At 39.6% G+C, this 71,393-nt stretch overlaps 6 protein-coding genes across 8 annotated transcripts in view; 4 read left to right on the forward strand and 2 right to left on the reverse strand.

Moving 5' to 3' along the window:
* Window positions 1-19,237: 19,237 nt before the first annotated feature.
* On the forward strand, window positions 19,238-21,412 carry LOC131023292 (uncharacterized). The gene has a single exon (XM_057952838.1). The coding sequence runs from the start codon at window positions 19,238-19,240 to the stop codon at window positions 21,410-21,412; it is 2,175 nt and encodes a 724-aa protein (XP_057808821.1).
* A 1,855-nt stretch (window positions 21,413-23,267) lies between these two features.
* On the forward strand, window positions 23,268-27,225 carry LOC131019901 (uncharacterized). Its single transcript, XM_057948521.1, has 2 exons — window positions 23,268-26,271; window positions 26,863-27,225. Exon 1 carries the CDS (start codon window positions 23,788-23,790, stop codon window positions 26,017-26,019), a length of 2,232 nt encoding a protein of 743 aa, XP_057804504.1. The 5' UTR covers window positions 23,268-23,787; the 3' UTR covers window positions 26,020-26,271; window positions 26,863-27,225.
* On the reverse strand, window positions 26,822-30,181 carry LOC131019902 (uncharacterized). Of its 3 annotated transcripts, none has more exons than XM_057948524.1 (2): window positions 27,884-30,181; window positions 26,822-27,281 (listed from the first exon to the last, which is right to left on the reverse strand). In XM_057948524.1, exon 1 carries the CDS (start codon window positions 30,074-30,076, stop codon window positions 27,887-27,889), a length of 2,190 nt encoding a protein of 729 aa, XP_057804507.1. In that variant the 5' UTR covers window positions 30,077-30,181; the 3' UTR covers window positions 26,822-27,281; window positions 27,884-27,886. The 3 variants fall into 3 exon arrangements, with proteins under 3 accessions (XP_057804507.1, XP_057804505.1, XP_057804506.1); XM_057948522.1 differs by having other exon boundaries at window positions 26,822-27,293; XM_057948523.1 differs by having other exon boundaries at window positions 27,229-27,386.
* Window positions 30,182-33,652: 3,471 nt separating this feature from the next.
* LOC131019917 (uncharacterized) lies at window positions 33,653-35,534 on the reverse strand. The gene is made up of 6 exons (XM_057948543.1): window positions 35,153-35,534; window positions 34,525-34,597; window positions 34,359-34,433; window positions 34,194-34,274; window positions 34,025-34,110; window positions 33,653-33,926 (listed from the first exon to the last, which is right to left on the reverse strand). Exons 1-5 carry the CDS (start codon window positions 35,407-35,409, stop codon window positions 34,030-34,032), a joined length of 567 nt encoding a protein of 188 aa, XP_057804526.1. The 5' UTR covers window positions 35,410-35,534; the 3' UTR covers window positions 33,653-33,926; window positions 34,025-34,029.
* A 3,269-nt stretch (window positions 35,535-38,803) lies between these two features.
* LOC131023293 (cyclin-J18-like) lies at window positions 38,804-39,938 on the forward strand. The gene is made up of 5 exons (XM_057952839.1): window positions 38,804-39,177; window positions 39,246-39,344; window positions 39,540-39,610; window positions 39,720-39,805; window positions 39,910-39,938. Exons 1-5 carry the CDS (start codon window positions 39,097-39,099, stop codon window positions 39,936-39,938), a joined length of 366 nt encoding a protein of 121 aa, XP_057808822.1. The 5' UTR covers window positions 38,804-39,096.
* Window positions 39,939-69,972: 30,034 nt separating this feature from the next.
* LOC131023294 (uncharacterized) overlaps window positions 69,973-71,393 on the forward strand; it is a 1,844-nt gene continuing 423 nt past the window's right edge. The window contains exons 1-2 of the mRNA XM_057952840.1: window positions 69,973-70,751; window positions 70,798-71,393. The exon at window positions 70,798-71,393 is cut by the window's right edge and continues 45 nt beyond it. Coding sequence (XP_057808823.1) covers window positions 69,973-70,751; window positions 70,798-71,393 — 1,375 coding nt within the window. The remainder of the gene's footprint in view (window positions 70,752-70,797) is intronic.

The following is a 71,393-nucleotide window of genomic DNA, read 5'->3' on the forward strand; positions in this document are numbered from 1 at the left end:
GTGTTAGCAACTGGGACCCAGGAGGACGGACTCCGTTGTTGGTTGGTGTGGAGCCTTCACGTTGGTTATAACACCTGCTCACACACTGGAATGCTTGTGTGGGTTCGGGTTTGCTCGTTGCCTCTCGTTTCTGGCTGGCGTCAGAGGTGCTTTTTGTTGAGGTCATTCTTGTCTTTTCTTTCTTTTTGGCTTTGTGTTGTTTGTTGTTGGCTTCTTCCCATGAGAACAATTGGGGCTGCTCTAGGGCGATGGTCAGGCCGGAGTTCTAGTTGCAGTTCTACTTGTCTCATGGTGGTCTGGTTTTGTTGTGAAGGCATGACCTGGGCAATGGTTAGTCCGAAGTTCATTGTCATGTTTTCTCTTTCTGGGTTGCGTTTTCTAGACGAGCACTTTTTTTCCTCCTTAAGCATTTTCCCACAGAATTTTCCTTGAAGAGGTTTTAATGAGGCTTGGCCCTTAGTCTGCTTCTCTGTGCTTTCAAGGGTTTTTCTTTAGGTTCTCTATTTTCTTTTTAATAAAACCGTAATTTAATTAATATAAACGACGGGGTTTCAAACATTGTATATATTAGAGAATAGACGACGATCAAGAAGTTGTCGTCTATCAGAGAATAGACGACGGTCGAGCGATCGTCGTCTATCACGGAATATATGACCGTTTGTCTATCAGCGCCCATACATAGACGACGGTTTTGGCCCGTCGTCTATTAGCAAAATTCTTGTAGTGTATGAGAGTAGTTTGAGCTTAGAATTAGTTAAATTTTTGGATGATATTTATTGGAAAATTTGAAGAATTCGATAAACTACGAGAGTTTGTGGGCACAAACGAATTAAAAATAGAACACCGGACGACGATGAATGGAAGAAAGGAAGAATGTGTGTCGAACGACATGCGACCGCGCATTGGACACGCGAGGAGGCAACACCTAGCCACGACATGTGCCCATGCATCAAGGCAGAGATTTCAGGCAACCACGCGCAGGGCTGCACGTGGCTCCGCTCGTCGAGCGCTTGGGATGTGCGGCCGCATGTGACCCACCTCGGGCCACATGTTCACTTGGTTTGACTTTTTGAAATGTGATTTTTGGCTAAAAAAAATGCAATTTTTATTGCAAAGCTCCAGTGTTTTACACCTATTGACATATAAATACCCTTCAAAAAGCTTGAAGGAAGGGTGTACGTTTACATACTTTACACTTGAGAGTTTGAGAGAGGAGACGAGAAGAGAAGATCTATGGAGTTGAAGCAATCACTAGTATATGTCTATGTGTAGCTAGTAACTTTTGTCCTAAGGTTAATTAGGAACTAAACAAATAATGGATTTTTGAACTATTTCTGATTTGATTAATCTAGACTTATTTTTTCTTTTCATGTTCTTGGATTTATTGTTTATTTAATTGATTAATCACCAATTTTGCATGATTAATTACATTAATTTGATATCTAAAAATAATTATTGATGATTGAATAAGAACATGAAATATGCTCTTCAATATTAGACGTGAGTACTTGAAATTAGTTTAAAGACTAATAATCTTATTAATTTGTTGAGAGTTGCATGCTTAAGTGCGATCTTATGACAATAGTCTTCAATGTATTTATGGTTTATTTGCTACGAGAGTAAATTTAGACTTCAACTATGATTGTCCTAGGAAGAACTGAGTCCGAGAATGATTCATCTATCTGAATTTATTTGATTTTCTAAATTATATACACACATATATATATATATATATATATATATATATATATATGCATTCCCTACACATCCAGATCTATCGTCCATCTTGATATACATGAGACTAGCTCATACATTTTCAATGCTAAAATCTATCTTGTTTATAAAAGCCTAATAAGTAAAAAATGTATTTTGTATTTTGTTTTTTCATCCAAATATTATTTTTCGCTCATTTTCTCTTTCCTTTTATCATGTGTAGAGATGTAATCGAATCGAATAATGGTGTACACAAGTTTGATTTGTTTAGTATCGAGTCGAATCTCGAATTTTGTTTACTGAATACTTTAAGGTTCACGAACTTAATCGAGCCCATACAAATTTTCTAATTTCATATTTATATTCAAAATATTGATTATTTTCTTTTGAAAATAAATTATTTCATTCAAAATAATAAATATATTAATTAATTATTTTCTTATATCAAACTAAGTTAATTAGAGATCTAATACAATTATTATTAATTTCAGTAGATAAATATAAATTGTACCTACTAATAATTTATATTTTTTCAAGTTGAATCACTTAACGAACTTATTCACGAGTTAACGAGTCGAATACTAGCAAGCTCAAGTTTAATTTGTTTATCTATCGAATTTCTCTAAATGAATTTGAACAAACTTTTTTTAAGACGAGCTCTGAATAATTTGCGAGCGACTTTGTTATTTACAACCCTACGTGCAGGGACCAATCTACGAAGCTTTGGGAGAGCAACCAATTTTTATTTAATTGTTTAAATCTTATGTTTATTGTTTTATCGTTTTTTTTTTAAAAAATTTTAGTACGTTAACATTATTTTTTAATTTCACCCCTAGATTATGTGTTGCTACAACATACAGAAATACATAATCATCAACCATATGATTTTTTTCTTGGTTACCCAAACACATGTGTTTGTAATAATTCTTCGAATAACTTATCCAATAAAAATGTGAAGACTTTCGTTTGCAATAATAAGATACTCCCTCCGTCCCACCGAAAGTGATGCTTATTTTTTTTTGGGTTGCCCCATTGAAAGTGGTGCATTTTCTTTTTTGGTAATAATTTTACACTACAAATAATGTGGCCCCACATACATTTACACTTCAATCTTATTTTCCTTAAATCCCGTGCACAAAAGAAGTGCATCACTTTCGGTGGGACGGAAGGAGTATTTTTTTTTAAAATGACCAAAATTGTATTTTATTGCCCACGTTAATCACTGCCTTGTCCTATTTGATGAAAAATGAGGACGTGCGCTACAGTTATAGTATATAGTTAATACTCGTATACACACTCACACGTTGACATTAACAACCTAACGACTCTCAGCCTATTGCTGTAGTTTTGTTGATCAGTATAAATACGGCCACAATTAATTAGAGTTTTATTTAATTTTCTTCATGGAGATTTGTGTTTTGGTCTTTCGAGTTCGTCTCTCTCTCTCCCACAACGAAGGTGGCTTTCTTTCTTCTTCATCTTCTTATAACTGATTATTTTAAATTTTTATCTTGCTATGATACATTATTACACCATCTTTTGTATCTCATGTTTATCTAAAAAGAAAATACAAAAAAATATTATTACACCTTTATAACATGATAATATTATAAACTGAAGTAATTAAACAAAAGGGAAACAAATTAAAGTTCTCTAAATTATTTTCTATGTTGTCCGAAGAAAATTAAACCCTCTTCGTCCTAACGAAGTTGAAGTGTTTCTTTTGGACACGAGATTTAAGAAATTTTTCTTTAGAATCAAAAGAGGTATTTATAATAAACTCCCCCCGTCCCAATAATGAAGACACACTTTTTTTATTGGGTTGTCCCAATAATAAAGACACACTTCTAAATAAGGAAATAATTAGGGCTTAACAATTTATAATTAGTTCACACCTTAATTATGGTATAAATACCTATTTCCTTTCTTTCTTCTTTATTACTCCCTCCGTCCCAATAATGAAGACATACTTCATTTGGGCACGGAGATTAAGGTTAGTTAGATTAGGGAGTTTAGTGTAGATTTTAAATATATTTAAATCCCATTGACTGTATTTTAAAGGGTATTAATTTTCTCTCTCCTCTGTAATCATACGCAACCGCAGCACCGCTTCACTTCTTCGACGGAATCACCGCCGGCCACCAACACTGATAAACATGCATTTTTACCTCTTGGTGTGTCATATTTGATGTTTAGTTATGAGGATTTTGTGTGTTTGATGGTTTATTTGAGCTTATATTGGTTTTTGGTCAAGAACTTGTCACTTGCTTGTGTTTGAACGTATTTTTCAGAAAGAAAGAAGCAGAATTTGAAAGATTTGGCTGAAATACAAGTTGTAGTTCGTCTCGAGGGGAGTTCGTGAGCGCAAACAGATCGTAAATTGGACTTCGGACGAGGGATAACGAGCGAAAACAAAATTACTGCGCAAAGCTGTCAGAACATCGTGGCACCTCATGCGGGCTGGGCGCGCGGCCGCGCCGCGGGCCGCGTGACAGCACAGTTTTTGCGCGATTTTTCTATTATTTCAGCTATTTTTTGATCCTACACGGTTTTGACCTATATTTTGAGACCTAGGGCATATAAATACTCCCCAGAAACATATTGAAAGTACCTTTTATCATCTTTTATCATATTTTACTTTTCCTGAGAGCTGAGAGAGACGGAGAACGGAGCCAGAGCAAGAACTAAAGATTCTCAATTCTACTACGGTTTTTCTTGTGGATGTTTATTTGTTTTATTGAGAATTGTATTCTAGTTCATATGTCTATGTGTGGCTAGAATCCCTTTTTTTCCCAGGGTTTAGGGAGTAAACATGGTTTGAATTTCTGACTGTTTGATTCAAGTAATTGGATTGTTATTCCTTTCTATGTTCTTGTTTTAATTGTTTTCTTTATTGATTGACCACCAATTTAGCATAATCATAGGTTTTAATTTGAGATCGGGAGATGATAATTATTACCTGAACTAAGAACATAGAACACATTTATTTTAATTCTAAAGGGAATTGATAACTGTGAGGGCGTTAATCCTAGGAACTTTTAGGAGTTACATGTTAGAAGTGCGATCTAGGGATGGTAGCCTTGCATGTAATCAACGGTTTGTATGCCACGGGAGTAGGTATGAACTAGCTTAGAGATTGCCTTAGGAATCATCTTATTAATTGAATTGAACATGTTAGTTAGGAAAATCTGTTGAAACATTTGCCTTGGGAAATCTTCTCTTATCTGTTTCTCTGTTTCGCAGCTTGATTTATTTTGTTTCCAGTATTTATTTATTTTTTTTAGTTTTAAAAATAAAACTCTTAATTTCGTTTGTCCAGATAGAGTAAAATAATCTAGGATAGACATTGATAATAATTAGTCTCTGTGGAATACGACCTTGCTTGCTACTGTACACAATTGCACCCGTACACTTGCGGCGTGTTAAATAAAATAGCGAACAAGTTTTTGGCGTCGTTGCCGGGGACTGATTTTTATCAGTACTATCTGTTGATTGTTTGAGACTAATCTATATTTTTTTTTTTGTTCTCTTTTTTTCCTGCGGTTCTGATTCTTGTGTTTGGAGCTTTCCAGGTAGTGAATGAACACACGATCTCAGAATCTTCCTCTTGAAGATTTTGATCCTGAGATTGAAGCTACGCTCCGCCTTAACAACAACAAGAAATCTCAAGCCACATTCAATACAATGGCCACCGCAGAAGAATTTCGTGCCTTGAAAAAACAGCTGCAGAGTCTGATGGATGCTCAGAAAGCTTTGGAAAATCAGAAGCATCCGCCGATCAATGAGGCGTTTACTCCGCAGTATCAGTTTCATGAGCCTCCAAGAGTCAACGCAAATAATTTTGAGCTCAAGACTGGTCTGATCACGATGGTGCAGTAAAACCAGTATGGAGGTAAAGCCATGGAGGATCCAAACGCGCATCTGGCGCAATTCCTGGAGCTGTGCAGCACTGTTAAGATGAACGGAGTCCCTGTCCCTGATGACATTATACGACTCCGCCTTTTCCCATTCTCACTCCGGGATAAGGCAAAGTCATGGTATCAAACTCTGCAGCTGGGAGCTAATCCAGTATGGGGAGATGTGGCGGATCTTTTCCTGCGGAAGTTCCATCCTCCCGGGCTTACATTGAAGTTAAAGATGGAGATTCTCCAATTCCAACAGTTTGATGGAGAGACACTAGCAGAAACATGGGAGAGATACCAGGAGAAGTTGAGGAAGTGCCCATCCCATGGCTTTAATGAGGGAACTTTGGTGGTCATGTTTTATAACGCTTGCGGGGAGCGCACCAGAATGTTCATGGATACAGCTGCAGGGGGCTCATTGCTCAAGAAGGGGAGTTCTGAAGCTATGGAGATCATTGAGAGCATGGCCACCACGAGCTATCAATGGCCATCCGAGAGAGTTCACTTGAAGAAAGTTGTTGCTACCTCCAGTTCGGACCCCATGGCGTTGATTTTGACTCAGCTGGCGGAGATGAACTCGAAGATCAAGGCTATGACTGTTGGCAATCCTGAGCCGGCTGTGGAGATCCCAACAGGCGTAGAAGACGCCAACTACATCAACGGCAGAAACTATGGGAACTTTCAGCATGAGCAACAAGGTGGATACAATAGTGGACAGCAGTTTCATCATGGAGGGCGTCCACATCCCAATTTGGCTTATGAGAATCTGAATAACGCGCTTCAGGCTCCACCAGGCTTCTCTGTCACCAATAGAGTCATCAATGAGGAGAAGAAGCCTAATTTGGAAGAGCTGCTGATGAAATTTATCTTCAAGTCCGACGAGAGGATGGAAAAGCTAGAGTCCAATGCCGTTGCTGTGGGGACTCAAATGAAGATGTTCGAGACCCAATTGGGTCAAATAGCCACCGCCGTTAACAAACTCCAACAGTCGGGCAATCTCATAACAATGCCAAGGTGAATGCCAAGGAGCAGTGCATGGCCATCAAATTGAAGAATGAAGCCACCTCTGAAGGTAGCCATGGATCTCGTGAGATGGAGAGATGAGAGCTATCGTGGAGAGTCCATGAGGAAGGCCGACGACTTCCACCTCATCTGCGTCCTCCTAGGTGGATGTCGTTTCCCCAGCGTCATTTTAAGATGGTTGATCTGCCGAGCGGGACTACACAGGAAGGGGCCATGACGGCAAAAGATGAGAGTGCACAGCTGATTGAAGCAAGAGCTGAGGAGGTCACTGTTGAGGTTTCTGGCAGAAAGAAGGATGAAAAGCAAAAAGCTACTTCGCCAGCAACTGTGACTACACCTCTCCCTCAGCGCCAGAAGAAAGAGAGGGGGCAAGAGCAGTTCTCCAAATTCTTAGAGATCTTCAGGAAAGTACATATTAATATTCCATTGGTGGAAGCACTGCAGGAGATGCCGCAGTATGCTAGATTCCTGAAGGACATTATCTCGAGGAAGAGGAGGCTGGGAGAGTTTGAGACGGTGAATCTCAATGAAGAATGCAGCGCAATCTTGCAGAGGAAGCTGCCGGCGAAGGTCAAAGATCCGGGCAGCTTCACACTTTCCTGCATTATTGGAGGTCAGCATTTCGGAAGGTCACTCTGCGACCTGGGGGCGAGCATAAATCTTATGCCTCTATCTATTTTTCAGCAGCTGGCGATTGGAGAGTTGAAGCCGACATCTATGAGGCTGCAGATGGCGGACAGGTCGATCACCTATCCTCGTGGAATTGTGGAGAATGTGCTCGTGAAGGTGGGGGATTTTATTTTCCCTGCAGATTTTGTGGTTCTAGACATTGAGGACGAGAACAAAATTCCGCTAATTTTGGGGCGCCCGTTCCTTGCAACGGGAAGAGCTTTGATTGATGTAGAGAAATGAGAGCTCACGTTGAGAGTTCATGAGGAAAGCCAAACGTTCCATGTCTATGAACCATGCCACATCCAAGAAGATGAAGTGCCCAAGAAAGCTAAAGATCCGGGCAAGGTAAGTGTTGATATACTTAATACATTTGATATGAATCTTTTTTCTTGGCAGGACCCAGGTGATCGAAAGTTTAAAGGAAGAGCTCTGGATGAAAAGCATGGAGTAGGAAGCAGCTGGTCGCAGCACTGCTTGTACCAGCCACCTTGAAGAGGTTGCTGTTCTGTCGAGCTAACGACGTTAAAAATAGCGCTTATTGGGAGGCAACCCAATTTTTGATTAGTTCGTTTATTTTCGTTTGTTAGTTTTTTTTGTGCCCGACAAATCCTTTTCAAACTTATTCTCCTTGGCGGTGAATAAGTTTGGGGGGATGTGTCTTTGTGGGTGCATTGTTTCTTTTTAGTTGTTTTTGTTTGTTTTGTTGTTGAGTTCGTTAGTCTTGCTTTGGTGGTTTCTCTGTGATGATACCTTGGTGGAGATATGAGTTGTGTAGGGATTTGGATGGATAACTGACTTATGATGATTTTTGTTTAAAACTTGTGAAAGTGCATGCGTTTGTGTCGATATTGTTGTGATTGAGCATGATTGATGAATGATAAGCATGGTCTCTTGTTGTTGCAATCAATGAAATAAGTTGTGAGGATTTGAGCTTTGACTGTCACCATTTTTACAGTCTTATTTCTTATTCTTGAGTGATTGTTCGAGCATGCATGTGTCTCACTAGAACTTGTCTTGGTTTCTCCCTCGAGGTCACATAGTGTGCTTAATAACTTTGAGATGATAGAAGGCCATCTTTGCTAGCCTGTTTATCCCATATTTGTCCTATATCTTGATATGACCCTAGTTCACCCCTTTTGAGCCTTATTTTTCCATATTCTTTGTCGTAGCCATGGGTGGGAGCTTGGGAATCGTTGATATGAGATAATTGGGTTGTGGAGATGAGTGATCATGAATTGTGAATTTTGTTCTTGATTGAAAAAATCCTAGTACCCTGGCTTGTTTGAGAAAAAAAAAAGAAAAAAAAAAGAGAAAGAAAAGAAAAGAAAAAGGGAAAAGAGTTGAAAAAAAAGAAAAAAAAAGAGGTACATAGGATGCTTTAGAAAGTCATAATGTCATGAGGAATAATTGATGAGTTGTGATGGATTTTGTATTGAAAATTTTGGTTTATGGGAGGTGGAGGATTGTGTTGAGTAAAAATGCTATAAGGTTGGTGATTGTGCTACATTGAGAGTATTTATTAGTCACTTAGCCAAATATATCTTACCCTACCAAAGAGCCTACATTACAACCCTCAATAAAGACCTTTTTGATCTTGGTTATAGGAGCACACATTGAGTGGTGGAGAGGTGAGACGATTGACAAGCTTATGGTTGAGTACTTGTTTTGCTTGAACTGAGCGTATACACGTCCATGTTGATTGACACACTTGAGAGTTGAGAGATCTTAAATACTTTATCTTTTTGGTGAGGATTGCAAGTCATTGAGACCACAATTTGAAGTTTGTCATGAGTGTGATATCTTAATGATAGGAGATACAAATGCATGTTGGTATTTTTGTTGACAAATCTGAAGCCACAATGTTATCCACTTTTCTCTGCGCTCTTGTTGATTCATTCTTGGTTCATATTTGTTTTGTCCGAGGACGGACAATAGTTCAAGTTTGGGGGGTTGATAAACATGCATTTTTACCTCTTGGTGTATCATATTTGATGTTTAGTTATGAGGATTTTGTGTGTTTGATGGTTTATTTGAGCTTATATTGATTTTTGGTCAAGAACTTGTCACTTGCTTGTGTTTGAACGTATTTTTCAGAAATAAAGAAGCAGAATTTGAAAGATTTGGCTGAAATACAAGTTGTAGTTCGTCTCGAGGGGAGTTCGTGAGCGCAAACGGATCGTAAATCGGAGTTCGGACGAGAAAGAACAAGCGAAAACAAAATTACTGCGCAAAGGTGTCAGAACATCGTGGCACCTCATGCGGGCTGGGCGCGCGGCCGCGCCGCGGGCCGCGTGACAGCACAGTTTTTGCGCGATTTTTCTATTATTTCAGCTATTTTTTGATCCTACACGGTTTTGACCTATATTTTGAGACCTAGGGCATATAAATACTCCCCAGAAACATATTGAAAGTACATTTTATCATCTTTTATCATATTTTACTTTTTCTGAGAGCTGAGAGAGACGGAGAACGGAGCCAGAGCAAGAACTAAAGATTCTCGATTCTACTACGGTTTTATTGTTGAATGTTTTACAATTTTATTGAGATATTGATTTTTAGTCATTTGTCTATGTGTGGCTAAAGTCCCTTTTTCCCAGGGTTTAGAGAGTAGACATGATTTGAATTTCTGACTGTTTGATTCAATTAATTAAGATTGTTGTTCCTTTTTATGTTCTTGTTATAATTGTTTGCTTTATTGATTGGCCACCAATTTAGCATAATCATAGGTTTTAATTTGATATCGGGAGATGATAATTATTACCTGAACTAAGAATATAGAACACATTTATTTTAATTCTAAAGGGAATTGATAACTGTGAGGGCGTTAATCCTAGGAACTTTTAGGAGTTACATGTTAGAAGTGCGATCCAGGGATGGTAGCCTTGCATGTAATCAACGGTATGTATGCCACGGGAGTGGGTATGGACTAGCTTAGAGATTGCCTTAGGAATCATCTTATTAATTGAATTGAACATGTTAGTTAGGAGAATCTGTTGAAACCTTTGCCTTGGGAAATCTTCTCTTATCTGTTTCTCTGTTTCACAGCTTGCTTTATTTTCTTTCCTGTTGTTTATTTATTTTGTTCTTTACTACAAAAAAAACTCTCATTTTCGTTTGTCCAGATAGAGTAGAATAATTTAGGATAGGCATTGATAATAATTAGTCTCTGTGGAATACGACCTTGCTTGCTACTATACACAATTGCACCCGTACACTTGCGGCGTGTTAAATAAAATAGCGAACAAACACCAACGTCCTTCTATCTCCCTCATAAACCTATTATTCCTCTCTCACAACTGAATCCAAAAGAAAACTCAAAAATCGATCTCCCATTTATGCTGTCAAATTTTCGGTAACAGAGAAGACCCCATGAAATTATTGGTTTTGATAGAGTAGATTGAAGATGATTGGCTGTCAAATTTCCGGTAACAGAGAAAACCCCATGAAATTATTGGTTTTGATAGAGTAGATTGAAGATGATTGGCAGGGAATGGAGAAATGATAGCCAAATTCTCAAACCCAATTTCATCTAATCCCTAATTCCCCAATTTCAAACAATCATTTACTCATTTCTTCCCCTTCGCTGGAAAATATATTCACCCCTATGAGTGAGTACCGGAGACGCCGCTGTTGGCAAAGGCTTCTCGTTGTTGTCGCACTGTTAATTCGCGTACGAAGGAATGTCGTGTGCTGTTCAATCGAGAAGAGAGATAAACAAAGGAGGTGGTTAGGGAACGATGGTGGTTGTGCAGTCGCCGGAAAAGAAGAGTGGCTACTGCGATTTGGGGCCTAGGGTTTCAAATCGCGGCAGTAGGGGGTGGCGACCTCTGTGTTGAGTCAAGGGGTGAGAAGAGTGAGACGAAGAAGGTGGTTGTGCAGTCGCCGAAAACCTGGGGAAGTGGCGACCGCGATTTGGGACCTAAGGTTGCAGGCGGCGGTAATGGGGGTGGCGACTCCCTGTGAAGTCGAGGGGTGAGAGAAAATGGGAAATGAGAGAAATTTTGGTTTGATTGAGGTCGAGGGGTGAGAGTGAAAGAAAATGAAAAATGAGAGAGATTTTGGTTTGATTAATTAGATTTTAATTTGAAGCTAATTTTTACCCAAAATAGAAATGCGTCTTTATTAATGGGACAACCTAATATGGAAAGTGTGTCTTCAATAATGGGACGGAGGGAGTAGTTCACGCCCATTTCTCTCTCTCTCTCAATCTCACGACTCACACACCAACACAGATCTCTCATTCTTTCGAGTTCTGCCATCGCAGCTCCTCCGACGACGACGAATGCCGCTGGTCATCCCTATCTCATCTCCCTCATCGCACCACACTATTCGGCGCAACAACAACCGTCTTCTCCCTAACAGCCGACTGCCTCCTCCATTCTGCCTTTGCCCTCTTTCACCGGCGATTCAACGCATGTCGCGTCGTCGCCTACTGTACCAGAACGGAAGCCACCCTCCCACGCCCTTCTCTTTGTCCGACCCCTCTCTCTTTCCCTCTCGTTTCTCTCTTATCCTCTGGAATCGCCGCCCTCCTTTCCAACCCTAGATTTCCAGAAATCGTCCCAATCATGAATCTTTAACACTTCTGTTTCGAGGCTCTCCTAAAGTTCAAAACTTGAGCGTTTGGAACATTATAAATTTATGGATTTTCATTAACTCCCTCTCTTAAATTCAGATCGTGTCGGTACACAGAAATTGGGGAATTTCGATTTCATTAAAGTGAAAGTGCAGGGAATTAATGAAATTGCAACCATGGGCGGTGGATATTGGGGGATTTCCATTTTCGATTTTCGGTAAACTTGAAGTGAGCGAACATGGGCGGTGGAGATGAAAGTGTAGGGAATTAATGAAGTTTCGGCATTTTAGTCAATTGAATCTGCCTTTGAATTTCATAATCACTTTAAATTTGGATTGCAATTGTTATGCAATATATATATATATATATATATATATATATATATATATATAGGAGGGCTACGGTAAAAACACTTCTTAAAATATAAATATAAACGTTTTTTAATGTACGAATTTTATCCAACAAGGTTACGAATTCATCAAACATAGTTACGAATTATGAAAAATAATTTTTTGCTACCTTTGGGATTCGAACCCTGGACCACGAATTCATCCAACAGGGTTACGAATCAACCGTAGATCTTGATGATCTAAGGGCTGAAAATCATTTATATTTTATTCACTTAAGAGTGTTTTTATTCTAGCCCTCCCATATATATATATATATATATATATATATATATATATATATATATATATATATATAGGGGGGCCGCTCCAATGAGACCCCCTAATTTTAGTGAGATCTAGGGCACGATCTGGTGCATTTATTTTATCAATCCTATGGCTGATATTGTATCTGGAGGGTGATTTTTTTTCGCAGGGTTCGAATCCTGGAGGGAGCAGAATATTTTAAATTTTGTTATTCATCAGTATATACTGCATTGTTCATCAGTATATACGGCCCTATTCATCAGTATATATATCTTATTCATTACGAATTTTTTTAATTTTATTTTTCATCAGTATATACATCTTATTCATTAGATATACGTTTTGTTCATTAGTATTATATATCTTATTCATTGTACTCATGTTACACGGAAAATAGGGGGTCTCACTGGAGCGCGCCCCTATATATATATATATATATATATATATATATATATATATATATATATATATGGTGCGGTTATAGTGAGAACCACAATTATCGTGAGAACATAAGAACCAATAAAATTACTGCATCTGCTATACAAATTAATGCATCCGCTATTAAATTTAATGCATCCGAAAAAAATAATTTTTTTGCTCCCTTCAGGATTCGAACCCAGCACCTGTATCCATCCACCAAGATGATGCATCCACCGTAGATCTTGATGATCGAATGGCTTAAAATGGTTCTCCGTTCTTATTTTATTAGTGGTTCTTATTTGAACCTCTCCCTATATATATATATATATATATATATATATAAACGAATGGCAATAAATTAAAAGAAATATTTAATTAATTAAATAATTCGAAATTTATTAACTTAAAAAATTTATATTTCCAAAATAAACTTAAAATAAAAGTAAATAAGCCCCTAATCAACTCTTTAAACAAATACACTAATAAAGTGGGGCACACTACTTTATTCTCTAATCTACCTCACCTTAATCTCCGTGTCCAAATGAAATGTGTCTTTATTATTGGGACGGAGAGAGTAATCAAATAAGTAAGTTGCACGCAGGCGGGACCTCTATACCACATAATTGTGGGAAAATGATTGAACTTAAGGCCTCTCATAAAGAAGAGTCTTTTGGGTGCTTCAGCTTTGCCACTTGAGCTAGGCCTCATTAATTGGCTAAGAAGCTAGTGTGTTAGTTGTTTAAGTATGTTTCTAATTTTATGGATGGATAATTATATGTGTAATTAGTGATTTTTAAATAATTTTGAGGTCAAATTTATCGTTTTAACAACCTGAGTTTTTTATATTTTAATTATTTAATAAAATTAATTATATATATATATATATATATATATATATTATTATTATTATTATCAACCCAGTTGAGTTTCTCTAGTTCCTCTCCATAATCAAGAAAAACACAAACCATAAATTCTTCATCTGAAAAAATGGGTAACATAAGTAGCCAGGAATTAAGTTCGGGGGTGGGCATTCTATATATTTAAGGTATTTTTTTATTATTAAAATATGAGCATTCTGTATATAATAACGATCAGAGAAAAAACTTCACCCGCCAGAGCCGTAGGCTCCGCTGTTGGGGTTATTTGTGCAATAAACCAAAAGCTGAAGGACTAGAGTTGGATGGCTGATACTCTGAGGTCTAAAGTGCAAAGACTCTGTTGAGTTAGTTATGGCTTCATAGTCGTAATTTTCAGAGTGATCTTAGCTTAGTTTTTACACAATTTTTTTCTCAGTGTGTAGAGCGAGACTTTTTCAATTTTTAGAGATTGATTGTATCTGTGTGTGAGAGAAAAGATTGAGCGTGCAAAGTGTTGCATAGATAAGAGAGTTCTTTGAGTTGAATTTCTTTGTTCTTTTAATTTCTTGAGTGATACTCGCTGCAAACCTCTGTTCTTGAACAGTAATAAAACTTTTGCTGACCTTCCTGTGGATGTAGGATTAGAAATAATCTGAACCACGTAAACTCGAGTCTTGTAGTTTATATTTTTAGTTGTGTTCTTGATCTACTGTAAGTTAGATTTGTTGTTTTGTTGTAGATTATAGCAGTTTGCATTCACATTTGGTGCCATCTGTGGGAAGAGATATCCACGGTGCAAACTGATTAAATCACGATCAGTGGATCTGCGATCTTGAAGCTTAGCAACAACCATCAATGGCGACTACAAGATATGAAGTTGAAAAGTTCAACGCAGAGAATGATTTTGCCATATGGCAAATCAAGATGAAAGCCTTACTGGTACAACAAGGCTAAGCAAGTTTCATCAAAGAAGATGATTTCAAAGATTTAAAGGCGAATGATGACAAAACTGATGTTCCAGATGCGAAGAAATTGGAGTTGTAGGAGAAGGCTCACAGTGCCATTATTCTTAACCTAAGTGACAAAGTTTTGAGAAAAAGTCTTAAAAGAAAAGAGTGCAACTGCGGTGTGTGGAAAAGGCTGGAAAGCTTATACATGGAAAAGTCTCTAGCCAATAGGTTATACTCTGAACAAAGATTATATTCCTATAAAATTGTTGATGATAAAAATATTCTAGAGCAGCTAGATGAATTCAATGAAGTGATTGATGATCTAGAGAATATTGAAGTAGTTCTTGGTGATGAAGATAAGGCAATTGTTCTGTTAAATGCCTTGCCAAAATCATACGAGCATCTTAAAGATGTAATGCTTTTCGGGCGTGAGAAATCCATTACTCTAGATGAAGTTGAATATGCCATTAAGGTAAAGGAATTGTAAAAGTTTGCTGAAGTGAAGTTTCCCTTCACATTGAATGTGAAGGGAAAATCCAAGAAGGACAAGGAGTCTAAGAAGCCCTATGATCCCATAAAGAAATTTCTTAAGAAGCCTAAGAAGTAAGGTGCAAACAAAGAGCAAAGAAAGTATTTCTATTGCAACAAACATGAGCATATCTTAAAGGACTGTTACTCTTGGAAGAAGAAGCAGGCCAAGCAACCCAAAGAGTCAAATTTTGCTGATGTGGTTGAAGTGATACAACCAGCTGAGATGTTGAACATTATGAATCAGAGTGTTGGTGATGAGTGGATAATGGATAGTGGTTGTACCTAGGGATGGCAACGGGCCGGATCTGGACCGGATCTCATCAATACCAGATCCAGATCCGTTTCATTTTACAAGATCCAAATCCGAATCCAGATCTGCGGATCTGAAAATTTAGGATCCAGATCCAGATCCGTCAGATCCGCAGGTCTAGATCCATGGATCTACTATTTTTAAATTAAATAAAAAAAGTCATAAAATCAAAAACATTTAATTTTCTAAATAAAATATATTGCACAAAACAAAGTATTTTAATTTGTAATTCTAATTTGTGTATTATTTTTAATTTTAATATATTTAATATTATTAATAAAATAAATATAAAAAATAAATAATATATATTAAATAAAATGGATCCACGGGTCGGATCTGGGTCGGATCCGGATCTCAGATTTTAAGATCCAGATCCAGATCTGTTTTAAAAATTGAGATCCAGATCTGGATCCAGATCCGCGGATCCAAAATATTGAGATCCAGACCCTGAAAAACGGATCTGGATCCACGGACCTGGACCGGGTCCAAGATCCATTGTCATCCCTAGTTGTACCTTCCATATGTGCTACATCAAAGAATGGTTTGAAGAAATCCAATTTGGGAATAGAGGGACTATGATGCTGGGAAATGATAATACATGTCAAGTAAAGGGTATTGGAAATATCAGAATCAAAACTCATGATGGAAAGACAAAAGTTCTACAAGGTGTCAGATGTATACCTCATTTCAAGAAGAATCTCATATCATTGGGCATGTTAGAAAAAAAGGGTTTTAATTTCATGTCAAATGAAGGTTTCTTATATGTACTGAAAGATGGTTCAGTAGCATTACCAAAAGCAACTCTGCATGGGCTATCTTTACTTCTTCATAACTTAATATTTAATATGTAATGAATGAGTTGTCTCATCTTTTGAAATGTTTGGTACATGTTAAAGTCAGCTCTGAGTGAGTTATCTCATTTTTCTCTTTTGTAGAGTTGAAAATATTTTATGCTTGCTATCTTGCATAATTGAAAATATCTCACATTGGCTCTCTTGCAGAGCTAAAAAATATCATCTTTGCTCTCTTGTGCAGAGCTAGAACAACTTAACACTGCGCTATTTTTAGTTTGCTAGACATCAGTACCACATCTTCCCCAGATTAGGGGGAGTAGCTAATGATGATAGAATTATGGATCTTTTTTTTTATAAGGAAATCCCAAAATAAGGATATAGGAAATCTATCTAAGGCCCAAGTATACAAGTTTGTACACGGCTCAAAATAATCTGTTATATTAATATCATTTTGATACTATTACATGTTTAAAGTACGCTTATCAAATCTGAAGTAATTCGATTTGTCAGAGCTGTGACGAGAAAGAAGTCAGACTTGAAGGCTAAAGTCAAATTTAACGAAGATACAAAGACACCGAGCAGACTCGAAGAATGATCAGATTTGACCATCTTTGTCCAATCTGAACGATAGAAAATATATGTAATTTTCCATTATTTAGATCAAGTACTCTTCTTCTTCATCTTCTTCTTTTTTTTTTTTTTTTTAACGAGGCTTGGGTTAAGAGAGCTTAGTTAGTGGGCCATTGACATTAGATTTAAGAGGTAGCTTATAAATAAAAATAGATATTCAAACGTAAATGCATTAATTATCCTTCATTCATAAACATATACAAAAGTAGAAATCATTTCTTTCTCTACAAACTTAATTTACAATTTCTTTATGTTTGTAATTCGATTTCATCTAGAACTTATCAAGAAATATAGAACTTATCAGTGTGTTATCAATGGTTTATTAATGTCCTCAAGGGGACACCAAACGGTGCGAACTCCTGTCTACGAACAGTGAGGTCTAGGGTTTAAACCCCACTGTGCTCCCCCTCCCCTGAAATAAAAATAAAATAAAAAAATCAATGGTTTATTACTTCTTCTTTTTTAAAAAAAAATAATCTAAACATATACTAGGTCGGTCAGCAAAATCGTGTTTAAAATAAACTTACAATTACATAAAAAATAAAAAATAAAAAAAATTAAAATTAACCTTTAGAATTTATTACTAAGGAGTATAATTTATAGCCTAGACTTTTAACAAGTTTCTGTTTGTGACCTTAAAATATTTGACTTATTTTTTTTAATGTAAATTTTGAAAACTTATTTAATTACAATCATTTAATTAATTTATTTTTGGCACCAAATCTATTCCTTGTTGTGTGGTTAATGTTTTCCTTCAACTGATCGTCCAAAATGAGGAGTCATTTAGCTTAAAAATCTACTTTGAGCATTGAAATTTCTTGAACATGTTATAGTTAAACAATTTCCCAAGATTCAGTATACACGTCAAAATAAGTCTAAGCTCAAACTACAAATTAAAATTGGTTAAAATTTGATGTTACAAACTATAATTAGCCCTCCCTTTCATCCATCTAGGGGTGGTAAAACGGTTCCGGTTAATCGGTTTTTAACCGTAACCGAACCGAAAAAATCGGTTTTCGGTTAATCGATAACCGGTTTTTACCGGTTTGGTTCGGTTATCGGTTAGTGTGTTCATCACTAATCGGCTAATCGGTTTAACCGATCGGTTAACCGGTTTATTTTATATTAAATTAATTAATTTATATTTTAATATTTTAATTTAAATAATACATTAATATTTCAAGTATCTATAAAAAAAAAATTTGTTCTAAATTATCATAAGTTATGAATTGGTACAGTGGATAAGACCTTATTTTTTCTTTCAAAGGTCAATAGTTCAAATCTTATTGCACATATTTTACAAATTTGAATTTTTTTAAATAAAAACCGGTTAATTCGGTTAATCGGTTCGGACAAATTGAGAAATCGTGGATTAATCGATTTAACCGGTTAACCGGACCGGTTTACCAGCCCTACATCCATCAATCCTTCCCTCGTATTCTTGTCCGTTTATTTAGAGTTTCCGCACCGCACGGTCACCTCCCTTAATAATACCTCCACCCACATCTTCCCAATCGCAAAAATTCCCCTACACAAATGCAGTGTGATTAAACTGGAGATTGATTCTTCTCTCTCACCGGAATCAGCCTGTCTGTAGCTGGAAATTGAGAGAAGAAAACGTACGTGAATGTCAATGCACTACTTCTGCACAAAAATTTACCTTCGAGGTGGCCGTCCCATCCCACATTTTGATCTCGAATATTCAACTACGTGATGAAGATCAGCTTCATCAATAATCTAGCAAATAAAAGTTGATGGATTACAACCTGACCAAAATATAACATAATCATCGAATTCGACTGATCGTCTCAGTCTTGATACATTCTAAATTGGTTGAATATTATCATACCGACGACGTAATGAGTAATACTTATCCTGGAAATATAGTAGTAATTAAAAGAGCAATAAAAATAAAAACTAGCAGGTGAATAGTAAAAAAAAGTTGGTGTTAATTATGGGAAAGAGACAAACTCCAAACATTCTTTCTAGCTCACCAAATATTATCCAAGGATATTAGTTGGATCCTGCTGATTTACTAACCTACTCCTCACAGCAATTTTTTCCAGTCCTCGACTTTATTCTATAGATTCATAATCAATCGTTATCAAGAATTATTTTCTTCAAGTTGTAGACTTTCCTTGCTGCAATGGATCATTTTCTATAACTATAAAATCATTTTCAAATCTTTAGGATTTTATAATCATCAATGGAAGCAACCGCTCCGGCCGCGGACAGGGACGCAGAGATCGAGAGGCTGCTCGAGGCTCCGATGACGTGGATCGGCACGTACATCGCCGCCGCATCTCTAATCTGCGCGGCAGCGATGGCGGCCGACACTCTGAAAGGAATATGGAAGAAGAAGCTCTGGTTTCCGTCGAGATATTTCTCCCTAAACGCAACTTCGCTGGCGCTGCTCGCGGTAGCGATGAAGCTGCCGGTAGATCTCACCACTCGAATGTACACCGTCACCGACCGCCTCGCGAAGATTAGCAGCCTCGCGTTCATGTCCGCCGCCATGGCCAATTTCCTAACATCGATTGGCTCCATGGCTGACAAGGACGTCTTCTCCAACGTCACCGCGTTAGCCATTCTGGTGATCACAGTCGTTGTGAACGTGTTCGTACAGGTAGTCCAGATGCATTCCTATCTGCAGACTAGGCGTGCGTTTCTCGAAGAAGTTGTCGTCATTGCGTTGATGCTGTTCCTCCTTCTCATGTTCATCTCGTCCACCGTGATGATCCTATCCACCAAAAGGTATCTGGAGAGGAAATACCACGAGATGCATAGATCCGCCTTGAATGAAGATGAAGGATTTGATGTGATTACCACTGAGAAACTGAGAGTGTTGATCAAAAAGCATTGGGTGATCGCAGGAACCGGCAATCCTGAGTTTGTGGTAGCTCGATCCGTCACCTGCACCACATCTGGTGTGTTGACGTTGATGATTGCTCTGGTTTTGTTGGAAGCTGAGTGCCGGATGGCGAAGGAGTTCGGCTTCAACATACTAGATGAGGCGAATTCTAGTTACGGATGGTCGACAAAGTTTGTGCTTCTTGTTCAAACTGCTGGAGTGATCGTTGCCACGATTGCTCCGACCGTCAGATGGTTCATTGCTACAAAGTATAGCTTCCTAGATAAAGGAAGAATGAGTATTAATGGTGCAGTGAGTGTTGAGAGCTATTGGACTCAGAAAATGGTGGAGTTGAGGCAGAGCTCTTTATGTCTACAAATTCCAAATCTCAAGAGCAGGAAAGTTGTTCATGTTTTGAGAGGGCAGTTTCTGCAATTCTGCATTTATGCTCAGAATCTGATTGTTCTTGCTAGCAAGCTACTCCTTCTCTCCTCTCTCTGTTTCACTGCCCCAGTTATGCCATGTCTTAACTATGTAAGAGAGTTGAAGAGGCGGAATCGCGTATCTCAAGCTGATTCGGAGCTTGACTTCAGCCAGTATGTGATGCTGCTAGAGGGAGAAGCAGAGCTTCCTGCAGAAACTCTGGAGAATATCTGCGAAGAAGTTGATCAAGTCATTGATAAAGCTAAGATGAGGAAGCCCGAGAATTTGCTCAAACTTCTCTCCAAATCTTGCAGCTTCAAAGGGGTGGCAGAATTTGAGAGCAATCAGATTCCGAGCCTACATTCTCAAGAACTCCCTCATTGCTGGTCTCTACCTCTGGTGACACTCTCCTGCGTCGCGCTAGCATTTCCCAACGTGGAGAAGAGCAAATCCGAACTTCTCCTGAGAGGCGTCACGGAAGGGCTTCGCCTCGTGAAGCTAGTGGATAAGATTCTTGATAAAAAAGGCTGTTTAGCAAATATCAGAGCCGCAGCAGATGTGGTTTGGGTGAGAGTTGAACTTTACCACATGTGGCAAGATGAAGATCTTCATGGATCATGTCTCAAAGGGAAGAATGCAGTAGAAATACTAGGTGAGCTCTCTAGTAAAGCTGAGAAGATTGTCATTGAATTTATGAAGGAAACAAGAAGCTGCCTAATGAGAAATCCTCTAAACTGGCCAGCGGATGTGATTGCTGCTGATTCAATGTATAGAGTGAGTAAAACAATCTTGCTCAACCATGGAGTTGGTGAAGACAACAAAACAGAGGAGGCGTTGTTTGAGGAATTATGCGTCATGATTGCAGATATTCTTGCAGCATGCCTTACAAATCTGGTTCATGTAATAACTTTCAAGTGTCACAGCAAGAGCATTGAGAAAAGAGAGATGAGTGTGCGTAAAGCAGCTCTTCTTCTGGGCGAAACTGAGGAGATATCGGTGCTTCTGCAACACCGTCAACTGCAAACATTGGCTCCTAAGAAGCCAACCAATATTCAAGAATGGAGAGCCTTTATAGCGTGTAGCAATCAAAGTCGAGACCAGAGCTAAATACTATTACTAGTGATGTTCAAGGATTCAGAGCTTTAGCTAAGTATAACCCAATTCTGTTCAACTCATGCATTTTCATTAGAATTTAGTAACCACTTATGCTTAAATGTTGATGATTGCAAGCAAGGGCGGATCCAGGCGGAGTTGGGGTAGGCTCAAGCACAACCAAAACAAAAACGAGTATATAGTGAGAAATTGTGAAATAATAATCTTTGTGACCAACCTACTTTTATATCATGTAATAGTATAAAAATACACTGTTACATACTTCCTCCGTCCCATAAAAAAATTATCACTTTTTCAATTTCCGTCTGTCCCATAAGAAAATATTACTTTTTATTTTGGGACATGACCTCACACATTATCACTTTTTTTTCTAAAAAGTAATGAGTCATTTTCTCAACTCAACATATTATCTAGTGAATATTTTTTTACACACGTGTCATCCCTCAAATGATACTCTCTTACGGGACGGTATGATTTTACAAGATCATGTAATAGTTGCAAAAAATGTTTAACAATGTATTTTATACTATTACACAATATTTTCCATCATTATATACTTTTTCGCTATTATAAACTGTTTATACGGTTGCACTATTTTGCGCAAAAAAAGTGTAATAGTGTAAAATACACTGTTACATGATTTTTGCGATTATTACACGATTTTGCACTATCTATTACACATTTTTTTCGCAAACGTGTAATAGTCACGATTTTGAAGGCTGCGTTTGGTTTTTGGTGACGACACTAGAGAATCGAGAGAGAGGCAATGGAGATCGAGGCAGCGCATATCGACGCAATGTAGAGAGAAAAAAGAAGTGGTGATCGATGCAATTGAGAGAGGAGAAAAGCGAACGGCATAGCGGTGTAGCAACGACGATGGTAGCAGAGGAAGGGAACGACGCAAAATGGAAATGGGGGGAGAGAGAGAGGCAGACAAACGTTGAAGGACGGCGATAACAATAATGGTGACGAGCAGTTGTGGCGGTCGATGGCGACACATACAAAAGAGGCAGGTTCGAGTTTTTTTTTTTAAACATTTACAAAAAAAAAAAAACTAATACTCCCTCCATCTGCGATATCGTTTCTACATTTGTCATTTCGATTCGTTCGCGATATCGTTTCCACTTTCATTTATAGTTGTAGGGTCCACATAACACTTTATTCCCTTACCCTTATATTTTCATCAAAAAGTATTTTTATTATGGGGCCCAAACTCCACTCACTACAATATTCACTACTCCCTCCGTCCCATAAGCTTGTTTTCCTTTTTTGAATGTCCCATTTATATAGGCTTGTTTCCATAAAAAGTAAGATGTTTTTACTCATTTACTATTATATCCCTATTTAATTCTTTAATTTACTCCCACTTTAATACATAATTAAATAATAAATATGAGCATACTAGGAAATTTACTTATATATTTTCATTTCCAATGATTTTTCTTAATCTTTGTGAAAATCTCAATCAGCCTAAGCTTATGGGACGGAGGGAGTATTATCTACTACTATCCGCCATTTTTCTTAAAACCCGCGTCGTCCATAATGTGAAAACGATATCGTAGACGGATTGAGTACTATTTTTAATTTTTTTTATGTTAATGTATACTAGTATTTCTTTTTATTGGGTGAAAATGGATAGATTGACCTATTAACTGGAAAAAAAAAAGAGATAATATCTTGTACTAGCCTTTCTCATATAGCAAAAGAAAATTATAGTCATGTTCATATATACACACTATTACACGAATATTAATTACACATAAAATTTGTGTAAATAGTATAAGTATGTAAAAGAATAATAATACAAAATGATTATTATTTTCATATATTTTTTTTATCTACATAACTATAATTTGATTTTACTTAATGCTTTTGCGGTTCTGCCTAAGAAAAAAAATCCTCAAAATTATTTTTACGATAGAAATCACTGCATGCACGCTTTCTTGTTTCTTCGTTCATCAATCCTTCCTTCAATTTCTTCTCTGTTTATTTAGAGTTTCGTCATCGTCCTCCTCCACTGCCGCATGAGATCTGCGATATGATCCTTTTCTTATACCTCCACCCGCATTCTCCCGATCTTCACATGCTCGCAAAATTCCCCAACGCAATCCATCAGGAGAGAGAAAGAGTGTGTGATTAAACCCCGAGATTGTTTCTTCTCTCTCACCGGAATCGGCCATCGTGTCTGTTGCTGGAAAATGAGAGAAGAAAACCAATACCCTACGCATGACTTCTCCACAAAATTTATCTCCGAAACACATAATTTCTCCGAGAACAGGTGGCCGTTCGATGCCGATCACACTCTTTGATCTCGGAACGATCTCACTTGATTAAAAAAAAAAAAAAAATCACCAAAGTATTAAAGGTTAATGGATTGCAATAGCTGCAATTATTACTGCAACAATGATTACATGGACGAAGTTCAAGACGAGCTGAACAAACCAATGCCGTGGATCGGCATGTACATTGCGGCAGCCTCTGCTGTTTGCTGTTTATCCATGGCGGCAGATCTGTGCAGTGGCTTACAAAGCAAGCGGCTCTGGTTTCCATGTAAGTACTTCTCTCTCAACGCCATCTCCTTAACAATGCTGGCTGTGACGACGAAGCTGCCGGCCGATCTCACTAGCGATATGAGGGGGGTTAACGATAAGCTCGCTTTGATTAGTAGCATAATTTTGATGGCAGTTTGTATGGCTAATTTTATGACTTCGTTAGGATCAGTGGATAACAATGAGATGGTGGTAAATCTAACAGCATTAGCCATTCTAGTGATTACTATAACAGCAAATGTGAGCATTCATATATATCAAATGCGCGGATACTCTGTTGTTGAGACTATAATGGCGGAAGAGATAATTTCAATTTTTCTCATGCTTTTCCTGCTCGTGGCTCTGTTTTCTCTGGCTTTGATGGTTCCAAGCGCGAAGAGGTATTTAGAGGCGGAGTATAATGAGATGCAGAAAATGGTTTCGAGTAAGCCTATTGAGTGGGGAGAGTACACCATTGATGAGCTTAGGATTGCAGTGAAGAGGTATTGGGTGATGTCAGAGACTGGCTCCCTCCAGTTTGTGTTGGCGCGAGCTGCCATCTCCGTCACTGCAAGCTTGATCTGCCCCTTGTTGATCCTGACTCTCATAGAAGCTCATGTTCGTCTCCATCTCACTCATGATGAGCCCAGCTGGACTTACACCAACTACGCGTGGTCCATGAACTGGATCTTGTACAGTCAGTGTGTGGGGGTCGCGTTTGGTGCAGTTGCTCCTGTGTTCAGATGGATGTTTGCTGCGCGTTTCAAGCTCTCCGAGTTGGGGCAGAAGAGAGCCAGAGATGAGCTCTATGTGGAGACCTATTGGACTTCAAAGTTGGTGGAATGGAGAGAGACGTCTCTCCCTTTGCAAATCCACAACTTCAAGTGCAGGAAACTTGTTCATGATGCAAAGGGATTAGTTCTAAATATCTGCATCCGGATTCAGATTCTGTTTGTTCTAGCCAGCAAATTGATCCTGCTAACTTCTTGTAAATTTGGAACTGCAGTGCTGCTGTGTTTCTACCGTTTGAAGAGGCACGATTCTAGGGCAGCAGATGATACGGGAGGATGCGAAACAGAGCTGGATTTCAGCCGTTATGTTCTGCTGCTTGAAGGCGAGGTGGAGCTGCCTAAGAAGGTGTTGAACAACATATTGGGTGAGCTCGATATTCTTATTCAGATAGGTGAACAAAAAAAGCCCAAGAGCCTAATCGAGCTTCTCATGAAATCAAGAAACTTCCAAGGGGTGAGAGAATTCGACAGCAACCAAGTCCCAAGCCTGCATTCACTGGAACCCCCCAACTGCTGGTCTCTACCGGTGGTGACGCTGACAAGCATCGCCATCGCGCTCCCAAACGTGACGCACCACAAGGTGAACAAGCTGCTACGAGGGATCAGGGAAGGGCTGTCCCTGGTGGGGCTCATCGAGAACACACTCAACAGAAACAGAGAGCCCAAGAGCATCAGAAATGCAGCAAACAGGGTGTGGGTGGGGATCGAGCTTTACGGAAAATGGGAGAATAAGCAGCTCAAGACTGCAAATCTGAAGGTGGCAACAGGGAAGGAGATGCTGGAGAAATTATCGGAGACGGCTAAGAAGACGGTTGTAGATTTCATGGCGAGCACTGAGGATTTTCTAATGCAAAACCCAGTGAACTGGCCTGCGAAAGTGACTGCAGCCAACTCAATGTACAGGGTGAGCCAGACGATCCTGCTGGGTCACAAGGAGGGGAGAAACCAGACTAATGAGGCGCTGTTTGAGAGATTGAGCGTCATCATCTCGGAGATACTGGCTGCTTGCCTCACCAATCTGGTGCGCGTCATAACTTTGAAGTGCCACGTAAGCGCCGTCAAGGAGAGGCAGGAGAGCGTCACCCAAGCGGCGCTCCTTCTCGGGGAGACGCGGGAGATTCTCGAGGTTCTGCACCAGCGTCACCTTCCCGGGTTGTGCCCGGAAAAGGCGGCTGATATTGATGAGTGGAGAGCGTTTATGGAGCACAATTCTGTCGCCTCCTCCACTCACACCTCGCCTAACAGACATCACTCGGATGTGTGTATTGAAATGGAGGACTAGTTGTACATGGATCTCATCAATTATGCTGTCTAACTACATTTTTGCTTAACATACAGAAGCCAGGGTGAGTATATGCTGTCTAACAACAGTTTTTGCTTTACATACATAAGCAAAGGGTAAAGGTAAGTATGCTGTCTAGCAACATTTTTGCTTTACATGCAGAAGCAGAGGATAAGGCATTTCACAGATCCAAAGTCAGCTAGGTTTGTTTGGAAACCTAACAGTATAAGCATGGCTTCAATCCAAAGTCAGGTAGGTTTGTTTGGAAATCTAAATGGTATATGCATCACTTTAGTCTAGATATATCTCGACTGGGATGAATTTTTTTCCTCAGGCGTGTCATTTTCCTTCTCACAAATTATAGATAATATTAACATTCTTTTGAGAGGTGTGATAAAGTCAAGACCAAAAATAATGCGCCCGAGTGGATCAAGTTATCATCTTCCAAATAGTTGTGCATTATGCATCACCCAACATCTTAGTAGCATTATCAACAAGATTATTGCATGCACGATGATTTTTTCCAAGAAGATTAACTATTTCATCATGTGCGGTTTAGTACTTCTCATAAGGTGATGTTTACTTTTAAACCTTATGATGACCCATATGTAAATGTCGGAATCAACACAGCTTTTAATTTGGTACAAATTATGTGTGAGATTCTTTCTGAAATGAATAGCATGCAGTACTCCTTTTCCTTATTTCAGTTTTGTTGGAATTAAAATGATCCTCCATTGATCTTGTGAATAAATTCAAACATTTTCCATTTGAAGCATACTTGTTATAGTGAAATGCAAAAGACTATTCTCCAATCTGAAAGCTACTATGTTGCTTGATATAAAGGCTGCTAATCCGCACAAGTAACGGCATCAGCTACCACTGTAAGTGGAAGTGAAAAAGCAGCACCAACTGCTGCAGTCTACATGTTGGAACAAAAAAAAAAAAGAAACTAAGGGACGCCTTGGCGGTTTATGGCATCGGTGGACGAGAGTTGCTTGTTGGGATCGTCGGCGGCGGTGGTGGTGGGGGCGTCGGTGGATGCGGCGGCGCCACGGCCGGGATTGGGTTGGAGATGGCCCTCAGTGCCGTAAGCTTGTTTCTTGTAATCCTCCAAGTCTTTGTACTGTGTATATGGGCTTGTATCCACCGGCAGCCCTTGTAATTTTGTCTTCTTTTCGTCTTCTTGCTTCTTCTCCATCTATGCCTAAGGCTGTTTCTTCTTTGACCACGAATTTAAATAGGCTCATTGTGTCTGTGTAATGCTGCCACGTTTGCTGTGCATGTGTCAGTTTTGGGATTGAGGTGTCCGAGTTTGAGGAAATGAAAGATAGGCCAATATGGTGACGTATTCACCAAGAATTTTATACCTATTGTTAACAATGGTATTTGCATCATGGCCAAAATCAAATGGAAAAATAAAGTGGCACACAGCCCATGATATGCAGTTCAAGCTCATGAGGGTTTTTTTCTTCAAGGATCAATAATAATTTCTTATTTTTCATTTTTGTTTGATGAGTCGAATCGTATTTTAATAATTGAAAGTAAAATGTTTTATTAATTGTACTGTACTTTGTAATGAGCTATTCTCGTAGTCGTTGGTTCATAGTATTTTTTTATTTTTTTTGAATTATTTAAAATGGTAAATATCAATTTAATGTTCAAATTATACGAATTAATTAATAATCACAAACATATTCAGAATTATCAACTAAATAATCACAATTCCATTGTTTAGAATATGGCGAACTCACAATTTTATTTAGAATATGACAAGATACACCTAATACATAAATGCTTGAGGCAAACTATAATAACATACTAAGTAGATGCATAAAACATTATCGTAGGATTGTTGCATTGTTACCTGTTACTGAAAGTGCACCATAGATGCCCTCCACTCCTCAATACTAGCTGCTTTCTCATGATCCAAACTCGGAAGATCATAATGCTGCAGAGCTTGAAGAATCTCTCGACTCTCTCCTAGAAGAACAGCAGCTTGCCTCACACTTTCTTGCCTGTCTTTGGTCGCATAGTTGTGACACTTGAAGATTATGACATGCGCCAAGTTGGTGAGACAAGCTGCCAGTATGTCCGAAATCATGACAGATAATCTCTCGAAGAGCTGTTCATCTGTTTGGTGAATGTTGTCTTTGTTGGCCAACAAGATTGTTTGAGTCACTCTGTACATTGAGTTAGCAGCTATGACTTTGCTAGGCCAATTCAGAGGGTTCTGCATCAGAACATCTTCTATCTTAGTGGTGAAATCCTTAACTGTCTTCTCTCCTAGATTGGAAAGCCTCTGCAGCGTCTCTTTGTGATTTGCATCTCCGAGACTTGCATTCTGGAGATCCTTATCCTGCCATTTTCTGTAGAGTTCGACTCCTACCCACACCGTGTCTGCTGCCTTTTTCACGCCTTCCATTTCCCCGGTTCTGTCCATAGTTTTCTCGACATGTTTCACAAGGGACAAGCCTTCACCAACACCACTCACTAACTGGTTAATCTCACTAGTCGTGATGTTGGGAAGCGCGATGGCAATGCTGGTCAAGGTCACCAATGGCAGAGACCAGCAGTTGGGAGGTTCTTGAGAATACAAGCTTGGGACTTCTTCTCTGTCAAATTCTTTCACCCCATTGAAGCTCACAGATTTGTTGAGAAGCCTCATTAGGTTCTTGAGTTTCTTCATCTCACCTCTCTCTATCAACTTATCTAACTCATTGCAAATGTTTTTTACTATTCTTTGAGGCAGCTGTGCCTCTCCTTCGAGTAACAGAACATATGGGCTCAAATCAAGCTCCATTTCATCCCTTGATTCCAAACCTTTGGGTCCCTTCAAATAGTTGATGCGGTGGAAACACATGAAAATTGATTTTCCAAATATAGCAGAGATGAAGATAACCATTTTGCTAGTTCCAACAAAGAAAATCTGAACTCCAATGCAAATATTCAGAAAAAATCTTTTTGCTTCATGAAGCAGCTTCCTAAACTTATGGTGTGGAATCTGTAAAGGAAGCTGCCTCTCTCTCCACTCCACCAGCCTTGAAGTCCAATACTTTTCAATCTTCAAATCTTGTCTAAAACTCTTTTGGCCTATCTCTGAGACCTTGAACCAAGCAGCAACATACCATCTCATCAAAGGAGCAATAGTTCCCAAAGCCACTCCAACAAATTGACTGTACATTATCCAATTCATCGACCACTTGTAATTGGATCTCGTCTGACCAAAATAACTGTACAACAGCCGCACGCGTACATACGTTTCAATCAACGTAAGACACATCAGAAGACACATAAAACCACAAGTACCAGAAATCACAGAACGAGCCATCACAAACTGAGGGCTACCGGTTTCTGCCATCACCCAGTATCTTCCCAGAGCTACTCTCAGCTCATCAACACTAAATCTAGCCACATCCCTCCTCTCATTTGACACGATTCTGTGCATCTCCCGGTACTTGGATTCTATGTACCTTTTGGTGGTCGGAACCACCATCGAAGAAAAACAAAACAGCACAACCAAACCAAGCATGAAAATAGCAGCTGCTATTTCTTCAGCCAACACAACACTGCCATCAAGAACATCAATCGTTTCCACTTCATGGATGCAGACATTTGCTGCAATTGTCACCACTAAAATGCCCAAAGCGGTGAGGTTCAACAAAATGTCATTACTATCCATGGATGCTACAGATGTCATGAGATTTCCGATAGCAGCTGACATCAGCACTAGACTGCCCACGCTCGCAATCTTATCATTGGTTCCCATCATGCTACTTGTGAGATCCACAGTCAGCTTCATCGCCACAGTTAAAAGTGTCAATGAAGTAGCATTGAGAGAGAAATACTTACACGGTAACCATATTTTCTTGCCTCTGAAGCCTCTGAAACCATCAGCGGCCATAGCAAACGAGCATATTGCAGAAGCGGCTGCAATGTACATACCGATCCACGGCACCGGCGCCTCAAGATTGTGTTCTATCATGGCGTCATAATCGTTGCTACATAAATATAGTTTTTCACGGCACTCTTCGAGTAGCTCGATGGCAGTTGAATCCATGGACTTGCCGAAGCTTTTCTAAGAGAGATCAATTTTACTGAGCTTTATGGACATTGGTATTCCACTTATGACTATTTTTATTTTATTTTTTTATGTCATGGAAAACAATTGGAAGGATTCATCTTTGTAGACAAGATTGATGACGAAGAATTAGATGGAATGTGCATGACAAAAAACATCAAAATTGGAGATGCAAAAGTCTTCGCATCGTTGACTTCCTGTTCGGGTCAAGAGAGAGAGAGACTAGGTCACTTTCTTGTCGTCTATTCTTGTCGCAATGTCAATGGAGTTGTGCTCTCTGAAGATGGAGAGAAATCGCAAATCTGTCCTTTCATAATGTGAACAATATTGTCCCTCAGTTCCATAAAGCTTGAGCAATTATTTTTGATACGGATTTTAAGGAGCTAGCAGAGTTTACGTGCGTTGCACGTATTACCTCTTTATTAAAAATAATAATATATTTAAAGATAAAAATATTATAATTCTATTAATTATTGATTATTAACTTTAATAAATACTTGCAAGAAGGTAGAAAGAAATAAAATAAAATCATATACATGTGTAGAATTTTGACCATCAAAATTGTATTGTAGTTATAATGATAATATATTATAATATAATTGAGTAAGATTAGACGAAGAAAATACACATATTATATTTTTCTAATTACAAGACAAAAAAAGTTGTTTTGCTATCATCTTATATAGTCCCACTAATCCAATTAAATATTTCTAAATCATAAAACTAATTGTTATTATGGCTAGCTATAATTACTATAGTTACATGGCATACAAAAAGAGAGTTCACTATATGATACTCATACTTGAAATTTGAAGATCAGTAATAAGGAATGTCCCATTTTTCTTTTGTGTCAATACCTTTAAATAATCATTTTGCTTAACACTTTAGACAAAATTGTCCATAGAGTAAATGTGAACAAATTAAGTTGTAGCCATACTATCCAAATTTTGTACGTTTCACACCATTAACACTTGATTAAACGTGATGGAAGGTTTTTGATTTGTTTTTACAAATATAACTTTGTAAAAACTAATTTTATAAAATCTATCAAATTTTCAAAATTTATCTTGTAAAAGTTCAAAAAATATATATTTATAAAAGAGCATTTTGGGTAGTAGTGGTTAGCATTATTATATTTTTATTTTTGTTATTAGAATCAATATTTGCTTAAGTAAAATGGTTATTTTAATATTTGTAGATAATTTAAGATGAATTTACTTTTCATGATTTAAAATATACATAATTGAGAATTTTTATCCTTATTAATGGGATTTCTCCAATCCCATTAATATGATATTACACTATTGTCCTTAAAATAGATTAAGAAATAGGGGCATATTAGGCAAATCAAATTTTGTAAAACTAATTTTTTGTTCAACTTTCAACTTTCAACTTTCAATTTTCAAATTAAATTAATTCATTAGTTTGACAATCTTTTATGTGGAGTTATGTATTCATTTATAGCCTACATACCTAATTCTTTCAAAATAATTAAGAGATTCTACAAATATTACTCTTAGGAGGCCCTTGCTACCTTATAGATCCATCAAATTATAAAAATATGCATGTCATAAGTTAGGAATGAGACTTTGGGAAGAAGACATATAATTTTGATAGTGTAAGGGGGCGTTTACTATTGAGGGTTAACTTAATAGGGAAAGATAGCATATACACCCTCCGTTCCAGCCAAGACGATACATTTATTTTTCGGCACGGAATTTAAGGAGTTGTTGATTAGTGTTTTAAGTGTGTAATAATAAAGTGATAAAGTAAGAGAGAGAATGTAATAAAGTGATAAAATAAGAAAGAGAATGTAATAAAGTGATAAAGTAGGAGAGAGAAGGTAATAAGAGAATACTTAATTAGTGTTAATTAAGTGTTTAAAATTCCTTATTTTTGCTAAATATAGAAATGTATCATCTTCGTTGGGATGACCCGAAAAGAAATATGTAGCATCTTGGGCGAGACGGAGGGAGTATATGTTAACTCATTATTTATTAAGATGAATTCAAATTTTAAGATATCTCAATACCCTTGATAATTTCTATAGTTTAAGATAACCGGCTTGAGTCTTATCCTATTGAAAGGGGATTGGAGAAATTCCAATAATAAGGATAAAAATTCTCAATTATGTATATTTTAAATCATGAAAAGTAAATGCATCTTAAATTATCCACAAATATTAAAATAACCATTTTACTTAAGCAAATATTGATTCTAATAACAAAAATAAAAATATAATAATGCTAACCACTACTACCCAAAATGCTCTTTTATAAATATATACTTTTTGAACTTTTACGAGATAAATTTTGAAAATTTGATAGATTTTATAAAATTAGTTTTTACAAAGTTATCTTTGTAAAAACAAATCAAAAACCTTCCATCACGTTTAATCAAGTGTTAATGGTGTGAAACGTACAAAATTTGGATAGTATGGCTACAACTTAATTTGTTCACATTTACTCTATGGACAAGTGTTAAGCAAAATGATTATTTAAAGGTATTGACACAAAAGAAAAATGGGACATTCCTTATTACTGATCTTCAAATTTCAAGTATGAGTATCATATAGTGAACTATCTTTTTGTATACCATGTAACTATAGTAATTATAGCTAGCCATAATAACAATTAGTTTTATGATTTAGAAATATTTAATTGGATTAGTGGGACTATATAAGATGATAGCAAAACAACTTTTTTTGTCTTGTAATTAGAAAAATATAATATGTGTATTTTCTTCATCTAATCTTACTCAATTATATTATAATATATTATCATTATAACTACAATACAATTTTGATGGTCAAAATTCTACACATGTATATGATTTTATTTTATTTTTAATTTATTTCTTTCTACCTTCTTGCAAGTATTTATTAAAGTTAATAATCAATAATTAATAGCATTATAATATTTTTATCTTTAAATATATTATTATTTTTAATAAAGAGGTAATACGTGCAACGCACGTAAACTCTGCTAGTATTTATAAAAGAGCATTTTGGGTAGTAGTGGTTAGCATTATTATATTTTTATTTTTGTTATTAGAATCAATATTTGCTTAAGTAAAATGGTTATTTTAATATTTGTAGATAATCAATATTTGCTTAAGTAAAATGATTTAAAATATACATAATTGAGAATTTTATCCTTATTAATGGGATTTCTCCAATCCCATTGATATGATATTACACTATTGTCCTTAAAATAGATTAAGAAATAGGGGCATATTAGGCAAATCAAATTTTGTAAAACAAGGCTCTTTTATAATAGGTATAGATATAGATTTGAGAATACTATGCACTCGTTTTTAAAATGCTCAAGGAAGTAATAACTCTGCGGTAAACAATAGGCTAACAAATATTTCATTCGCAATTAGGGTAAAAGGATATCGAAAGAAACTACGCTGGGTTTGAAAATATAATCATGCCAACATTAACCACCTATTCATTAATGAATTAATAACACGAAAAATAAATGACATATGCATATGTAGCACACACATTTGCAATGAACATACTTATACGAAAGCCAACGACATGCAGAAGAGTTTGAAGTTTATACCCATAGTCAACACCATATTATAATAATGATCAAAAAGGTATTCCAGGCCCTAGAGATCTCACTGTTTACATCCACATAAAAGATTCAATGGAAATCTAAAGTTAGTAGTTTTAGCAAAAATAAGATTTCCTAGAAATCTAGTCATATATTTAGCGACCGTTAAAACATCGAAACATAGTTTGGTAGCTAGAAATCTATCAAAAAGGATGATGACAAGCCCATCATATTTGTGGATGATTCTGTGAGTTACACGCCAAAACCTACATCCAAAGCACATTTGCAGGAAATAATTAAATACAATTAATAGGAACAATATAGATTTCATGGAAGCAACAAATGAGGATTTGGGATTAATTACCAGGTTTAAGGCATGGCGTCCGGGCTCCCTAAACCATATGCAGCTTGATGATAAGATTCCAAGCACTTGAATAGCAGCTGGCTCAACTAGTAATGTATGCAAAAATAGTGTGCGTTATGTTATGTTATGTAACATATTGAAGTTGAGTGGCCCTTTTAGTTTAACTAACCTCGAGCTCATTCTTAAATGTCTGGCGCAGCTGGGCTATTCGTTTTTCACCTTCTTCGATACGCTGCTTGGCCTCCTTGAGCTAATCACATTAAATCGACAATCAATAATGTTAGGGATAAGCTGTGTATAGTATAGTAGTAGTGAACAATATATTATGACTTACCAATTCTTCCCTATTTGTTGTGCCATAAAGGCACCTCACATCACTAGGGTGCGCCATCTTCTTGCAGGTTGGACACTACAATAAACACAAACCCCATGATCATGTTTCAATAACTAGGCTCGCAGCATTCCAAGCAAAATAAACTTTTTCAAAGTAAATTTCATACGAAGGGTTGGTAGCCGGGTGCCAGCCAGGTAGTAATGCAGTCAAACCCGAAGACATGGCCGCATTCTAGGAAGCTGCAAGACATACAATGAAAAGTTATGTAATGTTGAAATACAAGCAATGTTGCATAATGACGCAGCAAGAACTCTCAACAAAGAACACAACTCGATTCCCTTGATTCTCAGAATACCCGAAAGAGTGACGAAATACAGACAAGAGTCCTCAGTTTCTGAAATATAGATCATCAAATTAAGTCTAAAAAAAACCCTCTTCTACAGCAAGAAAGCAGCAAATTAAATACTAAACATGAAAAGAACACAGAATGACTTGAGCAATTAAATAAGAATTAAGGTAAATGGTGTCACTGAATGAAACTAATTGATTATTGCTGCCTGAAGGCGACCAAGTAACATTAAATTATCAATCGCAGAGCATTATATTTTCCTTCACCATATATAAGCCAATTTAATTATCAGCCTAAAAAAAGACGAGGGGGCACCGGATCTGAACTTATAAATGAAAAGCATATATTTTTAGTTATTTTTGAGTTCATTCGAGGCTGATATAATGAATCGCCTAAAAACATGAGATTCGGCAATTGTAGTTATGAAATAAGGAAGTGTTAATACCAGGGACGGTGTGGTCCGGAGCCTGTAGAGACGGAACGGCAAATAGAACAGTTGAAACGTGCATCATATTGAGATGGTTCCGCCACCGTTTTCCTCTTTTTTGTGTCTTCAGCCCTTAGTTGTTGGGCATCACTGGACTCAGCTACGTCGACAAGAGGCAGCGTGTCGACGTGATTTTCCATTTGTTGGAGTTGTGATGGTGTTTCTTCCTCCATGGTGAGTGGCAGAACACCCTTGCCTCGGTGGTTGGGCGACATCCTCTAGGGTTTTTCCGAAGCAGAAAGGAAAGTTTTGGCTCTTCTTTAAATTGTGGACAACGTTGGATCACATTTTCATGTCTGAAAATCGAATCGCGTAGTGTAGGTCATTTCGATTTGAGTGAAATGTCATTCCTGTACGGCGCCGTAACCTACACGTAAGTTTTTTATACGCAAGGTAAATGTAGGTTTTGGTATTTATAAATGTGAGCAAGTTCAAACATGAAATAAACGTATGATTTATTGGTGCTTTCTTATTTACCCATCAACGTGAATTTATGTACTCCCTCCGTCCACTATAAGTAGACTACTTTGATTGGACATAGAATTTAATAAAATTGGTGATAATTTTAATGTAATGGAGAAATAGTCTCACCACTTTATGAGATGTGTGGTTGAGATTTAATTTGTGGTGAGTTATATTGTAAATAAAGAGTGTTTGTAATGATAAAAGATTAAAGTGGGTGGTGGGACCATTTCCATAAAAAAAAAGTGGTATACTCTTTGCGGACGCCCAATATAGTAAAAATGATCTACTTTTGGCGGACGGATGGAGTATATAATCACAATAGATATATTTATATGGATCTATTGTGTTTGGCTTCATACGAATCATTTTTTGGAGTTGGCCCAAGTGCTGAGTCATAAATTTCAAATATTATGTGTTATTTTGTGATTTGCTTGATTATGCCATTCATATTAAGCCCACGTTTGATTGAGTGTTTTTAGAGGTTAGAAAAGAAATCAAATAATTGAATCAATTATTTGTTGTTTGGTTTGGGTGATGAGATAATCATTACCCTTATTTGAGTGTAACTCAATCACCCAATTTGTTAACCCTCAAAATAGAGGGGAAACAAAAGAAATGGAATCTCTTACTCATGATTCATTTTCATTGTTAAACCAAACATTCAATAAAAATAATTATTATTATTACCATTTCATTCATTTATTTGATTTCATTCTCTTTCTATTACTCTATTAGAACGAGACGAGCACTAAGAATGCATCCGTTGAAATTAATTATACATGGAGTAATACTAATACTATATGTTTGTGTAAATATGTACAGTATAATTATTTAGGTTTAAAATGAGTTGATCAATGTTGATGTGATAGGTCCCCTATTCGAAATTTTGTTGACAAGTGACAAGTCATTGCAAAGGACAGTCTACTTCTCAGACTGCTGCATGCTTCTGTGCTACCTAGCTCGGTGATCAGACGTCTAGTTTTGAATGATTGTAATTAAAATTTTGAATAATATTACTCCCTCAGTCATTAAAGTTGGCCACATTTCTTTTTTGGGTGTCCCACTAAAATTGGCCACTTTCCAAAAATGAAAATATTTATTTTAGTTAACTACAATTAATTCACTTAATTAAAATTTGCTAATTAAATCTAAACCCTCTTTATTTAAAAACACACACACAAAACACACACTAACACACGCACACAGCAACCCCCCTCCCCCAGCGCCCCACCCCCTTCTCTCTTCTTCTCCGGCGGCCGACCTCGTCGCCGGCGGCCGGCCCGTCCCTTGACCTCCCTCTCACTCTCCCTCGCCTCTGCTCTCTCAGGATCTGGCCCTCCACCGCCTCCCTCCACCTAGCGCCGCTCCACACCTCCATTTCTTCCACCTGCGCCGCCTTCCTCCACCTCCTCGCCTTCCTTCACCCGTCTCTGCCTCCGCCTCCCTCCACCTAGCGCCGCTCCACAGCCTCCATTTGGGGCTAGGGCTTTGCCTCTCTGCCTCTCCGATTTGGGTCTAGGGCTTTGCCTTCGCCGCCGATTTGGGCTAGGGCTTTGGCGCTCCGCCTCTCCAGTCGGCTGCATCTGCGATTTGGGGCTAGGGCTTTGCCGCCGCCGCCGATTTGCCTCTCCAAGCAGCGCCGCTTCCTTCGGGTTTGGAGATTGAGGGGATTTCGCTGCGATTTGGGCGAGCGGCTGAAAATCGAAGTCTAGGTCCGCCGATTTAGGGGTGAGCGATGGAGTGTCGATTGGGTTATCTCTTTCTCCCTCACTGCGCGAATAGGTTGAAGAATTAAGGGGCTGCCGGCGTCGGCGTCGGCGTCTCCCTCTCCTCTGCTCAATTTCTCTATCTCTTTCTCCCTCACTGCGTGAATAGGTTGAAGAATTAAGGGGCTGCCGGCGTCGGCGTCGGCGTCGGCGTCTCCCTCTCCTCTGCTCAATGTTTTTTCAAGAATTTGGTTTGATTTTTTGGAATATCACTACTACAAAAATGCACATACATAACGCTTCATACATAACGGTTTTTTTTAAAAACCGTTATGTATGAGCGCATTTTTTGAAAAGATAACGGTTTTGACAAAAAACCGTTATCTATGTACTGTTGTCCATGGAAATAGATAACGGTTTAAGTTAATCCGTTATGTTTATGCGTTATCTATTAGTTTCATACATAACGGTACTACAAAACCGTTAAGCCGACCGTTATCTATGAGCATTTTTTAATTTTAAAATTTAACTTAATCTAATTCCCCCAAGCCACCAAACACTAACACCTCTCTCTCCCGCTCAGCTTCCCCAATCCTCACCTTCTTCCAGTCCGCCGCGCCCCCGGTCTGCCGCGCCTCCGTCCAGCCCCCTTAGTTCGCCGCGCCCATGGTCTGCTTCCGTCTGCCCGGATCGGTGTCTAATTACTCACCCAACCAAACCCCCTCTTATTTGTACGCAAACTCCCTCTCTCTCTGCGTTATTGCTTTCTCTCGCTCCATGTCGTCTCTCTCCCTCTTTCGTCCGGCGACGTCGTCGGTTCTCGCCGCCTCTGGCGTGACGAGGCCGGCGCCTCTTCTTATTCCTTCTCCTCTCCTTTCATTTTCTTCCTTATTTCTTCCCCAAAATAAAATCCCCAATTTCTAGGGTTTTCAGCCTCCCTCTCCTCTCTGAATTTCACCCCTCCGGCGAGTCCCGCCTCTTTCGCCGCCGTCGCACCGCCGCCCCCTGCCTCAGGTAACACCTTTATTCTCTCTCTCTCTCCCTCTCGATCTCTCTCTCTCTCTCCTGTTCTCGGTTTGTGTGTGTATGCTGTGTGAGGGTGGCGGCGGCTGAGGGATGGGGAAAATGGGGCGGTGCGGAGGCTTCGATCTAAGTTGTATTTTGTTAAGTTTTTGTGTGAATTGTGGAAACTGAATATTTTACAGATGTTCATTGAAATGCTTGAGATTTCATATGGATGTCTTGACATTCTATTTTTATTGAGTTATCCTTTAAATTTGTGGGTTAGTTTAGATGAGATTCATGTCAAGATTAATGGAAAATTATTCTGATTTTGTTGTGTTATGGTGCTCCTAATTTCTTACATGTAGATTGATTGGCTCTCTGTTATAATTCCATCTTTTCCTTTATGAAATTGAAAATTTATGATTGGATTGGATTGGATTGGTGATGAGGTCTAGGAGGTTTAATCTGGTTGATTCTTTTTATTGGCTACTGGTGTTAGATTTTAGAAGTTTTGATTATCTCTTGTGCTGATCACTCCAATTAATCTGAGGAGAGCTTATGCTAAAGTAAACTGTAAGCTTACTCACAACCAAAATACAAATCTAGAGACAATTTGAACCTACCAGAATTCAATTATCAGATACTGGATACTGCACTTGGTGCTTTTATTTGATAACTTCTTTTTATTTATGGCAAACCATTCAAAGACTCGAAGACAGCAAGGTGATGAAAAACTGGCTTCTGCATCCGATTGGAGAATGTAACTTGCAGCTATTTGCTCTTGTTTCATTATGGATATCAAGCAAAGTAGGTATATTATCTATTAGTCTTGATACTATATCCTCTTTCTTGTGTGTTAACTTGATTATTTTCAGATACATGATTCACCTTCTCTGTCTGTTAAAAATTTCAAATCCTTGGGAGACAACTTTATCAAGGAGCAACATTTCACCATGGGGGATATTTTGGAAGCTGTAAGATCATTGTTTCATTAATGCTTATAAGATCCTTCTCCATTTTCTATTAAGCATGATGGCTAACAAGAAATCTGCAGGAGATAGTGCTAATGCAGGTATTGTTTGATGTGCTATTTCTTTCTAATACTATTTGACTTGTTTTTGTTCTCTGGATCACTTTCCTGTTTGGTAAAGTAATCGAGTTTCTTTAAGGTTCTGCAATTTGGGATTGGCATGTCGAAAATTGCTTTTGCTTCAGTTGAAGAGCTTCTTGTTCAATTCAAGTAAGCTTCGTGACCAACAAGGAGTTCTTTCTGCCCCTTCAGTTTGAAACTGCTTTCTAAACTAATGTGTAAATTCTAATTGGGGAATTTTTATTTTTGGTTAACTTAGGGCAGTTGCCCAAGTTGGGGAGCATGTGAAGTTTGAAGCTTGTATAGATGTGATGGATCTGCTTTATGAAAATGAAGAGTATTGCTGTAGAATACAGAATCACTACCTATGTAGTTATAGAAAGATTTAGGTTGTTAATATCTTTCATATTTCTTTTATTTAAGAAGCTCGGGTTGGCTATGTTTTGCAGGTGAACTCGCTCGTGTTGGTGGAGGGTAATCTTCTTTTCATTTTAACAATATAGATAGAATATTGAGATCTTGAAGATTACTTATGTGTTTTCTGTAAAATCTTTTACCAAAATATTGAATCCAAACCAATGTCTTGCTTTTGAGAAAATCATTCATCATATTTATATATCTATCAAATTTGATTTAGATTCTGCATTCTGTTATATTACTATGCATCAATATTTGATATAACTCACATGTTGTCGGATTTTTTTAATTCTCCAGCTCATTAGTGTAATTGAGTTTATCATCTTGGCGGATCAAGTAGATGAGAGTCGATGAGCTATGAGGACTACTACAAAAGAGAAGGCTGAAGCAGAGAACGTCGTTTCAAATGTCTAGCAAGTTGCGCGCATTTGTAATATTTTTTAATTAATCATATAGCTAACTAGAATATTTGTGTTGTTTTCATTATATTTGGATGATAATGTATGAATATTTCGGATGTTATATAATATATGTTATCGATGGCAATGTCATTTGTTGTTTTAAAATTATTAATTTAATTTTTTAGATAAATAATAGGAAAATAAAAATATATATATTACAGTTATAAAAAGTGTAAAAAACTGTTATAAAAAATGCAAAAAACCGTTATGTATTTCTATCAAAGATAACGGTTAAAACCGTTATAAAAAGTGCAAAAAACTGTTAACTATGATGGAAAAAAAATATATATATATCTAATACATAACGGTAAAAACAATAATACATAACGGTAAGAACCGTTATGTATCACTTGTAAAGATAACGGATATTAACCGTTATGTATGAGCGCAGATACCGTTATCTATACGACTATACATAACGGTTTTTTTACCGTTATGTATGACAGTATCATAGATATCACCACTATACTTATCGGTTTTTTGGTCTCATAGATAACGGATTTTATCCGTTATGTATGAGCGTTTTTGTAGTAGTATAGAAAATGGTTTGAATTGATTTTTTGGTTTGACAGCCAATTTCTTGGTTTGGATGTTGACAGTCGTCGCCGGAGCTGACAGCACCGGCACCGGTGCCGGCGCTGGCTTGAAAAATGGAACAGAAACACTTGGAAGAAAAATATGGACCACAATTAATTAATTCTTTAATTTTGATGGACTATACTTAATTAAAACATACTTAAAACATAACAATCTTTTTCTTAATCTCCGTGCTAAAAAGAATGTAGACGACTTTAATGGGACGGAGGGAGTATTAAATAAATTGTAGGAGTACATAGAAATACTCCCTCCGTCCCCAAAATAAGTTCCTCTTTGGGGACGGCACGGGTTTTAAGGAAAAGTGATAAAATGTATTAATAGTGGAGAAAAATATGTTATAATTAGTATTGGGAGTGGTGAAAAGGTGAAAAAGTGTTATAATTAGTATTGAGAGTGGTGAAAAAGTGAAAAGTAAGAATAAATAAAGTATTATTAGTGGTGGGGTAGTTGTCCAAAAATGGAAAGAAAGAAAGAGGAACTTATTTGGGGGACGTCCCAAAAAGGAAAAAGAGGAACTTATTTTAGGGACAGAGGGAGTATAAGTTTATTACTAGCTATTACTCCTTCCGTCCGCTGAGATTATGTCAAATTACTTGGGCACAAGATTTAATAAAATTGATGATAATTTTGATGCAGTGAGAAAGGGTCCCACAACTTTATGAGATATGTGATTGAGATTGAATTTGAGGTGAATTTTTTGTAAATAAAAGGTGTTACTAAAGATAAAATATTAAAGAGAATGGTGAGATTATTGCCTTAAAAGGAAAGCGATATAATTTTGACGGACATTCAATATAGTAATTGTGACATAATCTTGATGGGACGGAAGGGGCATTACACATTTTAATATTGTTGGATTGTGTCTGGGATGTCCGGCTTCGTTATACACGTTTAATATAAAGTTCTAATTTGGTTAGATTAGACACAATAGGGGAATTTTGCGTTTTTATTCTCAAAGATTCAGTCAAACATTACTTTTCAGAGGAAAACCATTAATTCATCAGATTTTGATTGGGCTTCGTTCCCAAAAAAGCTTTTATTTGTAATCCAAAATCCCGTGAATCATGCGCATACACCCAGAGCAGAGATAGGAAACGCGATCGAGTCATATACACCATATCAATGGGAACAAGTCGTGTGCTCATTTTATCCTATAAGAAATTATGACATTTTTTTCTGTACGTTTAATTAAAAATTAATATTCTCTCTCTTCAACGAAATATGAGTCGTATTCATTTTTATAACATCCCACGAAACTTATTACTCCCTCTATCCACAAAAAAAATGGGGGTGGAATTAAAAGTACCCACCCCCTTACTAGGGGTAGGTATTTTTCATAGACATATTATAGAAGTGGGTATTTTAATATATTAAGTCAAAAAGATGCCCCATTAAAGTATCGGCACGAGTATTAAGAAAACTGATAAAGTTGTTTTGAGTGGGATAAAAGTTAAAGAATATGGATAGTGATAATTATATGGTTAAATAAAATGGTGAGTTCATTAATAACATAAGTTGTAAGTTGAAAAATAAAGGGCATGAATGTACAAAAAGGTAAACAAAGCATTTTTTGTGGACATATAAAAGGGGTAAGTATGACACTTTTTTGTGGATAGATGGAGTACATTTTTTTATATGGCAAATTTTTTTCTATTTATTCACCTTTTCATTTTTTCACCATTCACACATTTAACACACTAAGTAATAAAATGCATGAAAAATATATTTAATATTCAATTTTTTTATTTACAATTTCACACCTGCACGAACTTGGCCTTAGAAGGCCTCTGTCACGTGTCACTATCCTAGTGCTCCACATAAAGAAATTGTGTGGCGCTTATTTGAATCTATATATTAACTAAGGGTAGGGGTATGTATTGAATCAATTTCATTAATCAGAATGATAGAATTATCACAATACATATATGAGTATGTAATTAAACTCAATTGTAGTCATAGTTTCAAGCACAATGAAACCTTGAAATGCATGCAGAACTTTATGTGAAACAACAAAAAAGAAAACATGTCCATAACCTTGAATGTGTTATCATCAGGACGGATTCTCAGTTAGTAGCTCAACAACTGTCGGGGGCCTATCATGTCAAGGATCAGCGGATGAAGGCATATCACTGCAAAATCAGTGAGATGAAGCAAAAGTTCAAGGAGTTTAAGATCGAACAGATTTCCCGGGAAGAAAACACCAAGGCCGACCTACTGGCGCGCATGGCCAGCGCGGTGGAACAAACATGGAATGAAGAGATCATCTTGCTCTGTGATACCAGAGAAATGAGGACTTCACAAGTTTTCTCGGCGGAAATAAGGGATGACTGGCGGGCTCCAATTATACATTTTCTCAAGACAGGGGAGCGGTTGAGCAGAGAATCCAATCAGAGGGCTCGCTACGAGAATTATTGTTTAATAAATGATCAACTTTACAAGCGATCTTTTACCCAACCTTTACTAAAATGCTTATCTCCCGAATAAGCTAATTTTGCTTTGAAAGAAATTCATGCAGGTTGCTGTGGTGGTCACACGGGATTTCGTGATCTTGTACGAAAAATCATTCGGGCAGGGTTCTATTAGCCTAACATCAACAAAGACGCCAGGGAGTTCGTCCGCAAATGTGAGGCTTGCCAAAGACATGCCGGGAGAATCACGTCCCGAGGGAAACCATGGGCGTCATGTATGTTGCATGCCCCTTTGACAAGTGGGGCATAGATATCGTTGGGAAGTTGCCCACGGCACCAGGGGGCAAATGTTTCCTCATAGTGGCAGTAGATTATTTCTCCAAATGGGTCGAGGCCGAGGCTGTGGGGAAGATCGACGAGGTGACAGTGGAGCGATTCATTTGGCGGAATATATGTTGCAGATTTGGCATCCCCAGGATCATCGTGTCGGACAATGGAACCCAGTTTACAGGGCAGAGAATTGCGGATTTCTGTGACAGAATGGACATCACCCAGCGTTTCGTGTCCGTAGCTCATCCTCAAGCAAATGGGCAAGTGGAGCTCGCCAACAGATCAATTTGTGAAGACACCAAAAAGCGGCTAAATCAGAGCAGAGGGAAATGGGTCGAGGAGTTGGATACCGTCCTTTGGGCCTACCGAACTAGCCCAAAGACGGCAACAGGAGAGGCGCCTTTCACCCTGGTATACGGATCCAATGCAGTGATACCAGCGGAGGCTAGATTGGAGTCATGTCGCATCACTACCTACGATACAGAGCACAATTCTGAACTCCGACGAACAGAGCTCGATCTTGTGGAAACACAGAGGGAAGAAGCTCAGATCAGAGCAGCGAAGTACAAAAGCATCATTAAGGCGGGATACGACAAGCGGGTTAGAGCAAGGAAGTTAGCCAAGGGCGACCTAGTCCTCAAAAGAGCCGATGCATTGAAACTAGTGGGCAAATTTAAACCCAATTGGGAGGGGCCCTTCATCATCACCGAGGTCCTGGGCGGCGGAGCGTACATTCTGTCGGATCCAGGCGGCAGAGCACTTCCTAGACCATGGAACATCAACACTTTGAAAAAGTTCTACGTGTAATGTTGCTTAGATGACACGATAAATTGTAGACCGAATACTCTTTTTCCCCACATGGGTTTTAACGAGGTTCGGGGCCATGATATCAATAAAATCAGATACGTGGTTCTAGGGAATTCTCTGGCATTGTCTCTTTCACTCTAATTATCGCTTTTCATATTCCATACTCTACTTAACATGTTCATGCAGAGCATTGCACATGTCACCAGAGGGGGGAGTAGGGTGTATACCCATAGTCCCTAATTAACAAATTCAAAATTGCTGTTTAAGCAATTCAAGGGAAACGCAAGCACCAAGAGCAGCCCAGAGGGATCATCGCTATCGTAAGCCGCGAAAGTTGGTTGCACCCCCAGGGTCTTCCATGCTCCGCGCAGAGGGATCATTGCTATCGTAAGCCGCGAAAGTTGGTGGCACCCTCCGGGTCCTCCATGCTCCGCGCAGAGGGATCATTGCTATCGTAAGCCGCGAAAGTTGGTGGCATCCCCCGGGTCCTCCATGCTCCGCGCAGAGGGATCATTGCTATCGTAAGCCGCGAAAGTTGGTTGCACCCCCCGGGTCTTCCATGCTCCGCGCAGAGGGTTACTGTTCAACCGTAAGCCACGAAAGTTGGTTGCACCCCCAGGGTCTTCCATGCTCTATGCAGGGGGTTACTGTTCAACCGTAAGCCACGAAAGTTGGTCGCACCCCCAGGGTCTTTCGTGCTCCGTGCAGGGGGTTACTGTTCAACCGTAAGCCACGAAAGTTGGTTGCACCCCCAGGGTCTTCCATGCTCCGTGCAGGGGGTTACTGTTCAATCGTAAGCCGCGAAAGTTGGTTGCACCCCCCGGGTCTTCCATGCTCCGCGCAGAGGGTTACTGTTCAATCGTAAGCCGCGAAAGTTGGTTGCACCCCCCGGGTCTTCCATGCTCCGCGCAGAGGGTTACTATTTAATCGTAAGCCGCGAAAGTTGGTTGCACTCCCCGGGTCTTCCATGCTCCGCGCAGAGGGTTACTATTTAATCGTAAGCCGCGAAAGTTGGTTGCACCCCTCGGGTCCTCCATGCTCCGCGCAGAGTGTTCAAGCTTGGATGGGAAGCAGCAAAGGATTGCTTGGATGGGAAGCAGCAAAGGAATGCTTGGAAGGGAAGCAGCAGAGGAATGCTCGGATGGGAAGCAGCAAAGAAATGCTTGGATGGGAAGCAGCAGCGAAATCCTCGTCAGAGGAATCAGCGAAATCCTCGCCAGAGGAATCAGCGAAGCCCTCGCCAGAGGAGTCAGCGAAACCCTCGCCAGAGGAGTCAGCGAAATCTTTGCCAAAGGAATCAGCGAAATCCTCGCCAGAGGAATCAGCGAAGTCCTCGCCAGAGGAGTCAGCAAAATCCTCGCCAGAGGAGTCAGCGAAATCCTCGCCAGAGGAATCAGCGAAGTCCTTGCCAGAGGAGTCAGCGAAATCCTTGCCAGAGAAGTCAGCGAAATCCTCAAAAAGCGGAGTCAGAGAAATCCCCAAAAGGCGGAACCAGAGAAATCCATAGAAAGGCAAACACATGGAGTTCGCCGAAGGAAGAGTCAGAGAAATTACGGCAACACCAGTCAACGAATGCAAAGATGTCACAAGGAAACCATCAACCATATCAAAATCAGAGAAATCCAATCAGAGGAGTCAGCGAAATCATCAAAGGAGGAGTTAGCAAAATTTCTAAGGAAAAATTCCAGCACTTTGATAAAAAGGATAAACACGCCATTGCACATGAAGGAAACAATCATCACATCTCAAAGCTCCAAAGACAAAGCGACAGAATGGCATCAAGGACAAATAAATGCAGAGTCAGATCAAAAAGAAGGGTTCATAATATTGACAATCAGAGGGGAAAAATCATCCCTCAACAATATCCAAAAGAAGAGTCAAAGTATTTACAAGATAAAAGTTTACAAAAAATGCACAATCAGGGCAGAGGAGCAACATCAGAGGGCTTGGAGACAGCAACAACAAAGGGATCCGGGACAAGGGCAGTGGCGGCGGAAGACTCGGGAACAGTGGAAGCTCCACCAGAGGAACCACCTACCTCAAGCACCGGCAGTGTCTTGGAGAAGTGCACTGGGGGCAGACGTTGCTCCAGGTTCAACAACTTTATTGCCTCAGAAATGTACGCATCCTTGTTTTGATACAAGGCATAAAGTTGTCCCACGGCGTCCGCAGAGGAGGCAGGGTCCTCGAAGGTGGGGGTCTTCAAGCCAGAGGGCAGTGGGGGCTCCATGTTGAACTGGGAGAGCTTGTGGGGGCCAACGCCAGACCCACCCCTCAGTTTTTCCACAAATTTGGTCAAAGTCGTGCAGAAGGAGGGCTGGTACTTCGGGGAGGGGAACGCCGGACCAGGATAAACCCCAAAGGCGAATTGAGGGATGGCTTTATTCAAAATCGGGTACCACCACTCGGGCTTCGCCGGGGCCTTAGCATCAATCCCCAATATCCTGTTGAGGTCCTCATCCTTGATATGATCCATCAAGGCCTTCATGTCCAGAGTCGCGACCTGCTCCTCTGACGCTCCCACCATCTCCGCCGCTTTCATGGATATCTCTCGTATAATATGGGCGAAGATGGGTCCAAACCCCTCCAGATAGTCGGGGTGCTTCCGGAAAGCTGCCAGAGTGCCCTCCAACATGAAGTCCAGGAACCGCTGGCCCTGGGGAGAGACAAAAAACTCCAGGCGTTGGTCCCTGGCCCCCAATGCATAACCCCGTGCATGGGCACCTTCACACGCCTTTTTCCACTGGCGGCAAGTGTCCTTATGCTCTTGCTTGTACGTCTCCCGGAATCGGGTAAGGTTATCATAACCCTCCTTTTTAGCTCTGGCCAGCTCAGAGGCCAGGGACGCCTTCTCCACTTCTAGCTCAGCGACGTGAGCCTGAAAAGTCGCAGCCTCCGCCTCAGCCTTGCTGAGATGCTCCACTACGCTGGCGATGTCGTCGTCACGCTTGGCCACCTCCTCCTGCTCCTTTTCTCTCTCCTTCTCCAATGCATCATAATTATTAACACACTGGATGGCCGCCCAGATTCGGGACTCCATCTGCAAAGAAATAAAGTGGGTAATGACAAAACAAAGAAATAACTTCGGCCAGAAGAATGGCCTTCGTCAGAGAAATTGCTTTCGCCAGAAAAATCAAAGGGTTAGTAATTTAATCTTTAAATAAAAATGCAAAATGCAGGGTACCTGAAGAGCCAACTGGCCAAGCTGGCTGGTCAGAACCTCTCGTTTCAATTTCACTGTCACCTCCTTGTCCTTGGGGTGAACGCGGGAAGATAGGGCCTCGACAAAGTCCTGCCCCGACAGACGTGCGATCGGACCAGGAACAACCACCTCCGACTCCTCGGCGGGAGGGGTCGAAACCTTGCCTTTGCCCTTTTTGGCAGCAGAGGAGAGAGCCCCCGCGCTACCAGCAGACTTCTTTGCTGGACCCACAGACTTGCTGGCCTTCTTCAGGCTCTCTTGCTTCTCTTTCTCGCCCAAGGAGATCAGGCTTCTCTTCCTCTTTCCCGTGAACCCGGGAGTGGCGGTGTCTTGGACTAAGTCGGGAGAGGGGACTTCATCAGTAATGTCCACAACAGGGACATCCTCTCCACCAGCATCGGATCCCTCACCGGCGCCGGAACGTCTGCGCCTATGGATAAGGCCACCGACATCAACCTCCTGAGCTTTCGGGCTGAATGTGAGCAAGACGTTCATATCCTTCCCCTTACCAGGGCGAAAGCCCTGGGGAGGGGTGACCATCCCAGGGATCTCTGACACCAGGTGAGAGGTGTCCACCTCGGGCCCGGTTGGTTGCTCTGAAGGGCCTGTACGGGAGTTAGAGCCTCCCGAGCCACGCCCCCCGCTGCGAGAGGGAGAAGCAGTGGCAGCCAGATCGAGCCCGCACTTTGCCCTCCAAGCCATGCCTGCAAATAAAAAAATTCCACACTGTTATAATCAGGGTAACAAAAGTCAATATATTTTCTAACACATATTTTTACCTATCGATACCTCTGGATACAGGGGAAATAGGCCATTGGCTGCCAAAGCCGAATTGTTTTCGGCAAGGTATCTATAGGGTAAGGGCTGGGCGCTGTTCATGGCATTTAGACGGGTTATGACCCCCAGGTCAAATTCGGAGGGGGTATCGAGAGAGGCTGGTTTATAAGTGGTCCGAGGGCTTTGCCATTCCAGCTTCAGAGCGCTGTGATCGCGCCAGGAACCAATAAGGGTGCGCACGTAACAATAATGAGATAAAAAACCTTTGTCAAAAGAATTCAGGGAAGAAAGGAAGGTGGTGGGATATTTCTTAAGACCAGCAAAGCTATACAAGGGGCTGCCCTGCATACGGAGAGACTGGGTCTGAAAAAATAATTTGGCGGTGTCTCCAACACCGTGGGCTCGGCATAGAATGTGGAAGGAATATAACCTCCGGATGGCGGAGGGGGTGACTTGATAAAAGGGGATGCGGTAATGGTTGCAGACTTCAACCAAGAGAGGAGAGGGAGGAAGCCTTAGGCCGGCGTCTATCTGGGCCTTCCAAATGGCCACTGTTTTATGATCACGAAGTTTCTCTGGGGGCGGCGAGGCCTTGGAGAAGGGTTCGAATTTTAGGCCTGCGGGACGAAGACATTTGTCCTTCATCTTCTCCATAGCCGCGACACCAAGGCGGGATTCGAGAATAGGCTTAGGAGGCTGGGGTGCTTTCTTAAATCTTTTCGAAGGCTTAGAAGGACTCGAGGTAGCCTGAGAATCGGGCGTGGCGGGAGGGGAAGGAAGGTTTATAAGATCCTGGGATTGGGAGGAGGAGGATGAAGAACCTTGGGAAGTGGAAGCCATTGCCGGAATTTCTAAATCTAGGGTTTTTAACACGCTCAGTCAGAGCACCAACAATTATACAACAACGCTACAACTAATTACAAGTACCAGGAAAGGGAGCACGCGATTTACCTAAAGTCGGGAGTTCTTTAAGGTCGACGGAAGAGACTCGAACGGTAGGGTCGCAAGAAAATTGCCAAAACAGTAAAAAGGAGATCACTGGAATTGAGAGAAAAAATGAGCAAGTGCGAGAACAGAATGAAGAAGATGAAGGGATAAAAATTCAAAACTGACTAAGTAACGTACGCGGGCAACTATCACCATACGGGATGAACGACACGTGGCCCTAAAAAAGCAATCGACGGTCGAGGATTTCTGCGGGGAGGCGAAAGGACGCGAAAGTTGAAAAGGTGACCTCGGGATACGAAAAAGCACTGCAGAAAGGGCGGGCATTTAATGTTGATGACGTCACCCGCGCGGGCGAATACTCTGACTAGTTGCACCGTTCCAGAGCGAACTAGTCAGACCAGAGGGGGGAGTAGCTGATGAGGAGTAATATATGCGGAACAGAGGAATGACTTTACCAGGGGAATCACGGGGAGCAGCGAGATGGCTTTCATCAGAAGGAATCATACTCGCCAGAGGAATCATATTCGCCAGAGGAGTAATACTTACCAGAGGAAAGGTCCTTGCCAGAGGGAAGGCTCGCGCCAGAGGAATCGTCCACCTCACCAGTGAATCTACCTTTTTGCCCCTAACCACGCGGAGTGCATGTTCTTAGATAGGGATTTACTATTTTGCCCTCATCCATGCGAGTAGCATGTCCGGGGAGCGAAATTACTTTCTTACCCTTAGCTTGTATTCCTCTATAAATACTCGTGCATGCACACATTGTAGAGATACGTTATCTTTTATTATCAAGCAGCAATTTTACTCTCGTGCTCAAAAATTCCGATTACTCTCTTTCGTCTTCTCCGATCAAAATTAGGTACAATTCACGATTCCTTAATACTCCACCGATTAAATAGAATACTCAATTTTATAATATTTATTCGAAAAGATATAGTTTAATCATTTTTCTGTAAATTATATTTTTATTTCAGTTTAGTTCACGTTTTGAAACATATTCAGTAGATTGTTCACATTATTCGCATAATTTGAAAGTTTATTCAGTTTATAAATGCAATATGTTAAATTATTCAGATCAGTTAAATGTCCATTCAGCAAAGTTTGTATTTCATATTTTGTAGTATATTTTTCACTTTATTCTCGAACATTAAAAGTTTATTCAGTTTATAAATGTCATATGTTAATACAGATCCATTCACCAATTTCATATAATTATTCATTAAATGAATAAGTTCTGAATAACATAAATAAATTCTGAATAATCTAGTGTTCCTTTCGAATAACTACTATTCAGTTATGAATAAATTCTGAATAACATGAATAAGTTCTGAATAAGTATTATTCAGTAATGAATATATATCACACAATAAGTTCTGAACAATAAGTTAAATTAAATTAATATATTACATATTTTTATGAATGAACATATTATGAATAAGTAAACAAAAGAATCGAATATCTACTTTGACATTATGAATAGTTGTTCAACTCATTCCGAAGCCACAAATCCTGCTTGCATATCCCTTTTTTGGACGATCACTCATCCGACCTTGACAATTTTCACTAAGCCAGTCATCTTGTCTTGCTCATGGAATCAGACTCTTCCATACACCTAATGGAGCCTAATCGATAGATAACAAATCAGAAAAAACAGAATTTAACTTCAACTTAGCAATGGTATTAAAATACAACAAGAATTATCATCTTGTTCAAACATCGAAATCACAACATATACTACCAATTAAGCTCTAATTACAAGAACTACTCAATCAAATACATTCAGCCAAAACCCAAATTAACAAGAGCATCAACAGAAAAGATAGTGCAGTTCAACAAGAAGAAAGCTAACTGCTCAAAATTTAAGCCATAAACCAACAACATGATCTCTGCTAGAAGTAACATAAATTCAGAAAGTGAAAACCTTATAGCATGCCGATTTTTCCCAACAGAATGGGACGTCGATTTGCTTGGCGATAAATCACCTTCTTTTATCGTGTCCTCGCCGGAAATAATCACTGGAATCAATCAGCTGTTCAAGCTTTTGGGAAAATCGCCGCTGCACAGTGGTTGGAGTGAGTCGTCAGTTTGGTATACCTAGGGTTTCAGACGTGGGTTTGTTGGGGTAGTAAATCTCGAAATTACTGCTTAGTTATATTTTTAGTTGTTATTCAATAAGTTCACGTTTGATTGGGTGTTTTTAGAGGTTGGAAAGGGAATCAAGTAATTGAATCCATTACTTGTTGTTTGGTTTGGGTAATGAGATAATCATTATCCTAGGGTAACTCAATCACTCAATTTGTTACCCCTCAAAATAGAGGGAAAAAAAGGGGGAGGGGGGTTTCCTTACTCATGATTCATTTTCATTGTCAAACCAAACACTCAATAAAAGTAATGGTTATTGTTACCATTCAACTCCTTTATTTGATTTCATTCCCTTTCCATTCCTCTACTTGAACCAAACGAGCATTGAATTACTCATCTTCTCGCATTCTTTCTCGTAGTACAATCAATCAAACAATAAATTAAATATGTGGAAGTATTGCATATATTTTAAATATTTAAATATACATAATACAAATAGCATACAATGTAAAAGTTATACTATATCTCATCGGCAATGATTTAGTGATAAAATGAGTACTCATGGAGTTAAATGTATCAAATTTGAATGTCGTAAATACCTTTTATAAATATAAGTCCATCATATATGATTTTTCAAGTGTCATTCATTGACTATCGCATAAAAATATAAATTTATTTAGAACAAACGAAAAATATTGATAACAACATGCAAGTTTCATCTAATGAAAAAGTACCACAAAATCATTATTAATTCCTATATTAAGGAAATTAAGACAATACTATTATTATCCTAAAAAATTAAATAATTAAGGCATAGCTCAAGTGACAAAACTGATGCATCAAAAGATTTTCCTTTATAAGAGATCATGGATTCAATTTCGTATACATGAGGATAATTTTTCCACCTACGTGTGAGCATGCGAATTGGTTGACCTTTGTGTGGGTAGTTTTCTCATCTAAAATTATTTGGATGCTATCAAAATTATCAAAAGTACATGGGTTATATAGAACAATAAATAATTTTATATTTAACCAACTTTCTAATTGCATTCTCTCGTTGATTTCACACACTAGTACACCCTCCCGTGCGATGCACGACGAGCACTGAAAATAAACAACGTGTTTAAAAATAAAAAAATCTAAATACTAAACAAAATTAAAATATAAACATGAAAATCTAGAAAATAAATATGAATTTCATATCAATCTTCTTTTCTTTTTGGTCTGTTTTTTCTAATGACAATAAAATTAGGCGATGGTTAATTAATTAAAATTAATTTTTTATACTAAATTTAAATGTTTTTTTTTTAGTTTTATGACATTATACTATTTAAAATTCACCCAATAATTGATTCAAACAATATATTAAAATAATAAATATTACTATGATGAAATAGAGATCATATATAAAAAGAGAAAATGAGAACCTAAAACCCCCGAAAGCACAGAGAGCAGACTAAGAGCCGAGCCTCGTTAAAACCTATATAGGAAAACCCGCGAGAGAAAACCCTAAATAGGAAAAAGAGTGCTCGTCTAAAGCAAAACAACCGAAGTAAAAAGAAAAACAAAGAGCGGATGATAGCTTCGGGAGCTCCGGCCTAACCATCGCCCCCAAGTCGCCGTGCCTCGACACCAACGGAATAAAAACAAAAAGGAACAAAAAATGGCAAAGAGCTATAAGCAAACAACAAGAAAAAAGTTCATAAAAGAGCATGGCACGACGCATCACTGACCAAAGCTCGCCCTCCAAAAGTTAGTTGTCGACGCCGAGAGAGGAAAATGCGTGACCGTTCCCCACTCGCGGAGCTCCCAATGAGACCCGACCATCTCAGCCCCAGCCCTGAGCTCACCCGAGGACTGAAAAAGAACCAAGGCGACGCCTCAAACCTCACCCTCCAACCATGGCCAAGAGTAGCAGCACAACGAGCGCACCAAAAGCTCGAAAAGAAACCCCAACAGCCAACGCTCTGCTCGAAGAAGCTCCACGACCAGGAGTCATGGCCAAGAACAGCAGCAAGAACAACAGCATGTCGAGCACACCTCATGCTCGATAAAAAACCCCAACCGAAAAGAAGAGTGGAGTAGCAGCCCACGCCTATCAACTGCTCGAAGAAATATAACATACAAATTTACATTCATAAAAAATAATTATTAAATTAATTCTTTTTTACGTGCGAATGCACGTTATCTCTGCTAGTGTATTGAAAAAAAGTCTTAAATTATAAATTTAAGTATTTTATACTCATTTCGTTTCATTATAAATGTCTCATTACTTTTCGGACACCGAAATTAAAAAAAGTGTAAAAAGTATATAAAGTGGTTGATAAAAATTATTTAAATATTAGATATTGACAGATAATATATTGCCAAAAAAAAGAATGAGACATTTATAATGGACATCCCATTATAAAAAGTGGAACACTTGTAATGGGACGAAGAAAATAGTATTCAAATTTGCGTACAAGTTTGCCTGAAGATTTTATTTTACTCTAATTAATGTTAATGATTTTATTTAAATTTTTATGAAATAGTCTTACATATTTGACAGCTATTAATCAACAATGTATAACAAGATCCATAGTTGAGGGTTCGGTACAAAGTACTGGGCCCGCGCAAGCCCCCCCCACCCCACCCAATGCCGCGCCCACCTCTTGACCTATGCTTTCGGTGATTGGGCGCATGTTTATCACGACCCAATCAGAAAAATGTATCGGATCCAAATTGTAATGAGAATGAAATTGTCACGACCGGTCCTAATTAAGGATAATTAAGCCGGGGAAACCGTAACTAATGGAGGGAGATTAGAAGCGGGGTAGAAAGGGGATAATCAAACAAGGAAGGATCACATTTCATCATTTAACAAAAGGGATATTTATCATATAACAGAAGTTTAGTCATATAGACTCAAATACCTAGTAAGTTTAGATATCTCTGACTTATTCAAAATAGCATAAAACTTTTGAGTACGCAACGGAATATGATTCTGATTACATGTATGAAGACATGTAACCCTAGAGTTCATTAATACATAATAAGACAAAAGAATCCCGCTCGTCACTTCATCACCATCGGCAGCTGCTCAACCTGCACATTTAGAAATATATGCAGGGCTTGAGTACAAAAGTACTCAGTGGGCACGTATGCCTAAGTATAAAATACATGCTTCAAAACTGTAAATTGTCATGCCATAATAAACAGTACAGCAAGGGAGTTTTTCGCTAAAAGGCCCAAGCTTACTAATTTCATTTGTGATTCTTAAAGTTCGACTGCAGTCTAAGTTCTCTTGTAATCTATCATATCTGGAACTTTGTGCCGGAGAGGTGGCCACCTCTCACGGTCACTTGACCGGCAACCCGCTAGATGACTCACGGTCACTGGTGTACACTAGCCCTGGCAGGATAGCTATCAACTGCTCAAGACCCGAATTCGATTACATGATAAAAGTCACATCAGATAGATATCATACTGAAATTTAAATATTTTATGGCAAGACAATATTTGAAATAACTTCAATTAATTTAATCATGAAATAACTTGCTTGAACGTAATATTTAAACTCATTTGATATATATGAAAGTAATGCCCACCTGATAGTGATTTTCTGTGATACAAAAGCTCCTCAATAGATTGTCAATCTCGCCCTTGACCTTTATTACGAGAATATATGTACATATATAAGATATTTGCTCGAATAAAAATCCTCAAATGAGAATGTGTATTTAACTATGCATGATCCTTATGCATGAATTATTATTCTGAAATAATAATCAGGGAATTTCTATTGTTAATCCAAGCTATCGGATTTAAACAAAAGCTAAGTCTCGTCTCATGAAGCCAGATAATTAATAAAAATTAATCCGTTCTCTTAGGGTGTTCTAATCCGCCAATTAAATAAACCCCATTCCTCGTAGTCAATAGAAAATAAATAAATACTTCAACTTATTCGCTTTATAACCTCATAATTAATCGGGCTTAATAAATAGGAACAAGTAATGTTATAAGATTAAATAATTAAAAGGCTCAACATAAGGCAGCCTAATAATTGATTAAATAGAAGTGGGCTTGAATAATTAACATGAGAGGCCCAATTGAAATAATTCATCAACTCAAGTAATTAAATAAATCTTGGCCCAAATAAATAAATAATTTGATTAGCTGGCTCAATTAAATAAATCAAACGAGGCCCAACGAAAATAATATAACAGCCCAATTAAAATAAAATAGATGGGCTTTAATTTAAATAAATTCGGCCCAATTAAATAATGTAATAAAAGCCCATCTGAGTAAAATAAATAAGGCCCAACTGAGATAGAATAACTAAGGCCCAACTGAAATGATACAGCAGCCCAAATATGTGAATCATTAAAGGCCCATATAATAAATTCAGAGGCCCAATTAATAATTAAAATCGGCCCATAAATAAATCAAGGCCTAATTTATAATTAACATCGGCTCATTTATTAAAATAAATAGAGCCCAAACATTTGGCCCAATTCAATTAAAATAGAAGCCCAAATTAAGATAAGAGCCCATCTCACACACACTCTCGGTTCTCTATTTTTCCTAACAAATCACGCACACACACAAAAGAACGCACACCTCTCTCTCTCACCCAAAACAGTCAAGCTCTCTCTCTCTATTTCTCCCTCTCGCTCCAGCCGAGGCGCCGACCGCTGCTGCTCCGCAATCCGGCGAGTCGACGCTTCGTCGCTTCTCCTTGTCAACGTTAATCCCTCAACGTCCTTCTTATCATCTCCGAAACAGAGCTGTCACTCTCTCTCTCAAAATCAGTCGAGAACTCTCCTCTGAGGGGCTCGCCGCCGCGGCTCCAAAATCCGGCGAGTGGCTGGCGACCGTCTTCGTCAACTACACCGCTGTCTCTGCAAATCCGGCGGCACCCACTGTTACCTCCGATCTATTTTCCCCTCTTCGTCTGGAGTTCGTTCAAGGCGGGGAGAGCGAGCCCTAATTCACAAATTGAAGGTCGCCGTCGTCGCTGCAACCAGTGTCCGGCGAACGGCCATCGTCTCCGAGCGGCGTTGTCCAAGTCACTGCTGATATCTCTCAAAATCAGGGAAGTGATTTGAGCCCTAATCTTCCTTCCTCAAATTTGAGTTCTAGCTTTCCTTGTCGCCGAGAATCTGCCGCAGCTGTCACACGATTTCCGCCGAGCCCCGACACCGCTGCTGCTACTGGAAGGCCGGCTTCGCCGTTGCTATCGCTGTTCCCGGCGTTGCTCCGATTTCTGGAGTCGGTCAGCTTCTTCCCCTCTAGCTGGTTAACGCCGTAGCTGTCGCCTTCAAGTCTCGCTAGCACCTTTGCCGCCGCCGTCGGGTTCTAGAATCGGCGAGATCTCCGTGCTCTCCTCACTGTGTTCGTCCGGCAGGTAGCAAGCCAGAGGCTGCCACCGCCAAGGACAGTCGCCCTCCTCTTTCTCCGGCAGTTAGGCTCGGCAGTTGCTTGGGCAGTCGGCCCATCCCTCCCTTAAAGCTAAGTCTAATCTCTCTCTCCAATTCAAACGCTTATCTAGTTTCTGAGGGTGTGAGTTCTTGTGATTGCTACTCTGGGGTGCAGTGGAAATGAAGCATGTAAAATCCTCTGTTGTAAAGTATTTCCCTATTGTACAACATATCTTGACTATATCGTGTAGATAAACTGTGATTATGCTAAGCATGGATGTGAACTGGATTGAATATTCAAGATAGTAGAATACCTCGCTTGTATTCAATTGATTGGTTGTTGCTGGAGTGTAGTGAAGGGTGAAATAACTGAAATGGATTGAAGTTGCCATTGTTTAATGAATGAAGGAGACTTGAACTGAAAATAGCAAAGTTAAGGACAAAGCTTACCTTGCAATTGTTTGGTTTGATTGATGTATTGTTCGTTGTAGTTGATTAGTTCCACTGAGGAATTAACTGAAATAAATGATGGTTCATTGTATAATGCAGGTGAATTTAGTCGAGGGAGAATGAAAGTATTGAGCCAAACCTTACCTTGAAGTTGGTAGGAGCAGTGAAGAAAGATCTTTGTCCTTCTGAAATTGCTAAGTGAAGGGTGAAGAATATGGTGTTCTTGGATGGAGTCAACTAAGTGTATTTGGTTTACGTGAGTTGATGTAGGCTAAGTGGAGGATTATTGTAGTGGAAAAAAATTGAGTAGTGGTGGGAAAAATGATGAGTGATGGGGAAAGTGGTTGGGAAAGAGTGAATGGTCGGGGTGAAAAATGAGTGGTCAAAGATTGATGGAAAGAAAAAGAAAAAAAAATAGAGAAGAATTAATGATGTATTTTCTATGTCTCGGTGATTCCGTAACTGAAATAAAATACTGGCTTCGATTCTGCTTGATACTGTATTTACATAAATCTCGATTTCGACATGTGATATCTCGCTAAAATCGATAAGTTATAAAATGAATCAAAATTAAATCCGTAGATTTAATTCGTTCGTTGTTCTAATATATAAATTAAATCCGCAGATTTAATTAACTCACGAGTCTGAAATAATCCACAACTTGAGTAAGAATAAAATCTAATTCCATCTCGCTTAAATAAATAACGTGACTTTGCTAAGTCAGTTATAACTCTGAAATAATATCATTAACTGCTTTAACAATATAAATTCAGGATCATAAGCTGAATTCATATCAGAATAATATCCGTTTTTATTCACTGATGAACAAAAATACACACTCATTACTGGATTTAAAATATATAAAAGAGCGGGTCACTACATACTACCCCTCTTAACAAAAATTTCGTCCTGAAATTTGCATATTTCTTCTAAAACAGTTCGGGGTATTTCTCCTTCATTTTGTCTTCAAGCTCCCACGTGGCTTCCTCTTGTCCGTGATGTCTCCATAAGACTTTCACTGATGTGATTGCCTTATTCCTGAGTTGTTGTACTTTTCGATCTAGAATGGCCTCTGGTCTCTCTTCATAACTCAAGTCTGGGCAAAGGATCATCTCTTCTTGGTGGATTATGTGCTTTGGATCGAAAACGTATTTTCTGAGTTGTGATACGTGGAAAACATTGTGAACGTTTCCAAAACTTGGCGGTAATGCCAACCTATAGGCTACTGGGCCTATTCTTTCCAAAATCTCATAAGGTCCTACGAATCGGGGCCTAAGTTTTCCCTTGACACCAAACCTAGTTATCCCCTTGGTAGGAGATACTTTTAGGAAGACTTTGTCTCCTAATTCAAACTGTAATTCGGTTCGGCGTGCATCAGCGTAAGATTTCTGTCTATCTTGTGCCTCCTTTATTCGCCCTCTGATTTGGCGGACTATCTCAACCATCTCATTTACCATGTCTGGTCCTAAAACTTTTCTCTCACCCACTTCATCCCAATAAAGTGGTGATCTACATTTTCTTCCATACAATGCCTCATATGGTGCCATATCGATAGTCGCCTGGTAACTGTTATTATAGGCAAATTCAATCAACGGCAGCACTACTTCCCAACTTCCACCTCTATCTAACACCACTGTTCTCAACATATCTTCGAGGGTCTGAATTGTCCTTTCAGACTGCCCATCTGTCTGCGGGTGGAAGGCGGTGCTGAAATTTAACCTCGTGCCTAACTCCTTCTGTAAGCTCATCCAAAATCTAGAAGTAAATTTTGAGTCTCGGTCTGAAGTGATCGACACTGGTACACCGTGTAAGCGTACAATCTCTCGAACATACAACTGAGCTAGCTTGTCTGATCCATGTGTGATCGGTATTGGTATAAAATGAGCACATTTTGTGAGTCGATCTACTATTACCCAAATGGCAGTGTTTCCTTTCTTTGTTTTGGGCAAACTGGTCACAAAATCCATTGCTATGTGCTCCCACTTCCATTCTGGGATTTCCAACGGTTGTAGTTTTCCATATGGCCTTTGGTGTAAGGCCTTCACCTGTTGGCATGCCAGGCATTTCTCCACAAATGACACTATGTCTCTCTTCATGCCTTCCCACCAAAAGTGTTTCTTTAGGTCCTGATACATCTTAGTACTCCCTGGGTGGGCAGTATAAGGGGTATCGTGAGCCTCACTCATGATTTGATCCTTAAGCTCATCATCGTGGGGAATGCATATTCTTCCCTCAAAGATGATAGCATTATCTGCTGCTTCTTGATAATTCTTGACTCCTCCTTTCCTTACTGCTCCCCGTAGTTTCTCCATTTTCTCGTCTTTTCTTTGTGCTTCTACAATCATCTTTCTCAAGCTAGGTATTGTTGCAACAACGCTTGCTATCGTCCCTGGTGGTTTAACCACTTCTATGCTCATTTTTCCAAACTCTTTGATGAGCTCATTCTCTTGGGTGACGAGACATCCCAACCTAGATTGAGTTTTTCGGCTCAATGCATCAGCTACTACATTGGCCTTACCCGGGTGGTAGTTAATACCGCAATCATAATCCTTCACTAGTTCGAGCCATCTTCTTTGTCTCATATTAAGGTCCTTTTGCTCGAAAAAGTATTTCAGGCTTTTATGATCTGTGAATATTTCACACCTAACTCCATATAGGTGGTGCCTCCAAATCTTCAGCGCATGCACCACTGCAGCTAATTCCAGATCATGAGTCGGGTAATTCAGTTCATGTGGCCTAAGCTGTCGTGACACATATGCTATCACTCTTCCTTCTTGCATCAGCACGCAACCAAGTCCATTTTTGGACGCGTCTGTGTAGATCATGTATTCCTTATCAGCTGTTGGGACGGCTAACACTGGTGCCGTAGTTAACTTCTCCTTAAGTTCTTGGAAGCTCTTCTCGCACTCCTCTGTCCAAGAAAATTTTATTCCCTTCCTGAGTAGTTGCGTCATTGGCCTTGCAATTTTGGAAAATCCTTCCATAAACCTCCTATAGTAACATGCCAATCCTAAGAAACTTCTTATCTCATTAGGGTTAGTAGGCGATTTCCATTCGCGCACTGCTTGCACTTTTTCAGGGTCCACTTTAATCCCTTCTGATGATACAATATGTCCTAAAAACGTGACTTCGCTGAGCCAAAACTCACACTTGCTGAATTTGGCATAAAGGCGCTCTGTCCTCAACGTTTCTAGAACAATTCTCAGATGTTCCTCATGGTCTTTATCGTTCTTCGAGTAGATCAGGATGTCATCTATGAATACCAAGACAAATTTGTCTAAATACGGATGGAATACTCGATTCATGAGGTCCATGAACACGGCTGGCGCATTAGTTAGCCCGAATGGCACAACTACAAATTCGTAGTGGCCATACCTAGTTCGAAATGCCGTCTTAGGTACGTCTTCTGGTCGAATCTTCAGCTGGTGATAACCAGACCGCAAATCAATCTTCGAGAACACGCTTGCTCCCTTGAGCTGGTCGAAGAGGTCATCTATCCTTGGTAAAGGATATTTGTTCTTCAGTGTCACTTTGTTCAGTTCCCTATAGTCTATGCACATTCTCAATGTGCCATCCTTTTTCTTCACAAAAAGTACATGTGCACCCCAAGGTGATACACTTGGCCTAATGAATCCAAGTTCCAAAAGTTCTTGCAGTTGTATCTTGAGTTCTTCCAACTCTTTAGGAGCCATCCGGTATGGTGCCTTCGAAATGGGAGCTGCCCCGGGCTCCAAATCAATGGTAAACTCAATTGGTCTGTCCGGTGGTGGCCCTGGCAGAATCTCTGGAAATACATCTGAAAAGTCCCGTACAATTGCTACATCTTCTATACTCTTTTCAGTACCCAGTTCTCCGTGCAAGTATACGAGGTAAGCTGGGTATCCCTTCTTCATCATTTTCGTTGCTTGTAGGGCGGAGATGATCATCTTTCTTCTTCCCATACTAATTCCGTGGAAATGTGACGGCTCCCTTCCTGGGGGTCGAAACGATATCCGTCTTTCGTTACAAAGGATGGTGGCATAGTTCTCGGCTAGCCAGTCCATTCCTAGGATTATGTCCACATCTCCCATCGGTATAACATAGGAGTTGTTCACTACAATCTTGTGTGACCCTATGTTCAGTTCTAGGTTCAAGCACACATGATCTACTGCCGTCATCCCTCCTATAGGTGATGATATACTCAATTCCTGGTCAGCTCTTTCCATTTTAAGTTTTAATGTATCAACACATGTACTTGAAATGAAAGTATGCGATGCGCCCGTATCAAATAGAAGTACAACAGGAGTATTGAGTAGCATGCCCATACCTGCCAGGTTTCCCTGGTTGTTCTCGGGCTGCTTCTGCCTCATAGCATAGGCTCTAGCATGACGAGGTTTTTCATGTTGTTTCTGTTGTCGCTGCTGTTGTTGGCGGGCCTGTTGCTGATACGGTTGTTGAGGTTGTGGTTGGTACTGTAGCTGTTGGTGCTGCTGTGGCTGCTGATACTGTGGTTGCTGCCTTGGGTATGGTTGGGGCAAAGCTTGGATTGCTCGCAGATGCGGAGCCTGGATAGGTGGGTTCGGCCTTGAACTCGTTCCATGTTGCTTATTCGGGCACCGGTTTGCATAGTGCCCCTTCTGGTTGCAGACATAGCAACTATCACTGCCGGCCTTACAGATTCCCACATGATTTTTGTTACATTTGGGGCAATGTGGGGCCCTCTGTTGGTTATTTCCCATCTGTTTCGGTGCACTCTGGCCTCCATAGCCCTGTGACTGGAAGACCCGTCCCTGCCATGGCTTCTTCTCGCCTTGGTTCGGGTTACTGTTGTCCCATCTCCTTTTTCCTTTAAAATTCTAATTATGATTTTGATCATGTGGAGGTGCTGGCGCAGGTACAATTGCAAGTCTTTCTCCTGGCATGGCTGCCTCAATGTCTAACGCTCGACTGAGCGACTCAGTGTAAGACAATCCTCCATGGCTTGCCAAAGCCATCCTAATCTCGTGCCTCAGTCCGGCACAAAACTTTTCAGCCATCTTCTCATCTGTGTCAACTTGTTCCGGCGCATATCTAGACATATCGCAGAACATCCTGTCATATTGAGTTACCGACATCTTCCCTTGCTTTAGATTGTAAAATTCAGCTTCCTTCTTCTTGCGGTAGCTCTTGGGTATATACTTGTCATATATACCAGCTTTGAATTGTTCCCAGGTCAGGTTTTCTAACTGCTCTGCTGTCATCGTTTTCATCCGTGCTTCCCACCAGAAATCAGCTGACCCAGTCAACTGAAAGGACATACAAGTCAGACGTTCTTGGTCGGTGCAACGCAGGAAGTTGAAAATGCGTTCAATAGCGCGAACCCAAGTTTCAGCTTCTGCCGGGTCTCCTGTCCCGTTGAAGGTAGGTGGGTTCTGTCGCAAGAATAATTCTTCAATCCGTCGTTCTGGCTGAACAGGTGGTTGAACTATTTCGGGTTCTGGTTCTGGCCCTGTTTCTGGGCCTCTTCTTTCATTTCGGGGAATCCTGCCCCCTCCTCTTGGTCGTCCTCGTTTTGGCGGCATTCTATTGGGTTAAACACAAGTTGTCAGCGCATTAAAAAAAACAATAAGGCCATACTATCATTTCTATAGTTACTCTTTAACTCATCGAGTTCTGCTCTTGCTAAAACTTAAGCGAATATATAAATAAAACATAGCGGAACGACTTGCTGCGAAAAACCAATAAGATCACCATATATAACATAGGGAAAATTGCCTCAATGAGGACTTTACATCATCATAAAATCTAGATTCAAAGATCTATCTAAGTACCACACATGATGAACTGGCTACATAGTGAGCCATTACAAAAACTACTCAGTCACGGAACGTCCCAAGGTTTCGCGTCTCCGTCCTAATACTAGTCAAAAGTCTATGCCGACACATGGCATACAAAAGCATCAGAACAATCTATGTTTCTGGAATATTTAAATATCATCCTATTAGATATATATATATAAACCGGTCTAAGAAGATCGGGTACAAGATCCCTGGGTCGGGGCATGGCTGTCTTCCTCTGGATCATCTTCCGGATCTTCCTCTGGGTCTTCATCTGTTTCTCCGCCAGATGGGTGCGACTCACCCCCTCCTTCACCTGCTGCCTGGCCAATGATGGCTAAGCGAATCATCTTCAAGGTGACTCGAAGAGTTGGGCGGTCGTCCATGGCCGGGGCTTTTCCCTTATTGAGGAAATCCATGGTATCGGCTAAGACTCTGTCAACGTCGACCATAGCGGCTGCTATCTCTGCCTTGCTCAACTGCCTCGATGACAATGGTGGCTCACAGACTAATGGCACTGAACCCGTGCCAGGTGGAAAATCTCTGTAGGCTTGAGGCCTAGAGGGGCCTGCCTCAGCGTCGTGCCTCCTGGGTTGCCCTAAGATAGGGGCTGCTGGTGGAGTCGGCTCCGGAAGTGGGTCCAGTAGTTCGTCGGGCGAAGGTACTCCGACTCGAGCAAGGTCTCCCGGACGTGTATACGGCCCTCGAGGAGCATTTCCCCAACGAGTGAATTGTGCCTGGATCTCAGCAGTAAATCCAGAGAAGTCATAATGCAAATCATAGGACCTGCCAGAACGAGTGATGTAGTGAGCGGAAATCATCCTCGCCCATCCCTGCCATTCTGATGGCAGCAAATCCATTAGCCGCTCCATTCCGTCATAGTCCGATATCCCATGGTCTCTTGCAGCGACCCAGTGTCGATGGAAGCCGGCCAAGAATTGGCCTAAGTCATCACCGTGGCATCGGCGATAAGTAAAATATGAGTTCCTGATAGCATCCGGACTAGCATCTCGACGCAACGGCCGTCGTCTGGTAAAGCGCATCCTCGCCATCTATACATGAAGGTCGCATAATCAAACTCACGAATATCAAAATAGGTGGCAAAAACAGTAAGGTTCAAACACATCTACAACAGTAAGGTAATAATTCTGCTTGAGTCTCGAAATTCTAACCACGGTATTATAATCATAAGAGGACCGAGCCTAACACTAGACTCGAATATATAACTCGTGAAGTCTTAAATATGCTGCAACTAGTACTAATTAGGGTTTTGAAAAGAATTAACTCCGTTATGTCGCAGTTTCCAAACTATGTAGGGTATTCTTATTACTATGAAAAGTGTTCCCACTATACTCTGATTAAGGCAATAGTTGATTCGGTATCCGCCTCGCGTGAATAATCCGAACGAAGATCTATGCCCGTGTCACTATCTCATGTGTGACACTTTTCTTTACTCCCCATTGTATTTTGTTTGTTGGTTTCTCGTCTGGTTCACTAATTTTGTAACTTACTCATCGCCTCAATTTACAGAGAAAAGCAAAAATGTTCTTGCTAAATTCCTTCTATTGTTGTGTTCATAACAGTGATCATGCATCCTTAGCGCATCTAAGTTCATTGAGTAACATCTCCATAAAAAGGCATAAGTAAAATCAACATTTGCATCAAGGCGAAATATAAACTTCAACATTCGAAACTTTCTGTTGCATTTCTTTCTGTTGAGCATAGCGATGTGATGAAGTGCTGAGCTTTTGCCGACTGACTCTTTCATACTAGTGATCATACTAGAAAAATTTATTAACTCTAGGGTTCAGAGCAAATGATTTGCTCTGATACCACTCTGTCACGACCGGTCCTAATTAAGGATAATTAAGCCGGGGAAACCGTAACTAATGGAGGGAGATTAGAAGCGGGGTAGAAAGGGGATAATCAAACAAGGAAGGATCACATTTCATCATTTAACAAAAGGGATATTTATCATATAACAGAAGTTTAGTCATATAGACTCAAATACCTAGTAAGTTCAGATATCTCTGACTTATTCAAAATAGCATAAAACTTTTGAGTACGCAACGGAATATGATTCTGATTACATGTATGAAGACATGTAACCCTAGAGTTCATAAATACATAATAAGACAAAAGAATCCCGCTCGTCACTTCATCACCATCGGCAGCTGCTCAACCTGCACATTTAGAAATATATGCAGGGCTTGAGTACAAAAGTACTCAGTGGGCACGTATGCCTAAGTATAAAATACATGCTTCAAAACTGTAAATTGTCATGCCATAATAAACAGTACAGCAAGGGAGTTTTTCGCTAAAAGGCCCAAGCTTACTAATTTCATTTGTGATTCTTAAAGTTCGACTGCAGTCTAAGTTCTCTTGTAATCTATCATATCTGGAACTTTGTGCCGGAGAGGTGGCCACCTCTCACGGTCACTTGACCGGCCAACCCGCTAGATGACTCACGGTCACTGGTGTACACTAGCCCTGGCAGGATAGCTATCAACTGCTCAAGACCCGAATTCGATTACATGATAAAAGTCACATCAGATAGATATCATACTGAAATTTAAATATTTTATGGCAAGACAATATTTGAAATAACTTCAATTAATTTAATCATGAAATAACTTGCTTGAACGTAATATTTAAACTCATTTGATATATATGAAAGTAATGCCCACCTGATAGTGATTTTCTGTGATACAAAAGCTCCTCAATAGATTGTCAATCTCGCCCTTGACCTTTATTACGAGAATATATGTACATATATAAGATATTTGCTCGAATAAAAATCCTCAAATGAGAATGTGTATTTAACTATGCATGATCCTTATGCATGAATTATTATTCTGAAATAATAATCAGGGAATTTCTATTGTTAATCCAAGCTATCGGATTTAAACAAAAGCTAAGTCTCGTCTCATGAAGCCAGATAATTAATAAAAATTAATCCGTTCTCTTAGGGTGTTCTAATCCGCCAATTAAATAAACCCCATTCCTCGTAGTCAATAGAAAATAAATAAATACTTCAACTTATTCGCTTTATAACCTCATAATTAATCGGGCTTAATAAATAGGAACAAGTAATGTTATAAGATTAAATAATTAAAAGGCTCAACATAAGGCAGCCTAATAATTGATTAAATAGAAGTGGGCTTGAATAATTAACATGAGAGGCCCAATTGAAATAATTCATCAACTCAAGTAATTAAATAAATCTTGGCCCAAATAAATAAATAATTTGATTAGCTGGCTCAATTAAATAAATCAAACGAGGCCCAACGAAAATAATATAACAGCCCAATTAAAATAAAATAGATGGGCTTTAATTTAAATAAATTCGGCCCAATTAAATAATGTAATAAAAGCCCATCTGAGTAAAATAAATAAGGCCCAACTGAGATAGAATAACTAAGGCCCAACTGAAATGATACAGCAGCCCAAATATGTGAATCATTAAAGGCCCATATAATAAATTCAGAGGCCCAATTAATAATTAAAATCGGCCCATAAATAAATCAAGGCCCAATTTATAATTAACATCGGCTCATTTATTAAAATAAATAGAGCCCAAACATTTGGCCCAATTCAATTAAAATAGAAGCCCAAATTAAGATAAGAGCCCATCTCACACACACTCTCGGTTCTCTATTTTTCCTAACAAATCACGCACACACACAAAAGAACGCACACCTCTCTCTCTCACCCAAAACAGTCAAGCTCTCTCTCTCTATTTCTCCCTCTCGCTCCAGCCGAGGCGCCGACCGCTGCTGCTCCGCAATCCGGCGAGTCGACGCTTCGTCGCTTCTCCTTGTCAACGTTAATCCCTCAACGTCCTTCTTATCCTCTCCGAAACAGAGCTGTCACTCTCTCTCTCAAAATCAGTCGAGAACTCTCCTCTGAGGGGCTCGCCGCCGCGGCTCCGAAATCCGGCGAGTGGCTGGCGACCGTCTTCGTCAACTACACCGCTGTCTCTGCAAATCCGGCGGCACCCGCTGTTACCTCCGATCTATTTTCCCCTCTTCGTCTGGAGTTCGTTCAAGGCGGGGAGAGCGAGCCCTAATTCACAAATTGAAGGTCGCCGTCGTCGCTGCAACCGGTGTCCGGCGAATGGCCATCGTCTCCGAGCGGCGTTGTCCAAGTCACTGCTGATATCTCTCAAAATCAGGGAAGTGATTTGAGCCCTAATCTTCCTTCCTCAAATTTGAGTTCTAGCTTTCCTTGTCGCCGAGAATCTGCCGCAGCTGTCACACGATTTCCGCCGAGCCCCGACACCGCTGCTGCTACTGGAAGGCCGGCTTCGCCGTTGCTATCGCTATTCCCGGCGTTGCTCCGATTTCTGGAGTCGGTCAGCTTCTTCCCCTCTAGCTGGTTAACGCCGTAGCTGTCGCCTTCAAGTCTCGCTAGCACCTTTGCCGCCGCCGCCGGGTTCTAGAATCGGCGAGATCTCCGTGCTCTCCTCACTGTGTTCGTCCGGCAGGTAGCAAGCCAGAGGCTGCCACCGCCAAGGACAGTCGCCCTCCTCTTTCTCCGGCAGTTAGGCTCGGCAGTTGCTTGGGCAGTCGGCCCATCCCTCCCTTAAAGCTAAGTCTAATCTCTCTCTCCAATTCAAACGCTTATCTAGTTTCTGAGGGTGTGAGTTCTTGTGATTGCTACTCTGGGGTGCAGTGGAAATGAAGCATGTAAAATCCTCTGTTGTAAAGTATTTCCCTATTGTACAACATATCTTGACTATATCGTGTAGATAAACTGTGATTATGCTAAGCATGGATGTGAACTGGATTGAATATTCAAGATAGTAGAATACCTCGCTTGTATTCAATTGATTGGTTGTTGCTGGAGTGTAGTGAAGGGTGAAATAACTGAAATGGATTGAAGTTGCCATTGTTTAATGAATGAAGGAGACTTGAACTGAAAATAGCAAAGTTAAGGACAAAGCTTACCTTGCAATTGTTTGGTTTGATTGATGTATTGTTCGTTGTAGTTGATTAGTTCCACTGAGGAATTAACTGAAATAAATGATGGTTCATTGTATAATGCAGGTGAATTTAGTCGAGGGAGAATGAAAGTATTGAGCCAAACCTTACCTTGAAGTTGGTAGGAGCAGTGAAGAAAGATCTTTGTCCTTCTGAAATTGCTAAGTGAAGGGTGAAGAATATGGTGTTCTTGGATGGAGTCAACTAAGTGTATTTGGTTTACGTGAGTTGATGTAGGCTAAGTGGAGGATTATTGTAGTGGAAAAAAATTGAGTAGTGGTGGGAAAAATGATGAGTGATGGGGAAAGTGGTTGGGAAAGAGTGAATGGTCGGGGTGAAAAATGAGTGGTCAAAGATTGATGGAAAGAAAAAGAAAAAAAAATAGAGAAGAATTAATGATGTATTTTCTATGTCTCGGTGATTCCGTAACTGAAATAAAATACTGGCTTCGATTCTGCTTGATACTGTATTTACATAAATCTCGATTTCGACATGTGATATCTCGCTAAAATCGATAAGTTATAAAATGAATCAAAATTAAATCCGTAGATTTAATTCGTTCGTTGTTCTAATATATAAATTAAATCCGCAGATTTAATTAACTCACGAGTCTGAAATAATCCACAACTTGAGTAAGAATAAAATCTAATTCCATCTCGCTTAAATAAATAACGTGACTTTGCTAAGTCAGTTATAACTCTGAAATAATATCATTAACTGCTTTAACAATATAAATTCAGGATCATAAGCTGAATTCATATCAGAATAATATCCGTTTTTATTCACTGATGAACAAAAATACACACTCATTACTGGATTTAAAATATATAAAAGAGCGGGTCACTACAGAAATTGTACCGGATCCAAATTATGATGGCAAGGTGGAATTGTACCCGACCCAAATTTTACTCAATATAGCTATGCGTCCAATTTTTCAGTTCGGGTACCCTAAGTATCTGGTCAAGTACTCAGAATACTTGATTATTTTTTTAAATGATAATTATATTATATTTATTAATAATAAGATATACAGTGGAGCCTGCCATTGATCCAGTAAGCAAAAACGAGTTAGAATTGTTTTGTGTTAAAAGTCAGTACATTAACGATCTAATTGTTGTTCAAAAAAAATTGTGAGAGTCAATCACGTTGATCGTGTAACACCACACCGGTAGTTAAGAAGATTACAAAACCGTGACAGTAAAAAAATAATCAGTAGCGGTAGTTGTTCACTGACTGGATAATAAACACCAAGTAGTTTCAGATACAAACAAGAAAACACGAAATATAAATGAATAGCCTAACAACTAAAACAAAAACTATTTTCCGTTTATCCAGTCACTCAGATCATCTCTCTTTCACAACGTTAGGTGTGAAAATGTACACAAAATTCCTTCTACAAATTAGTACTCATTCATTATTTCCTCGAAAAGTCCAGCTCCACGCAGCTTATCTATCTATATAATCTATCTATATAAACGCACATAAATTTCCAAGAATCAAATTTCAGACTCACACACACAAAAAAAAAAAAAAACCATAATATTTTTATCATAACTTGTTGATAACTCACCCCTTCCGCCAATGCCTGAAGACGATCCGAACGTGGATGAACAGCTGGAGGGGCCGATGCCGTGGATAGGCATGTATGCCGCCGTAGCGTCGTCGCTCTGCACCTCGCCATGGCTGCCGACGTCTTCCACGGATTCCGAAGCAGAAAATACTGGTTTCCATCGAAATACTTCTCCCTTAACGCCACTACCCTGGCCTTGCTAGCCGTGGCGATGAAGCTCCCGGTAGATCTCACTGCCAAAATGTACTGTCACCGACCGCCTTGCCAAAGTGAGCAGCCTCGCCTTCATGGCCATCGCCATGGCTAATTTCCTTACGTCGTTAGGATCCATGGACGACAAGAGCTTGCTGATGAACGTCGTGGCTTTAGGTATACTGGTGATCACCATCATCGGGAACGTATGCATCCAGATCATCCAGATGCGCTCTTATCTCCACGCCAGGCATGGATTCTGGGAAGAATCTATAGCCATGGCCTCCATGCTCGTGTTGCTGCTCATGTTTGTCTCATCTGCTCTCACCATTCTGTCTACTAAACAGTATCTGGAGAGCAGGTACCGCGATATACATAAGTCAGCTTTGAAAGAAGAGCAGTTGTTGGATATGAGGAGGGCCAGCACCAGGAAACTGAGGGCGTTGATCAAGAAATATTGGGTGATGGCGGAGACCAGCAGCCCTCAGTTTGTGATTGCTCGCTCCGTCACAAGCGCTGTGTCTGGGATCGTGAGCTTGATCATGGCTGTTGTTTTGGTGGAGGCCGGGATACGGATTGCGATGGAGACGGGGCTATCTGACCAGCCGTATTCGAGTTATAAGAAGTCGTCGAGAGGGGTTCTGCTGTCCCAGACTGTTGGAGTGATGGTTGGTGCCGTTGCTCCTGCATCCAGATGGTTTGTCTCCATAAACCATAGAACCTCAGCTGGATGGAGAAACAACGTCGAAAATGCATTCGCTGTCGAGGGCTATTGGACTCAGAAGCTGGTGGAATGGCAACACAGCTCCTTATCTATAGGGATTCAACATCTCAAGAGTAGAAAATTGTCTAAGAAGATTGTTTCTCAAACTCTGTATTGCGAGCAAATTAGTCCTCGTTGTCTCTATCTGCGTGGCCAGACCAATCAAAGCATGTCTCGACTACATCAGAAGGTTGAGACATAAGAAAATTTGTGACTCCGACTCTGGTTCGTCAAACTCCCAAGTGGTGGAGATCAGGCGCTACGCTATTCAGCTCCAAGGGGAGGTGGAGCTCCCTGCAGAAACTCTGAGGAACATGTTCAAGGAGATGGATGAAATCATCAAGAAAGGTAAGACGAGGAAATCGAAGAACCTGTTGAATCTTCTATCCAAATCATGCAACTTCAAAGGGGTGATGGAATTTGATAGCCATCAAGTTCCAAGTCTGCATCCTCATTGCTGGTCTCTACCTGTTGTCACACTGGCTTGCATTGCACGGGCGATTCCGAACGTTGAAAAGGACAAATCCGAAAGGCTACTTGGTGGAGTCATTGAAGGGCTCCGCTATGTGAAGCTTATCGACAAACTTGTTGACAGAAAAGGGCAATTAGCAAAAGCAAGAGCTGCAGCAAACACAGTCAGTGAAGAAGCTGAATTGAATGGCAAGTGGCAGAAGAAGGATCTTGATCAAATATCAGTCAAAGGAAAGAACGCGGAAGACATACTACAACAACTCCATGAAGATTCTGAAAGAA

Source organism: Salvia miltiorrhiza, chromosome 4, assembly GCF_028751815.1.
Source record: "Salvia miltiorrhiza cultivar Shanhuang (shh) chromosome 4, IMPLAD_Smil_shh, whole genome shotgun sequence".
In the NCBI taxonomy this organism is placed as follows: domain Eukaryota; kingdom Viridiplantae; phylum Streptophyta; class Magnoliopsida; order Lamiales; family Lamiaceae; genus Salvia; species Salvia miltiorrhiza.

What these genes read in the sequence shown, in the direction of transcription:
- LOC131019917 (XM_057948543.1), bottom strand. Translation starts at nt 35,409, where the DNA reads ATGTCGCCCAACCACCGAGGCAAGGGTGTTCTGCCACTCACCATGGAG. An exon ending in TCCGGACCACACCGTCCCTG is followed by an intron (nt 34,598 to 35,152) that starts GTATTAACACTT and finishes TATGTCTTGCAG; the next exon opens with CTTCCTAGAATGCGGCCATG. An exon ending in CATTTAAGAATGAGCTCGAG is followed by an intron (nt 34,111 to 34,193) that starts GTTAGTTAAACT and finishes ATACATTACTAG; the next exon opens with TTGAGCCAGCTGCTATTCAA.
- LOC131023292 (XM_057952838.1), top strand. Translation starts at nt 19,238, where the DNA reads ATGGAAGCAACCGCTCCGGCCGCGGACAGGGACGCAGAGATCGAGAGG.
- LOC131019901 (XM_057948521.1), top strand. Translation starts at nt 23,788, where the DNA reads ATGGATTGCAATAGCTGCAATTATTACTGCAACAATGATTACATGGAC.
- LOC131019902 (XM_057948524.1), bottom strand. Translation starts at nt 30,076, where the DNA reads ATGGATTCAACTGCCATCGAGCTACTCGAAGAGTGCCGTGAAAAACTA.
- LOC131023293 (XM_057952839.1), top strand. Translation starts at nt 39,097, where the DNA reads ATGAAAAACTGGCTTCTGCATCCGATTGGAGAATGTAACTTGCAGCTA. An exon ending in CATTATGGATATCAAGCAAA is followed by an intron (nt 39,178 to 39,245) that starts GTAGGTATATTA and finishes GATTATTTTCAG; the next exon opens with ATACATGATTCACCTTCTCT. An exon ending in GAGCTTCTTGTTCAATTCAA is followed by an intron (nt 39,611 to 39,719) that starts GTAAGCTTCGTG and finishes TGGTTAACTTAG; the next exon opens with GGCAGTTGCCCAAGTTGGGG.